Source organism: Xenopus tropicalis, chromosome 10, assembly GCF_000004195.4.
Source record: "Xenopus tropicalis strain Nigerian chromosome 10, UCB_Xtro_10.0, whole genome shotgun sequence".
Classification (NCBI taxonomy): Eukaryota; Metazoa; Chordata; class Amphibia; order Anura; family Pipidae; genus Xenopus; species Xenopus tropicalis.
In genome coordinates this window covers 49,954,089-50,015,036 of record NC_030686.2, presented here as the reverse complement: position 1 = coordinate 50,015,036, position 60,948 = coordinate 49,954,089, and the positions used below count along the sequence as shown (strand labels likewise).

At 46.4% G+C, this 60,948-nt stretch overlaps 1 protein-coding gene across 1 annotated transcript; it reads right to left on the bottom strand.

Moving 5' to 3' along the window:
• Positions 1 to 1,910: 1,910 nt before the first annotated feature.
• Positions 1,911 to 59,311, bottom strand: glp2r (glucagon-like peptide 2 receptor). Its single transcript, XM_004919563.4, has 13 exons — positions 59,011 to 59,311; positions 39,641 to 39,737; positions 24,803 to 24,907; positions 17,058 to 17,179; positions 14,824 to 14,930; positions 14,213 to 14,366; positions 13,364 to 13,523; positions 10,403 to 10,463; positions 8,287 to 8,356; positions 8,044 to 8,132; positions 7,342 to 7,480; positions 7,191 to 7,232; positions 1,911 to 5,618 (listed from the first exon to the last, which is right to left on the bottom strand). Exons 1-13 carry the CDS (start codon positions 59,092 to 59,094, stop codon positions 5,265 to 5,267), a joined length of 1,584 nt encoding a protein of 527 aa, XP_004919620.2. The 5' UTR covers positions 59,095 to 59,311; the 3' UTR covers positions 1,911 to 5,264.
• Positions 59,312 to 60,948: the final 1,637 nt, after the last annotated feature.

Sequence of the window (60,948 nt, the reverse complement as noted above, 5' to 3'; positions counted from 1 at the left end):
TCTCTCTATAAGTGCTGGTAGAACCAATGCTGTGGTCTTGGCAATCTCTCTCTGTAAGTGTTGGTAGAACCAATGCTGTGGTCTTGGCAATCTCTCTCTGTAAGTGTTGGTAGAACCAATGCTGTGGTCTTGGCAATCTCTCTCTGTAAGTGTTGGTAGAACCAATGCTGTGGTCTTGGCAATCTCTCTCTATAAGTGCTGGTAGAACCAATGCTGTGGTCTTGGCAATCTCTCTCTATAAGTGCTGGTAGAACCAATGCTGTGGTCTTGGCAATCTCTCTCTATAAGTGTTGGTAGAACCAATGCTGTGGTCTTGGCAATCTCTCTCTATAAGTGTTGGTAGAACCAATGCTGTGGTCTTGGCAATCTCTCTCTATAAGTGTTGGTAGAACCAATGCTGTGGTCTTGGCAATCTTTCTCTATAAAAGCTAAAAGCATGGGGGGGTGGACAATACCCTGTGACCAAAACCAATACCCAAGAAGTTCAACCAAATGCAGCCTTTGAAAAATATGACCAGAGGTAAATAGATAGGACCACCATATGGGATTTTCCTTGACATGGTATGGTGGCCTTATGATCATAATGAATGTGCATTGATCAATCCCCCTGTCTATATTGTATGGTTATAGCTAATTTGGCCAGATCACTGGCACTTGTATATTTTATTTAGCCTTGTTCAACCCCCGGAGTGAGTTTTATTGGAACCTGAATGTGACTTTTTTTGTAATCCAATGAAGTATCATCGTGACATTATCAATTAGAAGTTTGTGGTTTGAAGGACAATCATTTGGCCGGCGTCGCCTACATCTATAAATCCTCCCCTTATTGCACCGAGACTCCTAATTATCAGATTTGCTGCTGAACATAATTAAGGAAATGACTGTTTTATTCGTAGGGGCAAAGTGAATCTTTTTGGGGCCATTTTTACATCATTGTGATGTTTTTCCCACCGAATAACAAAAATAAGCTGATATCAATCACATTCATTACAGAGGCTAAATAATGATCGTCCTCACACACCAGCACTTAGGAGCCTAATCGGCTTAGAGCTTTTTCTCTGCAAGGCATTAGGGCCTAAACCTGCCATGGGATGCCAATGGGATTAAATCACCATCTGTGTTTTGAGGTCATACGCTCAAGTGATACATGTTGGCCGGCGTTGTTATTCCGTTTAAGGGTTGTTCTCCGCATGTAACGAGGCGGCTAGTTTAGTCTGTGTATTATAGTCACTGGTAATACAGTGTAGAGGCCCCTGGACTTGAGGTTTGATAATGAATATAGCCATTGGGCACCCATTGTAGCACCTTCTTCTCCAACCAACAAAACATCTACGTTCCTTGAGTGTAGGTGTCTGGATCCATCATATTAGCCTGTAGGTGTCTGTATCCATCATATTAGCCTGTAGGTGTCTGTATCCATCATATTTGCCTGTAGGTGTCTGTATCCATCAGATTAGCCTGTAGGTGTCTTCCATACCTTCCCCACTAACACCTTCATCAGGGGTTTTATTGAGGTGACCGGACTCTATAGAGTCCAAAACAACACTATGAATTGTAGCTCTTCCCTCGGCTTGTGTAGCTTTCCCCATAGAGTCCAACGTCATCTACTGAGGATCAATAGTCCCCCGAGGTTGGCCGCCATTTTGTTTATTTACACTGTTGAGTAATTGCAGAATGATTCCTTTTGATGGCCATCGCCTAATGGCGCATTTAACCTCCACAGCTGACTAAGCAGCCTGTCTCTTTAAATGTCAGCATTAAGAGGACAGGGTTTAAAGCTGTGTTAGTAATGAGAAAATGTGATTACGTTACACTTTGGGTACCCTGCGAATGTTATTGTTGTGCCGTAATGAGATTAAAGCGCCAGTTTCCCTTCCAGACGGCGAGTTTATAAAAATATCACTTGCAGCGTTAGTCACCGACGATTTTTTTTTAATTAAAATTCAGTTATAAAACACGTGCATAATATACAAATTGTAATATTTTATACTGAGTGGGGCAAAACATTCATTAGAACCAGAGACAATCAGCTGTCAGCTCTAAAGCATGATTTGTTATTGTTACACAATGAAATACTCAGTAGGAACCAGTAACAGAAGGTGGAGCAGATCCAGGGATACTCCGTAGGAACCAGTAACAGAAGGTGGAGCAGATCCAGGGATACTCAGTAGGAACCAGTAATAGAGAGTGGAGCAGATAAGGGGATACTCAGTAGGAACAAGTAACAAAGGGTGGAGCAGACCAAGGGATACTCAGTAGGAATAAGTAATAGAGAGTTGAGCAGATAAAGGGATACTCAGTAGGAACAAGTAATAGAGAGTGGAGCAGATAAGGGGATACTCAGTAGGAACCAGTAATAGAGAGTGGAGCAGATAAGGGGATACTCAGTAGGAACAAGTAACAAAGGGTGGAGCAGACCAAGGGATACTCAGTAGGAATAAGTAATAGAGAGTTGAGCAGATAAAGGGATACTCAGTAGGAACAAGTAATAGAGAGTGGAGCAGATAAGGGGATACTCAGTAGGAACAAGTAACAGAAGGTGGAGCAGATAAGGGGATACTCAGTAGGAACCAGTAACAAAGGGTGGAGCAGACCAAGGGATACTTAGTAGGAACAAGTAATAGAGAGTGGATCAGATAAGGGGATACTCAGTAGGAACAAGTAATAGAGAGTGGAGCAGACCAAGGGATACTCAGTAGGAACAAGTTACAGAAGGTGGAGCAGATAAGGGGATACTCAGTAGGAACCAGTAACAAAGGGTGGAGCAGACCAAGGGATACTCAGTAGGAACCAGTAATAGAATGTGTAGAAGATCAAGGGATACTCAGTAGGAACAAGTAACAGAAGGTGGAGCAGATCAAGGGATACTCAGGAACAAGTTACAGGTTGTGGAGCAGATAAAGGGATACTCAGTAGGAACAAGAACACAGGGAAAAGTAACAGGTTGTGGAGCAGATAAGGGGATACTCAGTAGGAACCAGCAACAGAAGGTGGAGCAGATTAGGGGATACTCAGTAGGAACAAGTAACAAAGGGTGGAGCAGACCAAGGGATACTCAGTAGGAACCAGTAATAGAATGTGGAGAAGATCAAGGGATACTCAGTAGGAACCAGTAACAGAAGGTGGAGCAGATCAAGGGATACTCATTAGGAACCAGTAACAGAAGGTGGAGTAGATCAAGGGATACTCAGTAGGAACAAGTAACAGAAGGTGGAGCAGATAAGGGGATACTCAGTAGGAACCAGTAACAGAAGGTGGAGCAGATCCAGGGATACTCATTAGGAACCAGTAACAGAAGGTGGAGTAGATCAAGGGATACTCAGTAGGAACAAGTAACAGAAGGTGGAGCAGATAAGGGGATACTCAGTAGGAACAAGTAGCAGCATGTGGAGCAGATAAAATAGATACTTAGTAGAAACAAGTACCTTCAGGCCTTGCCTTCCATATTCAGTGTTTTTTGTGCCTGAAACCCCAACTCATCCAAATAATCTTGATTAGACAAGAAGAAACCCCTTCTCAGGCAATTCCCCCCTCTTAGCCCAATGCACAGGCCTCTCGGCCCCCGGCCTAAGCACATAACTTTCCCTTGGCCAATCATAACTCTTCCCTAGAGCAGAACCAAAATGGCAGAACTAAACAGTGGCTTTGGTGGCATCTCTCGCCCTCTGAGTTTGATATCAATGGGCACTGGCCAAGGCTGGAGAAACCCATGATTTCCGAAGGGTTATTGTGGGGCAAAAAGATGGGAAACTTTACAAATCCCCTAAATATATACAGTACAGCTAATAATAAACCAACGGTACTTATAGATATATTTGGTTTGGTTCAACATTTACATATTCACAGTTTAATAATGAAATAGGCGTGGCCTTGTTGCCCTATATATACATTGTAAAATGATTGGCTTCTTAGAAATTGTACATCTTTATATACTGTATATATACAATTCCAACACTAATACATAAAGAGCCTATAAATGATAAATTATATAGAAATTCCTTGTTTATAACATATAAGGTGCTAGAGTTGACCTACCAGCAGACAAGGGGTCTTTTTAAATATTGTTTCCCCTTTAAAAATCAGTTGTGTCCAATGGAGTCCAGTGGCGCCATCTTGTCTCAGGGCACCATCAATGAACATTTTTAGAAAAACTGGTGAATTTACTGGCAAATTACTGGAAATTCTTCAATAATGTTCTAGAGTGGAGACCATGGTGGCTGTAATTGTTCCATTAAGGTTCGGAAGGCACTAAACAATCCTCTGCGTATCAAATTCCCAAATAGTAAAGCCCCCCAAAGTCACTGATCAGGGGTACAAATACCCCAAAATACGAATGCACCCACAGTATGGACGTTCCATTTAGTGAAGGGCAATTTATCCGTCTTTTTGAATCCCATATTTTCCAAAACTTGATTCCAAAAAAAATCATGAATTTTTACGATCACTAACATTTTTATAAAATTTGAAAAAATTCCATTAAAAAATAAACGATTCTTGCCAGATTTTTTTTCGTTTTTGAGATTTTTTTTCTGCTGAAAATTCTCAAATTGTGTTAAATCCAGATTGTAATCGATAGGCCTTTAGGTGTCAACATTAAGGTCAATGGCACCTTTTGTTTTAAAAACAAATGCAAAAAAAAATCCAAAATTGAAAATTTTTTAATTTCAACAAAAAATCATCAGTTTTATTTTTTTTTATATTTGTTTAATAAAAAGAACAAAAAGTAAAAGAAGTTGACTGTTGATACGTCTCCCATGGACTTGTGTAGACACTTACCAGGCTTTAGATGTTGAACATATTCATTTTCGATAGTTGAGGTTTTTTTTTTATTTTGTAAAAATTCGGGAAACTTGATTTGAAAAAAATAGAGATCACATGTTTTGCGACGATTTTTGATTATTGCGGAAAATGTAGTCTTGAATATTTAATCCCCCTAGATGTCAACTTCAAGGTCCATGGTACCTGTTGCTTTTTTAGAAACATATATTTATATCTATTGCTTTGTTTTTGATTTTCAAATTTAAACCAAGAGAATGACGACCCTGTTCAGAAGCCCGTTTAGAAGGCAAAGTGGCGCCATTGCATCACACCGGCTGGAAGACTTCAGGTTTCTTACTGTGCTTTGCAGTCAAAGTAGGTTTACTCACCACCCATTGGTTAGTTTTGGCTAAAGTGGAGACAGGAAGTCCTACAGGAAACCTTGGTTCAACTCAACTTTTCATATTCACTTTGACAAGAGAAGGCTGTCCAATCGACTTTCAGCTTTATGAAGAGTCATCCATCTGTAAGTCATTAGATTTTAGATCTTCAAGGGTCTCCTCTATCGTCTCGCCCATTGTAAAACCGCAGTCGCTACTCTCGGACACACTCCCTCTTGCAAAGTACTGGACCGGCCATTGTGGATTCAAGTCCGAAACAGCATTGACTGTCACGTTGAGAAGGCGGACGCTACTGGGACGCTTGTCTTCTTGGTAGAACCCGTTTTTTCTGATGACCTTGTTCCTGGGGGACTTGGAACTTTTTGACTGATACTTGACCGTGTTGTCAATGAAATAGCTTTGGCATGGAAAATAACGCAACAGGAAGAGGTTCCATTGTTTCCGCAGCTCAGCCCGTACCTGGTAATGATGGAAAACATTTTAGCCTGATACTCCTCTACCGTTGGCTGTCAAAATTTAGCTTTTCTTTGTATTTTTATGTTTCAATGATACATTTGACGTACTCAAGAAAGAAAGACAATGGCCTATTGTTTCTCTATGATAAACTCTTTGCTCATGATCACGTGACATTTCAATGACATATCAGTACAAAGTAAAATAGAAAATTTGTCATTATCATTGAATACGTCCTTTGTTTCATAAGAAACAACTCGAAATCTTATTGTATAGAAATTATATGCAGCTCAGAAGCTGTTGAAATTACCTTTGTTTTATAAATCAATGTTCTCTACGCAAAGGTCTACGGCGTTAGGGAAAACCGTAAGTAGATCTGAAGAACCTTCTGAAAGTGAAATGTTCTTTTACTTGATACTTTGAATGTTTTACTGCCAAGAGGCAAAGATTTATACCCCCCTCGTCATGAAGGTCATTGAGTTAATTGCGTCATTGGCAACTACTTTTAGAAGGATACCAAGGGCACAGGAACATCGTAGAGTCATTCGGCACTTCTACGCATACAAAAATAATTGCAGGTGGGTTCCGTGTCCTACCCAGAACGTACTGACTGAGAAGCACTCTAGTATCTAGTGGGTGCCCTGTCCTAACTGCCTGCTATAGGGCGTATTAAGTCCAGGGCCGCACTGCAGCTTGCAACTGCCACCCCCCACCCATGCTGGTCAAGTGCAGAGACGTGGCGGGATCAAGTGGCAAATTCTAGGCTTTTTTTGCACTTTGAACGTAATAAATGATCCCCAGTTGACTTACTGAGGTTACTCATACATGTAAACCTGCCTCACAATAACAACAACAGGGCTTATTTATCAATTTTTGAATTCGAGTTTGCTTTTCTACATTGATTAAACTCACATATTAGGGTACTGATTTAGAGTAAGGACCCACAGAGCGAGTTAGTCGCCCGCGATAGTAACAAGGAGTAACCGCTCCAAAAAGGCTTTTCACAGGCAACAATAGGAGTCACCGGTGGAAAGGCCTTCCCATCGCTTCGGTTTCTGAAGACATGTGAAGTTGCCAGCAGGAGGAAACGTTGCCCGACTTGCGATGTGAAGCCTTTCCACCGGTGACTCCTATTGTTGCTTGTGAAAAGCCTTTTTGGAGCGGTTACTTCTTGTTACTATCGTGGGCAACCAACTCACTCTGTGGGTTCTTACCCTTATTAAAGTGGTAAACTCGTGTGCCAAAAAAGTCGAATACTCCAATTTTCAAGCTTGAATAAAACCCGTAAACTCGAATTGAACACACGGCTTGACTTTGCCTAGGACAACTCCCATCGACTTCTAAAGAAACTCATAAGCTTTCCGATTTCAAGTTTTTGGGGTTTTTGCACTTAATAAACCCCAGACATTCACGTTTTCAAACCATAACTCAAATTTGATTTTTTTAAGTGCTAAAAAATGTAAATTCGGTAAAAAAAACAAACTCGACCATTGATAAATCACCCCCTTATATGAAAATGGGGCCACATATTCACGTGGATAAGAGAGAGAGTATTTAAGTAATGATTGAAATACTTACTTCCCCATTGGTAAAGCAATAGAATATGGCGACCACAAATCCCTAAAAAAAGAAAGAGAAAACCGTTATTTCCTTATGGATTTGCTCTCCTTCCTTATCTCTTTTTGCAGTGGGAGGAGAGCAGCGCGGATTAAACAATCTATAGTGTTACCTGAAACGACTCGAACGCCAGCTGAATGAGGAGCCAGAAATGGCGCGTCGCCCCCTCCACCAGCTCGTCGGTAATGAAAGTGAAGACCACGTGGTGCATCCCCAGCAGCGGTATCAGTGCGAGTGTGGCTCTCGCCAGTCTGTGGCGCGGAATAAAGGCGGTACAGCAACTTACAGACAAAGAGGATTCCATTACAGGATCATTATTCCCGCTACGACTTTACAATAGCAATAAATCTATCACCCCAAGGCACTGCCGGGGGAGAGGTCCGCTGATATGGGTTGGATTTTAGAACTGAATATTTTTGTGGGTGGGACAAAGACGGATAAAGTCCGAAGCCCCGCCCATGGTCAGAAACATGGCTACTGTCATGTCCAAACACACAAAGAGATTTGCTAATTAACTATGATTTTGTTTGAAGGTAGAAAGGCTATAACAGAGGTTATTCAAATGGAGCTCTGCATTCCTTTGTTTGCAGCAGAATAAGGAGTGGGCGTGTCTCACTCTATGCTCCTCCTTCACTTCCTTATTGGTGCCTGACTTGGTCTTATTGACAACTGACCAATGACAATCCAACAAACTCCTGTGATTTTTATTTTTTTTTCCAAGTCTGGTATAGGACAGTCCCTGCTTTTCTTTTTTTTCCCTTATAATCCCCTATAATATGAAAACCCTATAATATAATAACCTATTTCGCCTTACCTGTACTTGCAGTCCGTGTACCTCATTTGCTGAGCTTTCAGTTTCGAGTACAGGAGTTTCAAAACTTTGATAAATATAAGAAAATTGATCTGCAAAAAAAAAAAGTTTCATCAAAATTACATGTTTTTATATGATTTAGAGCAGAATTCAAGGAAAGACCGGTTTTATACCCCCGCTACATAACACCCCTAAAACATTCATTGTTTTGGTACTTTGGGCTCCATAGGATCTCCTGATACCTACCAATATTCCAAGCAGCATCGGCCCACGGATGATCCACCAGATTCCAGGACTCTCGTTCACTCCCCAGCATCTAAAACACAAAAAGAAGTAAATTTCGAAAAAAAATCAAGTACATTTGTTCTAACTTGACTTTTACTTTACATATTCACTTCCAATCTTCCATTTTTTTTGTTGCGTGGGGCTTTTATGGTGGGATTCCGCTTGCAGTTTAGCTTTTGCCCAGCAGGGGGTGATAGAAAGCCTCTCCCAAAACCATACCGTGCCCGTGTAACTTGCTGAATATGTGTAAGTACAAGATCTCAGTGAATTATTGAGTAGCAGACACTGGGCGGGTATATAAACGGGTGCAGGCTGGGTGCGGGGAGCTAGAGAGGGGCGCTAGAGAGGTCAGGGTTGGGTGAGGGTCGAATTTTGGTCAGGTAACATGATTGTATGGGGTATTTGGGAGCAGAGGTCAGTAGTGATTTCAAAACCTGTGGTTCAGGGTGGACACACTCAGCAAATGTGTGGGCGGAGCTGTTCCTGCTGCCCTCCCCTCCCCTGACCTAACTGCGCCCCTTGTCCACCACTGGCAGCATCTATTTATAAACACACGTCTGCCCCTCCTCTGATGTCATGGAGGGGGTGGGGCAGGCACATCTATAAATAGACACAGTTAGGTTGTGGGTTGGGAGGGCATAAGGAACAGCTCCGCCCACACCCAGCCATGACCTCCATATTTGTGACCCGTAGGTTTCAGAGCGGCCCAGAAATCACTACTGACCATGTTTACTTTCTCCACCTGTATTCTTCCATTCTTGTCCTCTTTTGGGATCTGTCTTCTGCGTATAGACCCAATAGAGATAACAATAGTGCTGTCTCCTCTCTGTAACACTTTAGGGGTCTCTCCTCATACTACAGCCCCAATAAGCATCTCAAAATCACCATCTCTTCCTGTAATAGGGAAGCCACCACATGAGATGGCCATCCTGAAGGTATCAACTGATGAAGCTTAGAGAAAGGACAATCTAATGGGAACCCCCTAATAGGTACGGCTGGATGATTCTGCTATTGTGCCACCAAATTAGATGGCCATCCTGAAGAAATCAACTGATGAAGCTTAGGGAAAAGACAATGGGAACCCCTCAATGGGTACCGCTGGATTATTCCGCTATTAGTGCCACCAAATGAGATGGTCATCCTGAAGATATCAACTGATGAAGCTTAGGGAAAGGACAATCTAATGGGAACCCCCCAATGGGTACGGCTGAATTATTCTGCTATTAGAGACACCAAATGAGATGGTCATCCTGAAGATATCAACTGATGAAGCTTAGGGAAAGGACAATCTAATGGGAACCCCCCAATGGGTACGGCTGGATGATTCTGCTATTAGAGCCACCAAATGAAATGGTCATCCTGAAGATATCAATTGATGAAGCTTAGGGAAAGGACAATCTAATGGGAACCCCCCAATGGGTACGGCTGGTTTATTCTATTAGTGCCTGCAAATGACTGATGGTGAAGAAGGGTTGATGATCAATCATTACGACGTGCAAAAAATTGTATTCAAATTTAAATCACCAGTGTGAGCCAAAGTCCATACATTTAGATTAGTGCGTAACCCCATAACCCTGACAGTGTCGGGGGGGGGGGGGTACAGCGTTTTCCCTGATGAATAAATGAGGATCTATCAGCGTCTAATTGGCGTATAATCAATGTGACCCGATGTAAAGTGCTCAGGCTAAGCAATATGTTAACGAGCCCTCGCTAATAACAAAAAGAGCCCAACGTCTAATTGGGCGCTAACAAAAGCCAATGGCTCGGCAACTTTGAACCCTAATGTTTTTGGATTCTTTCCTCGGCATCCTCAGTAATAATGATTATTATCAATTGCTATAGAAATATCCCAAAGCTGGGCAGTTATTTTTTATTCATAACATCACTGAGAAGTGGGGGGGCGGGACTTCCCGTCTTGGACAAGGTGTCACTGTCACTTTAAAGCATTGGTCAATATTGTACAACAGAGATATATATAACACTGCGTCTTAACCCAAGTTGTAATTGTGCCTAATTTTATATATTTTTCAAAAACATCACACATAATAGGTTGGAAAGTATCTTATTGATGACTTACCCATTGTTTTCATAGTATAGTTTTGCTATTACCCAGGGCACAACAAAGAGGAGCGGGAAAACTGTGGAGAAAAAGAGGGAGAAACGTCATAAAAAGGTTTCATTAAATGTAGAAATTCCAGACGCCCAATTATGTAATCATATTTTATTACATAGTTACAGTGGGTTGAAAAAAGACCAGAGTCCAAGTGGGTCACTGACCCCGGCAGCCAAACCCTATTGCTCTGTGAGACTACAGTTTTATTGTTATTGTCTTTTTATTACTTATTTTTGTATTCAGCCCCTCCCTTCCAGTCTCTTATTATAACCACTCCCTGGTTGCTAAGGTAAATTGGACCCTAGCAACCAGATCGCTGCTAAAATTCCAAACTGGAGAGCTGCTGAACAAAAAGTGAAATAATTAAAAAACTATAAAATATGAAGATTAATTGCAAATTGTCTTAGAATATTGGTCTCTATATCATACTAAAAATTAACTCCATGGGGAACAACCCCTTTATGTTGATGGGGGGGTGATGTCTCCATTGGTGGGAAATAAAAACTCCATGTGGCCTCCACTCCCTTAGCAGGTTTTCACTTGGAGTTATAGGAGGGCCAAACGGGGGGAAGGCAGACAGAAGAGGTAAGTGTCAACTCCAATGTCTGTGTACTGAAACCGTGTACCCCCATAGGTTGACCTGCTTGAGTCTGCGTCTTGAACAGGGCTGGAACTAGGGGTAGGCAGAAGAGTCAAGTCCCACCAAAGGGAGTCACGTGACTCTTTTGCCTACCCCTTAGTTCCAGCCCTGTTCAAGAAACAGGCTCAAGCAGGTCAACCCATGGGGCTACACGGTTCCAGTTGACAGACATCAGTACATACGATTTAGCCATTTTGAAATGAAGAAATGATGAGTTCTACTGGAACTCAGCCGCTTTGAGATGGAATTTTTTTTTTCATTCAAGTTTTTTGTATGTGATAAATCTGAAACGTTGGCGTTTCTAAGGTTTGAATTAAAAAATAGTCACGATTGTGTGATTTTGTTGCGAAACCTTGAATTGCAGCGAAAAGCCAATCTGGTAAGTGGTTTGTCTAAAGGTGCCCATACACGTGAAGATTAGCTCGCTTGGCGAGGTCGTCACCCAATATCCGATAAGATGCGAATTGGTCCAAAGGACCGATATCGGCAGCTACAATCGGCCCGTGTATGGGGACCTTTAGTCAACGGAGTCATCTTGAATATGTCTGCCACTCATCCGCGTGACTTCTTTGGTGGTAGGGAATTCCCTGGCATTTCATTAGCTAGGAAAGGGTATTAAAGAGAGAATTATGTAATAAATTGCGTTATAAATGACTACATCTAAAAATGTGAAATGCAGCCGTCGTACTGAAGGGTCATTCAGAAGATCCGTTGAAGGCTTCTCAAGACTACAGAGGTTCAAGAAAGAGTTTGCCTTTGGTTTTGTCCTCTTGAATGAAAGTCGAGGGGAAGTCGTTCTCCTCAGCCTCTACCCTATAGCAGCTAATGAAATGCCAGGGAATTCCCTACCACTAAAGAGGTCACCCGGATGAGTGGGAAACATACTCAAGATGACTCCGTTGTGATGTTGCTCTCAGTGCCCCCAAACCAGGTAATTATTTGTGAATTCCTGACTTGGGGGCAAGTTTTGGTTGAATAAAAACAAGATTTCCTACCAAATAAAGCCCCTGTAAGCTGATAGGGTGCATAGAGGCTGCTTAATAGCCAATCACAGCCCTTATTTGGCTCCTCCATGAACTTTTATGGTGCTTGTGTTGCTCCCCGAGTCTTTTTACATTTGACTGTGGCTCAAGAGTAAGAAAGGTTGGGGACCCCTGACTTAGACAAACCACTGACCAGATTGGCTTTTCACTGCAATTCAAGGGGCGGGACAAGAAGACATTATGATCTACCAATGAGTAGGAGCCATCATGCAGCAGGAATGTTAGCCATCTAAGGTGGTGATTCTCCGGAGATATATTGCTTTTAAGAACTGGAAGGCTCGTTTCTTGCCAAAACAGTATTTTGTCTGCCAATTTGCTGTGCGGAAAAGTCGGAAGATTTATTTTTATTCCTCCTGAGACTAAACTAGCTGTCGGTCTAGGGGGTGTATTTGCCACATTTACCATCTTTCTATGCAAATATTAATGTTGGACTTTTTATGCTCAACATAAAGTGACATGTGTTTAACCCTTTGGACATGGATGAACTTTAACCAATGAGAAGAGAGAAAACCTTCAGTAATTTTTTTGGGTGGGATTCTGTACTTTGGACCATGGGAACCAATAATTACATTGCCTTACATACTCCTATCCACTGCAGTATATCAAATAAGTTCATTTTTATACAGATTTTTGGGTTTTATCCCAGACTTCCAGTTTTACACTGTAGAAAAACGTTTAGAATTTCCCAAGTCACGTATAAATCAAGAAGATCTTTGTCGCTGTGTTCGAGGGATCATTTTCTTACATGAAAAAGAGGCTTTGTAGGCCAAGGCAAACATGACCTTTAGTCACTTGGTTACTTGGATTTTTGCATTTGACGCACGCTGTAAACTCGACTTTTACCATATTCTTCTCTTAGTTTTTGCATTGGACCTTCCTACCATCCCATGAGGATTATCTCAAAAACATTATCCAGTTTAAGCATTTTTTGCCCCTTAATTTTTGTTGCCATCCTCTCTTGGCTTTAGGGCAAAGACACACGAGGCATTTCATTGTGCGGATTAGTTGCCGCGACTTTTCAAAAAGTTGCGGCAACTAATCGCCCCGTTTGTCTTCGCCCTTAATGATGGCAGAGAGGCAAGTATTTCTGCAGTTGTTGCTCCACAACAGCTTCTGGGCAGTGGGACTTTTCCATACACTACATTGGCCCTCAACTGATTTATATTTTCATTTACAGATTCAAAAATTTTCGGACCAGTGGATAAATAGCTGTCAGTGGAAATAACCAGTCAGTCTACTTACACCAGCCAATGAAAAGATATTTCAGGAGCAAGCCCTTCTCTGAAAGGATTACAGTAACCAGGATCGTGTGGAGGTAGAGGCCTTCTACAAAGAGCCAACAGTAATTTGCACCCACGAAAAAATGCATGAAGACTTGAGCGACTCGGCATGAGGTAGATATCTAAAAACAAAGGTAAGTACATCTCAGTTAAGATATACTGTATCTAACAAATGAACAAGCAGGGTCGGACTGGGCCACCGGGACACCAGGAAAAATCCCGGCGAGCCAGTCCGACCTTTGCCGGCGCTCCCCCTACTGACTGTTCCTCCCCTGACGCGTTCAATTTATACGCGATCGGGGAGGACAACTGGTGGGGGCCCTGCGGGGGGTTTAGGGGGGCCCCTGGGGGGGTAGGGGACACAGCTGGCTGGGACACCTGCAGGGCCCCTGGGGCGGGAGCCCTGGTGGGCCCTGCACCCCCCAGTCCAACCCTGTGAACAAGGACCAGGATTTGGTTTGGGTTTTGGCTAAAAACTACAAATTTTGGCCAACTTTTGGCATTCTTTAAACCAAAAGGCTTAGTTTAAAAATTCCTAAAGGCTGAAACTTGTTCTAAGCTTTGACTTGGTCAAACTCGAACATGGATTCTGTTTAACTTGGATCAAATCCATAAATTATGGATTTTGGCAAAACCCTTGTTTCACTTACAGGAAAGCGATATAATTAGACTGTTTGGATGTGGATCCTTTTTGGAATATGGGATCTAAAACACCGGAAAGAGGTTTTCTTGATTGGAGATGAAGAAGAACAGAGTGGAGAACACATGGAAGGTCTGGGCAAGGCAAATAAATGAAGCCCAGGCTACTTACCTCTGACGTAAGATGCGACATCCAGCCCATTTCATCATTCTTTTTGAAATAAGTATTTTTGTAGACAATATCTTTTATGAGGACAGCCAGCGCTCTCATGATGAAGGAAGCAAAGAGGTTCATGTGGATATAATTTCTTGTGCAATGAAGTTTTCTGTGGATTTGTACAGAAAGAAAAGATCATTTGCACAGATTTGGGATCAGCTGCCCCTTTGCATCATACATTGACCCCCATATTTTATGTTACATACCCATCAGCCACCGTTTGTATATACATGAACATGGCGGGCTCAGAGATGGGGGCTGAGACGTGTCACATGGTCTCAAATAACCACAATTTCATTAATTTGGCTGCGAAATTCCGCATTTCGCTATTGGCTAATTCTTTGGCAAAACTGCCCCCAAAAATTTTCAGAATGAGGGAAAAGTTTGTGGTCGCGGTTGCAGCAAAAAAGTTGCTGTTGCGTTAAGTAAGTCATGTTAATAAAAAAGAAAGTCTGCAGTAGCCGCATTTTGCAAATTTTTCTGAAGTTTCGGGATTTTATGATTCCTTTGTCATAATGGCAACTTATCCCTATGTGTCAGATTGTTGCCCAGTTGTGAGTACCCACCTGAATAGAAGGAGAATCACAAGTGCCAGAAGCAGCGCCCCAAGCGATATGGAATATCCAATGGTGTAAATAATTTGTAGCGCAGAAAGCGAGGCATAATCTTTGTCCTATAACAGGATGAGGAAACTCTAGTTAATAAGCAAAACCATAGAATTATACAGGTTTAGGTTCGGTCTAACTTTGTCCATATGGAGATGGGTCATTAATGCAGGATACTTTGCATTTCTTTGCCTCTATTCTGTATACATGATCTTCTGTGTCAGACTTCCTGCTCTCAGCGTAATCCTTCAGGGCACGGCACAAGCATGCTCAGTTTGCTCCTCTCTCCCCCTCCCTTCTCCTGCTTCCCCTCCCATCTCTGCTGTAATCTGAGCCAAGAGCAGGAGAGATGCAGGCAGGAAAAGATGTCAGACCAAGCTAAAATGGCAGCTGCTATCTTAAACAAGCAGAGAGAGATTCTAGAGCTGTTTACTCAGGTATAGTAAAGCTTTCTACAAAATAAATATTACATTCTAGCTTGCACTATTGTGACTAATCCTTTGGCAATAAAATGCCTTAGTACCTATGAGTTATTACAGTTGACAGACTTGGCCTTCAAAATACCCAGTGTAGAGTAAACATTTCAGTTTTAGTCTCACAGAAAAGAGTTTTAAGGAATGACAAGTAGAGAGAATGTAGACAAATGAATAAATGTTATGATGGATTTTGGTTAAGATAAGTTGGCCAAGTTGGCGTGTTCCTATGGGACAAGAGAAGCTTAAGAAGGGATCCAGTTGCTATTCATAAATAATTAATGGAACCATCCAATCAACTCTCTGCACTAAAGGTGGATCCACATAGGAATTGTGTGCATAATAGATCCCGTATGATGGCAGATCATAGCTACTGACCCAACCTCAACTTGACTTCATCCACTTTATTGACTGCCAATATTCTGAAAATGTTATAAAACAAATCTATTGAGTTTATTTAGGCTTTGAAAGCCGGTGGTACTCACACCCCTTCCCTACAAGGCTCTGTATCAATAATCTAAACAATAACAACCAAGGGGGGGGGGGCGCCCAGGCCGGTACCTCTCCTGCCCTACCCCTGGTACGTGTTCTCTTGCCCCAGGCTGTGCTCTAGAGAAGCACCTCCCCCCTGTGATGGGGGAGGGTGCAGGAACGGGGTGGCCGGCCGGGTTGCCTAAGGTGGCCATACTTGGTACGATCCACTCGTTTGACCAGCAAATCGCCTAAAGGGGGCCCTAGGGCCAAATGACTGAATGAAAATGACAGTTATATGGGTCAGACTTAGGGGCCCATCCACAAGCTTATACAGTCCCTGATGCAACAGGATAATTAAACCTGCTTGATCGAAATTTGGTCAATTTTAGGCGATATTGGTGGGGTAGACCCATTGGTGGTGCCCATACATAGGCAGATAAGCTGCCGAATCAGTCTGAAGGACCCCAATCCACAACTGAAATCTATCTGTGTATGGGCACCTTAAGTGAAGCCGCTATCTGGCAGAAACCTGTAGGGCAAGTGTAGACAATAGTCTCTAAATCTCGAATTCCCTCACCAGCAAATAAATCTAAGCGCATAGATTTCCCCCCATTTTCATCCCTAATTACCCTACCTGATACCATCGTCTCGGCCAAGTTTCTATTTTATAAATCAGGACATTATGGGGAGGGTGCAGGAACGGGGTGGCCGGCCGGCCAGGTTGCCTAAGGGGCCCATACTTGGTATGATCCACACGTTTGACCAGCAGATCACCTAAAGGGGGCCCTAGGGCCAAATGGCTAAATTAAAATGGGCGGTCGGACTGATGTCCCCAATCCAACAGTAAAATCAACCTTGGTTGATTGAAATCTGGTCAATTTTAGGCAATATTGGTGGGGTAGGCCCATTGGGGGTGCCCCTACATAGGCAGATAAGCTGCCAAATCAGTCGGAAGGACCCCAATCTGCAACTGAAATCTGCCCTTAAGTGAAGCTGCTTTCTGGCAGAAACGCGTAGGGCAAGTCTAGACAATAGTCTAGAAATCTCGAATTCCTTCACCACCAAATAAATCTAAGCGCACAGATTCCCCCCTTTTTCATCCCTAATTACCCTACCTGATACCATCGTCTCGGCCAAGTTTCTATTTTATAAATCAGGACATTATCGGGGGCCCACAATCCCTCTCCCCTCGCAGTTAATCCGAGAGGCCTGAGAGATGGGTGTTGGAGAGAAACAAGACAGACTCACATTCTGTTTGAAGTGATTCTTTCCAGAACATTCCCCGTGATCCCGCCAAATGCTTGTTGAGTTCTCCGCCGTTTGCCAAACTCCCTCCTCGGAGCAGACTCTGTATACAAGGCCGGTGCTGCCTGAAAGTAAACACGGAAAGGTCAGCGCGCACGTTGCATCCATCATGGACCCTTCCCATGTTCCCCCTCTCATTCGCTTCTTCATCAAACAAAAATTTGCCCGTTTTTTGTTTAACTGGAATTTCCAGTGTTGTTTTTTTTTCTCGCCACCGGACAGAATTATAGGTGTGACGTATGGAATGTTCTGTACTCGGGTTGTAAAACAAATGACGTCCATTAAAATGCGGCTGCTGGTTTCCATTTGCCCCTGGGAAGGAATTCATAACAATACAAGGGAAGAAGAACTATTTACTAACAGGCGAAATTGCTTTCGTTTTTATTACCCCCTTTTTTTCCTGGGTAATTCTACATATAGGGGTGTTCAAAGAGCTCGGCACAGTTCCACCACTCTCCATTCATTTCTATAGGATTTTAAAAAGAGTATTTATCAATGAGTGCAAGTTCCCCTTTGATAAATACACCTTTAAAACGCCATAGATATGAATGGAGGATGGCGGAATTGCAGACTGTGGTGAGCTCTTACTAGTTCCATCCTTGTTGCCTTCTACTTATTGGCCACTCAGCTCCGTTGTAGTGATGGGCTAATTTTTTCACCAGGTCTGGATTCGCAGCAAAATTCCATATTTCACCATCTGCAAATTTTTTCGTGAAACTGCGGCAAAAGTTCACCACAGAAAAAAAATCGCAGAGAAAAAAAGTTGTAGAGACAAAAATATTGTAAAAAAAAAAAAAACACCAATTGACTTTAATTACTGATGGGCGAAATAATTTGTCAGGCATTGATTCGCGGCAAATTTCTGTGGGTCGCGATTGGCAAATTATTTTGTAAAACGTGCGAAAAAAAACTTTTCCCCCCACATCAAAAAAAAAAGATGCATGTCAACAAAAAATTGGCACACATGACAATTTTTTTTGACATGTAACATTTTTGGCGTTTTGCAATTTTTTTTATGTTTCCTGAATCTTTTGAAAGATACACGAATTTTCCAAATTAAGATTCGTGAAACGGTGAAAAAGTCGAACGTAAAAAAAAAATTGTTGCGCATGTCAAAAAAAAAAAGACGCACAGCAAATTTTTATGTGCCGAATTTTGTCGCCCATTTCGTGATTAATCCACCAATGCCGAAACGAGTAAAATCCATCCCTGGCTAATTATTTCGCCCATCTCTAATACTGACTATTCATGGTTCTTAAGAATATTCTCAGGTAGTAATGAACAAAGTTTGGATTCGAATTTTGCCATTGGCAAATTTTTTCACAAACCCACAAAAATTTGCCCACAGAGGGAAAAAGCTGCAGTCAAATAACAAAAAGTCATGTTTTCGTGAATTTTTCAGATTTTCGGGGACAGATTCGCTCATCGATATTCTCAGGTATATTCACATTCGCGTATTTTTTACTGCATTTGTTCTCAAATTGTAAAACAAAACAACATAAACCTTAAATTTTAATAAATCAGCCCCTTAATTTGACAAATTTTTATTTTTTTATTGTATTTGTACGGAAATTGTAAAGTAAAAAGTTGGGAGATTTATCCCTTGAGTTGGTCGTGTATATAAATAATTTGTCAGGTATTGACTTGCGGCAAATTTCTTCGGTTCGCGATTGGCAAATTATTTTGTGAAGCGCACGTCAAAAACTTTTCCCCACTTCAAAAAAAAATTTACACACGTGTAAAAATAAAAGATGCACGTCAAAAAAAATTGCCACACGCAACAAATTTTTTGGACAAGCAACATTTTTGCCATTTCGTGGATTTTTTGTGTTTCCTGAATCTTTTTTTAAAAAAAACACAAATTTTCCAAACGGTGAAAATGTCTTACGTAAAAAAAAAAAAAAATGTTGCTTGTGTCTAAAAAAAAAAAAAGACAATCGGCAAATTTTTACTTATCGAATTTTGTCTCCCGTTTCGTGAAATCATTCACCGTGAATCCATCCCTGGCTAATTATTTCGCCCATTACTACTGACTATTCATGGTTCTTATATTCTCTGGATGAACGAAGTTTGGATTTGAATTTCGCCACTGGTAAATTTTTTCATGAAGCCGCCACAAAAATTTGGCCCCAGAGGGAAAAAAATTGCAGTCAAGAAAAAAAAGTCATATTTTTCAGTAGTTTTGCAAATTTTTTAGAAATTCAGGGGCAAATTCGCTCATCACTATTCTCGGGGTTTATTCACATTGGTGTATTTTTCACTGCATTTGTTATCAAATTGTGAAAAAAAACAAACTCAAATTTCGATAAATCGGCCCTGTAATTTGACAAGTTTTTGTTTTTTTTATTGTATTTATACGGAAATTGTAATGGGAAAGGGAGGGAGATTAATCCCTTGAGTGGGTCGTGTCAATCTCTGCATAAATGATGAAACGCCGGGATCGCTATAAATCCTACGTACAAGGACTCTATAGTTTTAGTGTTGTGTCGGGAATAGTCATAAAACTTTACGGCCGCTCGGCAGAAGAGAATCTATAAATTTTAAAGACAAAAATAAATGTATTTTATGGAGGATTTTAGTTCTTTTTCTTTATGAAAAAATATTGAATTTATTCAACTGAATTGCGACGGGTACCAACCGATTGTTTTATGGGCAAGTTTGTAAAAGATGATGAATTCTAAAGTAAATTTTTATTAAAAAAATAGTAAATAAGAAGGGAACATTTTAAAGGCATTTTTGACAAAGTATTAAAGGGGAGCCTGTCACCCTAAGAAATAATTCCAAATCCTTTTGTATCAGGTTAGTAGAGCAATATAAACTTTTCTTACACTATATAAATTATTGAATTTCTTTTCCCTTCTGTCATGGAATTTACAGTCACAGCCAGCAGGCCGGCGCCATTTTGTGAGCGTTGGTATTAAGGGAAGTTTTGTATCACCCCAAAATCTTATGCATTTGCCATCTGGGTGATATCTAGGAGGTTTTGTAGCCCTACTGTCTCCAACCTCAGCTCCTACTGTCTCCAACCTCAGCTCCTACTGTCTCCAACCTCAGCCCCTACTGTCTCCAACCTCAGCTCCTACTGTCTCCAGCCTCAGCCCTACTGTCTCCAGCCCCAGCCCTACTGTCTCCAGCCCCAGCCCTACTGTCTCCAGCCTCAGCCCTACTGTCTCCAACCTCAGCCCTACTGTCTCCAGCCTCAGCCTCTACTGTCTCCAGCCTCAGCCCCTACTGTCTCCAGCCTCAGCCCCTACTGTCTCCAGCCCCAGCCCTACTGTCTCCAGCCCTACTGTCTCCAGCCTCAGCCCCTACTGTCTCCAGCCTCAGCCCCTACTGTCTCCAACCTCAGCCCCTACTGTCTCCAACCTCAGTCCCTACTGTCTCCAGCCTCAGCCCCTACTGTCTCCAGCCTCAGCCCTTACTGTCTCCAGCCTCAGCCCCTACTGTCTCCAGCCTCAGCCCCTACTGTCTCCAGCCTCAGCCCCTACTGTCTCCAGCCTCAGCCCTTACTGTCTCCAGCCTCAGCCCTTACTGTCTCCAGCCTCAGCCCCTACTGTCTCCAGCCTCAGCCCCTACTGTCTCCAGCCTCAGCCCCTACTGTCTCCAACCTCAGCCCCTACTGTCTCCAGCCTCAGCCCCTACTGTCTCCAGCCTCAGCCCCTACTGTCTCCAGCCTCAGCCCCTACTGTCTCCAGCTTCAGCCCTTACTGTCTCCAGCCTCAGCCCCTACTGTCTCCAGCTCAGCCCCTACTGTCTCCAACCTCAGCCCCTACTGTCTCCAACCCTCAGCCCCTACTGTCTCCAACCTCAGTCGCTACTGTCTCAGCCTCAGCCCCTACTGTCTCCAGCCTCAGCCCCTACTGTCTCCAGCCTCAGCCCCTACTGTCTCCAGCCTCAGCCCCTACTGTCTCCAGCCTCAGCCCCTACTGTCTCCAGCCTCAGCCCCTACTGTCTCCAGCCTCAGCCCCTACTGTCTCCAGCCTCAGCCCTTACTGTCTCCAGCCTCAGCCCCTACTGTCTCCAGCCTCAGCCCCTACTGTCTCCAGCCTCAGCCCCATCTGTCTCCAGCCTCAGCCCCTACTGTCTCCAACCTCAGCGCTTACTGTCTCCAGCCTCAGCCCTTACTGTCTCCAACCTCAAGTCCCTACTGTCTCCAGCCTCAGCCCCTACTGTCTCCAGCCTCAGCCCTTACTGTCTCCAACCTCAGTCCCTACTGTCTCCAACCTCAGCCCTTACTGTCTCCAGCCTCAGCCCTTACTGTCTCCAACCTCAGTCCCTACTGTCTCCAGCCTCAGCCCTTACTGTCTCCAGCCTCAGCCCCTACTGTCTCCAGCCTCAGCCCCTACTGTCTCCAGCCTCAGCCCCTACTGTCTCCAACCTCAGCCCCTACTGTCTCCAACCTCAGTCGCTACTGTCTCCAGCCTCAGCCCTTACTGTCTCCAGCCTCAGCCCCTACTGTCTCCAGCCTCAGCCCCTACTGTCTCCAACCTCAGCCCCTACTGTCTCCAACCTCAGTCGCTACTGTCTCCAGCCTCAGCCCTTACTGTCTCCAGCCTCAGCCCCTACTGTCTCCAGCCTCAGCCCCCTACTGTCTCCAACCTCAGTCCCTTCTGTCTCCAGCCTCAGCCCTTACTGTCTCCAGCCTCAGCCCCTACTGTCTCCAGCCTCAGCCCCTACTGTCTCCAACCTCAGTCCCTACTGTCTCCAGCCTCAGCCCCTACTGTCTCCAGCCTCAGCCCTTACTGTCTCCAGCCTCAGCCCTTACTGTCTCCAGCCTCAGCCCCTACTGTCTCCAGCCTCAGCCCCTACTGTCTCCAACCTCAGCCCCTACTGTCTCCAGCCTCAGCCCCATCTGTCTCCAGCCTCAGCCCCTACTGTTTCCAGCCTCAGCCCCTACTGTCTCCAGCCTCAGCCCCTACTGTCTCCAGCCTCAGCCCCTACTGTCTCCAGCCTCAGCCCCTACTGTCTCCAGCCTCAGCCCCTACTGTCTCCAGCCTCAGCCCCTACTGTCTCCAGCCTCAGCCCCTACTGTCTCCAGTCTCAGCCCTTACTGTCTCCAGCCTCAGCCCCTTACTGTCTCCAGCTCAGCCCTACTGTCTCCAGCCTCAGCCCTACTGTCTCCAGCCTCAGCCCCTACTGTCTCCAGCCTCAGCCCCCTACTGTCTCCAGCCTCAGCCCCTACTGTCTCCAGCCTCAGCCCCTACTGTCTCCAGCCTCAGCCCCTACTGTCTCCAGCCTCAGCCCCTACTGTCTCCAGCCTCAGCCCTACTGTCTCCAGCCTCAGCCCCTACTGTCTCCAGCCTCAGCCCCTACTGTCTCCAGCCTCAGCCCCATCTGTCTCCAGCCTCAGCCCCTACTGTCTCCAACCTCAGCCCTTACTGTCTCCAGCCTCAGCCCTTACTGTCTCCAACCTCAGTCCCTACTGTCTCCAGCCTCAGCCCCTACTGTCTCCAGCCTCAGCCCTTACTGTCTCCAACCTCAGTCCCTACTGTCTCCAACCTCAGCCCTTACTGTCTCCAGCCTCAGCCCTTACTGTCTCCAACCTCAGTCCCTACTGTCTCCAAGCCTCAGCCCTTACTGTCTCCAGCCTCAGCCCCTATTGTCTCCAGCCTCAGCCCCTACTGTCTCCAGCCTCAGCCCCTACTGTCTCCAACCTCAGCCCCTACTGTCTCCAACCTCAGTCGCTACTGTCTCCAGCCTCAGCCCTTACTGTCTCCAGCCTCAGCCCCTACTGTCTCCAGCCTCAGCCCCTACTGTCTCCAACCTCAGCCCCTACTGTCTCAACCTCAGTCGCTACTGTCTCCAGCCTCAGCCCTTACTGTCTCCAGCCTCAGCCCCTACTGTCTCCAGCCTCAGCCCCTACTGTCTCCAACCTCAGTCCCTTCTGTCTCCAGCCTCAGCCCTTACTGTCTCCAGCCTCAGCCCCTACTGTCTCCAGCCTCAGCCCCTACTGTCTCCAACCTCAGTCCCTACTGTCTCCAGCCTCAGCCCCTACTGTCTCCAGCCTCAGCCCTTACTGTCTCCAGCCTCAGCCCTTACTGTCTCCAGCCTCAGCCCCTACTGTCTCCAGCCTCAGCCCCTACTGTCTCCACCTCAGCCCCTACTGTCTCCAGCCTCCTACTGTCTCCAGCCTCAGCCCCTACTGTCTCCAGCCTCAGCCCCTACTGTCTCCAGCCTCAGCCCCTACTGTCTCCAGCCTCAGCCCCTACTGTCTCCAGCCTCAGCCCCTACTGTCTCCAGCCTCAGCCCCTACTGTCTCCAGTCTCAGCCCCTTACTGTCTCCAGCCTCAGCCCTTACTGTCTCCAGCCTCAGCCCCTACTGTCTCCAGCCTCAGCCCCTACTGTCTCCAGCCTCACCCCTACTGTCTCCAGCCTCAGCCCTTACTGTCTCCAGCCTCAGCCCCTACTGTCTCCAGCCTCAGCCCCACTGTCTCCAGCCTCAGCCCCTACTGTCTCCAGCCTCAGCCCCTACTGTCTCCAGCCTCAGCCCTTACTGTCTCCAGCCTCAGCCCCTCTGTCTCCAGCCTCAGCCCCTACTGTCTCCAGCCTCAGCCCTACTGTCTCCAACCTCAGTCGCTACTGTCTCCAGCCTCAGCCCTTACTGTCTCCAGCCTCAGCCCTACTGTCTCCAGCCTCAGCCCCTACTGTCTCCAACCTCAGCCCCTACTGTCTCCAACCTCAGTCGCTACTGTCTCCAGCCTCAGCCCTTACTGTCTCCAGCCTCAGCCCTACTGTCTCCAGCCTCAGCCCCTACTGTCTCCAACCTCAGTCCCTACTGTCTCCAGCCTCAGCCCCTACTGTCTCCAGCCTCAGCCCTTACTGTCTCCAGCCTCAGCCCTTACTGTCTCCAGCCTCAGCCCCTACTGTCTCCAGCCTCAGCCCCTACTGTCTCCAACCTCAGCCCCTACTGTCTCCAGCCTCAGCCCCATCTGTCTCCAGCCTCAGCCCCTACTGTTTCCAGCCTCAGCCCCTACTGTCTCCAGCCTCAGCCCCTACTGTCTCCAGCCTCAGCCCCTACTGTCTCCAGCCTCAGCCCCTACTGTCTCCAGCCTCAGCCCCTACTGTCTCCAGCCTCAGCCCCTACTGTCTCCAGTCTCAGCCCTTACTGTCTCCAGCCTCAGCCCTTACTTTCTCCAGCCTCAGCCCCTACTGTCTCCAGCCTCAGCCCCTACTGTCTCCAGCCTCAGCCCTACTGTCTCCAGCCTCAGCCCCTACTGTCTCCAGCCTCAGCCCCTACTGTCTCCAGCCTCAGCCCCTACTGTCTCCAGCCTCAGCCCCTACTGTCTCCAGCCTCAGCCCCTACTGTCTCCAGCCTCAGCCCCTACTGTCTCCAGCCTCAGCCCCTACTGTCTCCAGCCTCAGCCCTACTGTCTCCAGCCTCAGCCCCTACTGTCTCCAGCCTCAGCCCCTACTGTTTCCAGCCTCAGCCCCTACTGTCTCCAGCCTCAGCCCCTACTGTCTCCAGCCTCAGCCCCTACTGTCTCCAGCCTCAGCCCCTACTGTCTCCAGCCTCAGCCCTTACTGTCTCCAGCCTCAGCCCTTACTGTCTCCAGTCTCTCGGCCTTTGAGCCACCGGTGCCCAACCCAAAGCTCATAATCCTGTCAGTTTCCCCACGTGTGTAAATTCACCCTGATTTCATAGCAAGTTGCTCATTTGAGCCCTTTATTTCCCATAAGTCCCCTCATACCTGGCTGAGCCCAAGGGAGGTACCAGGGACACGGGACAGAGACATTGCCCGGGCGAGAGTGCGGCCAGCAGGCAAAGTGATCGAACGTTCCATTGCAATAAACACCTGAAAGGAAACCAATAGGAGTTAATAACAGACACAACATCTTCTGTATCAGTAACACTGGGTCTGGGTTTGGGCCCAAGGTTTCATAGAACCTTACAAAGTACAGACTGTATTTAAGGGGGAGTCATTTTAATTCTTACATATAAAATATTTTATTGAAATTAAAAGATTAGGTCTAAACTAGAAATAATGTGAAATTTATTTTAAAAAATTAGGGATGCACCAAATCCAGGATTCGGTTCAGTATTCGGCCGAGATTCAACTGGATTCAAATCTTTTTGTTGTTTTTGTCACGTAAACACAAAAAAATGTAATTTAACCCTTACAAAACCTAATTAGCCTTTACGAAGGATTTGGGGGGTTCGGCCGAATCCAAAAAAGTGGATTGGGTGCATCCCTATGAAATATTCTATCACTATTTATTTTAAAATATTAAATTTTAAAAAATATTTACAATTTTAAATTGAAAATTGTTATTTCCATCACAGTAAATGCCCCCCCCCCCCATTTCTTCTATTTTTTTATTTTGTTTTACGATTCGAATCAATTCATTTATAATAAAAGTTCTGCCGGGTTCCGTTCCGAGTCGGTTCCTGAGCTCGTAGGAAGAGATTGACGTTCCCAATGCTCTGGGGGAATTCTTTAGGGACATGGAAATTCCACGCGCGCCCAACTGGCCAAACATGGAAGCGGCGGAGAGGAACCGTCTGTGTGTGTGTGAGGGGGGGGCACGTTGTTATATAAATGGGGGGATTAGGGGCTGTCAGGCCAAGGCACTTGGTACAAACCCCAGCGACGCCCCCCCCCGTGTATAAATCAGCGCAGAGATGAGACGTGGGGGGGGGGGGTAATTTATTCCCCTAATGAGAATTCTCCCCAGGTCTGTGTGAGAGTTTATACTGAGAGCGGAACGACATTTCTCAGCCACTACAGACGCGCGCGGCCCATAAACTTTCCTTTTGAGAAGAGAACGAAAAGTTCAAGGGGCAGATTTACAAAAATTCTATCATTTCTCCATTTTTTTTCATTTTGAAACTCGTTTTCCCGAATGTCTAATATTTAGTAAAAAAAAAAAGTTGCAAGGAAATGTCTGTGCAAAAAAAAAAAACTCGACTTTTTTGAATTGTCAAAAAATTGTCACTGCTATAATTCGAGAAAGTCGAGTATTTGGACAAAAGCCATTGTCAAAAATCTGAAATTTCTAATATTTCGAGACACAAGAACGGGGAGGGACCTTTGCCATTGACTTTGCCATTAACACGGCAAGTTTAATCCGGCGAATTGTCAAATTCAGGTTTTTAGCCATTTAGACACATTTAGACAATTAGTAAATGTCTAATATTTAGTAAAAAAAAGTCGCAAGGAAATGTCTGTGCAAAAAAATCTCGACTTTTTTGAATTGTCAAAAACACGCTGCTGCAACAATTCGAGAAAGTCGAGTATTCAGACAAAAGCCATCGTCAAAAATCCGAAATTTCTAACGTTTCGAGAGGGAGGGACCTTTGCCGTTGACTTTGCCATTAACTCGGCAAGTTTAACCCAGCGAATTGTCAAATTCAGGTTTTTAGTCGTTTAGACACATAGTAAATTTTGCAAAAAGTTGCAGCGATTTTTTGCAAATTCAATTCAAGTAAAAAAATAACATGGATGGGTCCCTTAGGCTTAACTTGCTATACCTTTCCATTTTGGGGTCTGTACCTTCTCTAGGTCTGTGCTATGGCAGCAGCTCCCCATCTCTTGGTCCCGTCTGGCCATCTAGTGTGTGTCGGCGGCACTGCACGTGCTCAGTGGGCTCAGGACTAATTTTAGGAGTTGTTAAAATGTGATGAATTTCTGATGATTTCTAAAAACCCCTTAACTTAAATAAATAAATTAAGATATACATACAACTCAGCCTAGAGTCCACTGAGCACGTGCAGTGCCGCTGACACACAAAAGGTGAGCAAAATAAACATTACTTATACTATATAGACTATTTCATTTTTTTTACCCTTCAGTCACAGCCAGCAGGCCGGCGCCATTTTGTGTACCCCTTTATTAAGGGAAGCTTTGTATCACCCCAAAATCTTATTAATTTGCTCTCTAGGTGATATCTAGGAAGTGCTGAATGGAAAGTGAAAGTATTTGTAATTAAAAATCTGAGCTGTCAATCATATATTGCCTGCCCCGCCTCTATGCGGCATAGAGACGGGGTAGACAATATGTGATTGACAGCTCAGATTTTTAAATACATTTATAACAGGTTCAGTATATTATCCTTTACTGGTTCCTTTCTACCCCAGGCAGTGCCATAATAATAATGGGGGGGGAGAAGAGGGGGCTCAGTGAGTGCTGAGTGACTGCACCCGAGGGGCCCCCCAAACGTTTCAGCTTCTCTGTCAGACGCAGCAATTCCCACATTGTGTATGGGGGGGGGGGCTGGAATGCAGGACGTAAGGCAGAACCGCGACTCACAATATTTATAGTCTGAGGGTGAGATAAGCGCGGTGCCGGCAGATAAGGGTTTTATCCCCCAGGAATCTGCAGAAACAGGGCAGAACCTGCGAGCGTTTAGTTTGCACTGTGCGTCCATTGCATTGGGAGAGGCAGCTGTGCCGCCATTTTGGTTAGAGGTGACAGTTGTAGAGGTATAGTTGTACATGGTCTGGCCAGTCCTACACTCACTCACCCCCGGTCTGGCCTGTCCTACACTCACTCACCCCCAGTCTGGCCTGTCCTACACTCACTCACCCCCAGTCTGGCCAGTCCTACACTCACTCACCCCCAGTCTGGCCTGTCCTACACTCACTCACCCCCAGTCTGGCCCCCAGTCTGGCCTGTCCTACACTCACTCACCCCAGTCTGGCCGGTCCTACACTCACTCACCCCCAGTCTGGCCAGTCCTACACTCACTCACCCCCAGTCTGGCCGGTCCTACACTCACTCACCCCCAGTCTGGCCGGTCCTACACTCACTCACCCCCAGTCTGGCCTGTCCTACACTCACTCACCCACGGACTGGCCGGTCCTACACTCACTCACACGGACTGGCCTGTCCTACACTCACTCACCCCCAGTCTGGCCTGTCCTACAATCACTCACCCCCGGTCTGGCCTGTCCTACACTCACTCACCCCCAGTCTGGCCTGTCCTACACTCACTTCACCCCAGTCTGGCCGGTCCTACACTCACTCACCCCAGTCTGTCCGGTCCTACACTCACTCACCCAGTCTGGCCGGTCCTACACTCACTCACCCCCAGTCTGGCCTGTCCTACACTCACTCACCCCCAGTCTGGCCGGTCCTACACTCACTCACCCCCAGTCTGGCCGGTCCTACACTCACTCACCCCAGTCTGGCCGGTCCTACACTCACTCACCCCAGTCTGGCCGGTCCTACACTCACTCACCCCCAGTCTGGCCTGTCCTACACTCACTCACCCCCAGTCTGGCCGGTCCTACACTCACTCACCCCCAGTCTGGCCTGTCCTACACTCACTCACCCCCAGTCTGGCCGGTCCTACACTCACTCACCCCAGTCTGGCCGGTCCTACACTCACTCACCCCCAGTCTGGCCGGTCCTACACTCACTCACCCCCAGTCTGGCCTGTCCTACACTCACTCACCCCCCAGTCTGGCCGGTCCTACACTCACTCACCCCCAGTCTGGCCTGTCCTACACTCACTCACCCCCAGTCTGGCCGGTCCTACACTCACTCACCAGGCCCCCCCCAGTCTGGCCAGTCCTACACTCACTCACCCCCAGTCTGGCCGGTCCTACACTCACTCACCCCCAGTCTGGCCGGTCCTACACTCACTCACCCCCAGTCTGGCCGGTCCTACACTCACTCACCCCCAGTCTGGCCGGTCCTACACTCACTCACCCCCAGTCTGGCCTGTCCTACACTCACTCACCCCCAGTCTGGCCGGTCCTACACTCACTCACCCCCAGTCTGGCCTGTCCTACACTCACTCACCCCCAGTCTGGCCGGTCCTACACTCACTCACCCCCAGTCTGGCCAGTCCTACACTCACTCACCCCCAGTCTGGCCGGTCCTACACTCACTCACCCCCAGTCTGGGCCAGTCCTACACTCACTCACCCCCAGTCTGGGCCTGTCCTACACTCACTCACCCCCAGTCTGGCCTGTCCTACACTCACTCACCCCCAGTCTGCCGGTCCTACACTCACTCACCCCCAGTCTGGCCCTGTCCTACACTCACTCACCCCCAGTCTGGCCGGTCCTACACTCACTCACCCCCAGTCTGGCCAGTCCTACACTCACTCACCCCCAGTCTGGCCGGTCCTACACTCACTCACCCCCAGTCTGGCCGGTCCTACACTCACTCACCCCCAGTCTGGCCTGTCCTACACTCACTCACCCCCAGTCTGGCCGGTCCTACACTCACTCACCCCCAGTCTGGCCGGTCCTACACTCACTCACCCCCAGTCTGGCCGGTCCTACACTCACTCACCCCCAGTCTGGCCGGTACTACACTGTAGGACTGGCCAGACCGGGGGTGAGTGAGTGTAGGACAATCCCTGGTTATTGCTGAAGCTGCGGATTGGAAATGGCTTTTTAATTGAGTTCCTGACAGGCAGATCTTTGGCACATGATGGATTTTCGTCTGATTGTTTATGGAAGAATCTGATGAACAAGAGACTAATCCGCTGTGTTTTGGTGCAGAAACCCGAGAGGGATTGTTTGAGCTTTTGTCTCCTAATTAAATTCTTTCAGGATAGAAAACCTCCTATTTACATAGCGTGGCCTTAATATCTCCTCTGATTCGTACAGTTTGGGCAGTTACCAACCAATTATATGATCTTGTGAAAACCTCTGGCGTTCTGCTTGACTGGCCCAATGGAAATCTCTACCAACCTATCAGGCATGATCCCGATTACTTCTCATTATCTATACAAGCTTTTCAGTGTTAATTATATTAATTTAAAGGCAAAATATCCCCATTTCCACCAAAGCCCTTGATGTGCGCCGCCTCACTACTAAAGATTTTCAACAGTCATAGACATTTAAAAGCAGGAGGCCCCCATTTACACCAGATTCCTCAATGTACACCCAGGGGCCCCATCTTACACCAGGGCTGGTCTCTCCGTAGAGACAGCTCAAAGGCTGAGAGCCTGAAGGACAGATTAATAGGGGGGTCCCCAGCCATTTTCTTACCCATGAGACAAAGTCAAAGCCAATTGTGTTGGGTGTTACCAAATAAGCTCAGTGATTGGCTGCTGGTAGCCATACTGGTGTCTCTGGGATTGAATTATCTTGCGCCTATATGTAGGCCAAAGGAAGCAACATGGGGGTGAGCAACAAGGTTTGGAGCCCCTGGTTTGGAATTCATTTACCCAATGGTTTGGCCCCTGGTTTGGAATTCATTTGCCCAATGGTTTGGCCCCTGGTTTGGAATTCATTTACCCAATGGTTTGGCTCCTGGTTTGGAATTCATTTGCCCAATGGTTTGGCCCCTGGTTTGGAATTCATTTGCCCAATGGTTTGGCCCCTGGTTTGGAATTCATTTGCCCAATGGTTTGGAGCCCCTGGTTTGGAATTCATTTGCCCAATGGTTTGGCCCTGGTTTGGAATTCATTTGCCCAATGGTTTGGCCCCTGGTTTGGAATTCATTTGCCCAATGGTTTGGCCCCCCTGGTTTGGAATTCATTTACCCAATGGTTTGGCCCCTGGTTTGGAATTCATTTGCCCAATGGTTTGGCCCCTGGTTTGGAATTCATTTGCCAAATGGTTTGGCCCCTGGTTTGGAATTCATTTGCCCAATGGTTTGGCCCCTGGTTTGGAATTCATTTGCCCAATGGTTTGGCCCCTGGTTTGGAATTCATTTGCCCAATGGTTTGGAGCCCCTGGTTTGGAATTCATTTGCCCAATGGTTTGGCCCCTGGTTTGGAATTCATTTGCCCAATGGTTTGGAGCCCCTGGTTTGGAATTCATTTGCCCAATGGTTTGGAGCCCCTGGTTTGGAATTCATTTGCCCAATGGTTTGGAGCCCCTGGTTTGGAATTCATTTGCCCAATGGTTTGGAGCCCCTGGTTTGGAATTCATTTGCCCAATGGTTTGGAGCCCCTGGTTTGGAATTCATTTGCCCAATGGTTTGGAGCCCCTGGTTTGGAATTCATTTGCCCAATGGTTTGGCCCCTGGTTTGGAATTCATTTGCCCAATGGTTTGGCCCCTGGTTTGGAATTCATTTGCCCAATGGTTTGGTGCCCCTGGTTTGGAATTCATTTGCCCAATGGTTTGGAGCCCCTGGTTTGGAATTCATTTGCCCAATGGTTTGGAGCCCCTGGTTTGGAATTCATTTGCCCAATGGTTTGGAGCCCCTGGTTTGGAATTCATTTGCCCAATGGTTTGGAGCCCCTGGTTTGGAATTCATTTGCCCAATGGTTTGGAGCCCTGGTTTGGAATTCATTTGCCCAATGGTTTGGAGCCCCTGGTTTGGAATTCATTTGCCAAATGGTTTGGAGCCCCTGGTTTGGAATTAATTTGCCCAATGGTTTGGCCCCTGGTTTGGAATTCATTTGCCCAATGGTTGGCCCCTGGTTTGGAATTCATTTACCCAATGGTTTGGAGCCCCTGGTTTGGAATTCATTTGCCCAATGGTTTTAGCCCCTGGTTTGGAATTCATTTGCCCAATGGTTTGGAGCCCCTGGTTTGGAATTCATTTGCCCAATGGTTTGGCCCCTGGTTTGGAATTCATTTGCCCAATGGTTTGGGAAGCCCCTGGTTTGGAATTCATTTACCCAATGGTTTGGAGCCCCTGGTTTGGAATTCATTTGGCAATGGTTTGGAGCCCCTGGTTTGGAATTCATTTGCCCAATGGTTTGGCCCCTGGTTTGGAATTCATTTGCCCAATGGTTTGGAGCCCCTGGTTTGGAATTCATTTGCCCAATGGTTTGGAGCCCCTGGTTTGGAATTCATTTACCCAATGGTTTGGAGCCCCTGGTTTGGAATTCATTTGCCCAATGGTTTGGAGCCCCTGGTTTGGAATTCATTTGCCAATGGTTTTGGAGCCCCTGGTTTGGAATTCATTTAACCCCAATGGTTTGGAGCCCCTGGTTTGGAATTCATTTGCCCAATGGTTTGCCCTGGTTTGGAATTCATTTGCCCAATGGTTTGGAGCCCCCTGGTTTGGGCCATTTTTGCCCAATGGTTTGCGAAGGCCCCTGGTTTGGAATTCATTTGCCCAATGGTTTGGAGCCCCTGGTTTGGAATTCATTTGCCCAATGGTTTGGAGCCCCTGGTTTGGAATTCATTTGCCCAATGGTTTGGCCCCTGGTTTGGAATTCATTTGCCCAATGGTTTGGAGCCCCTGGTTTGGAATTCATTTGCCCAATGGTTTGGCCCCTGGTTTGGAAATTCATTTTACCCCAATGGTTTGGAGCCCCTGGTTTGGAATTCATTTGCCCAATGGTTTGGCCCCTGGTTTTGAATTCATTTGCCCAATGGTTTGGAGCCCCTGCCTTTGGAATTAATTTGCCCAATGGTTTGGCCCCTGGTTTGGAATTCATTTGCCCAATGGTTTGGAAGCCCCTGGTTTGGAATTCATTTGCCCAATGGTTTGGCCCCTGGTTTGGAATTCATTTACCCAATGGTTTGGAGCCCCTGGTTTGGAATTCATTTGCCCAATGGTTTGGCCCCTGGTTTTGAATTCATTTGCCCAATGGTTTGGAGCCCCTGGTTTGGAATTCATTTGCCCAATGGTTTGGAGCCCCTGGTTTGGAATTCATTTGCCCAATGGTTTGGAGCCCCTGGTTTGGAATTCATTTGCCCAATGGTTTGGCCCCTGGTTTGGAATTCATTTACCCAATGGTTTGGAGCCCCTGGTTTGGAATTCATTTGCCCAATGGTTTGGCCCGTGGTTTGACTTTTCTTTGGAGCTTCCCACTGTATAACGTTCAGACATTGGCTGCCGGGGTCGAACATATGATGTTTATTGGCTGGGAAAGTCACAAGAAAGTGGGTCTCTCTGGGGGTTATCCCGTTGTGAGGGTGTCTCTCTGGGGGTTATCGTTGTGTGGGGGTCTCTCTGGGGGTTATCGTTGTGTGGGGGTCTCTCTGGGGGTTATCGTTGTGAGGGTGTCTCTCTGGGGGTTATCGTTGTGTGGGGGTCTCTCTGGGGGTTATCGTTGTGTGGGGGTCTCTCTGGGGGTTATCGTTGTGTGGGGGTCTCTCTGGGGGTTATCGTTGTGTGGGGGTCTCTCTGGGGGTTATCGTTGTGTGGGGGTCTCTCTGGGGGTTATCGTTGTGAGGGTGTCTCTCTGGGGGTTATCGTTGTGTGGGGGTGTCTCTGGGGGTTATCATTGTGAGGGTGTCTCTCTGGGGTTATCGTTGTGAGGGTGTCTCTCTGGGGGTTATCGTTGTGTGGGGTCTCTCTGGGGGTTATCATTGTGAGGGTGTCTCTCTGGGGGTTATCGTTGTGTGGGGGTCTCTCTGGGGGTTATCATTGTGTGGGTGTCTCTCTGGGGGTTATCATTGTGAGGGTGTCTCTCTGGGGGTTATGGTTGTGTGGGTGTCTCTCTGGGGGTTATCGTTGTGTGGGGGTCTCTCTGGGGGTTATCGTTGTGAGGGTGTCTCTCTGGGGGTTATCATTGTGAGGGTGTCTCTCTGGGGGTTATGGTTGTGTGGGTGTCTCTCTGGGGGTTATCGTTGTGTGGGGGTCTCTCTGGGGGTTATCGTTGTGAGGGGGTCTCTCTGATTGGTACTAACATGCAAAGAGACTGCGCACAATGGGAATAACAACCCTGCAATTTTAGTGTTTTCTGCCTTTTTATTCGATGCTTGTTTTTCTCTGTACAGGGACAGTTTGTCTCGCGCTGAATAAAATGTGCCTTTTAGCAAACAATGCGGCTGGGAGACGTGCCACACGGAGAGAAGGAACATTTGGCGCTTGCTTTTCCCCATCCCTCCCTGTTGCCCTGTTCCCACTCGCACAGGTGCACCATGGGGGCTTTTTGCTGATATGTGGTGTTTATTCCAGAACGGTATTACTGACTCATTAGTTCTTAATATCTGCTAGCCAGCCAACTCCCCAATGGTTTCACACATGACGAATCAATGGAAGCCACGAGGAGCAGCGCTGAACTCTTCATTGATCAGACGTTGCAGGGTTAAATTTAGACTGAGCGAGAATGGGATTATTGGTTGGCCATTGACCAGCAAAGGGAACTTGGGGTAAATTTGCTCATGATCATAGATCCTTGGCTAAGCATCATGTATTGCAACCAACAGACAATGTGGCCATAGAACAGGGGTGGGCAAACTTTTTGGCTCAGGGGCCACATTGACTTACCGACGGGCCGGGCTGGGCCAGCGTCACAAATCACAGGGCCTTCCAGCTCCCCCCAGCATCCCCCCATCATCCTCCAGCTCCACTCCCCAGCATCCTCCAGCTCCACCCCCAGCATCCTCCAGCTCCCACCCAGCATCCTCCAGCTCCCTCCCAGCTATCTCCAGCTCAACCCCCATCATCCTCCACCCCCAGCATCCTCCAACTCCACCCCCAGCATCCTCCAGCTCCCACCCAGCATCCTACAGCTCCCACCCAGCATCCTCCAGCTCCACCCCCAGCTTCCTCCAGCTCCACCCCCAGCATCCTCCAGCTCAACCCCCAGCATCCTCCAGCTGAACCCCCAGCATCCTCCAGCTCCCCCACCAGCTACTTGCGGCTCGCTCCATCTCCCCCCCGCCAGCTACGTGCGGCTCACTCCATCCTCCCCCTGCTTCTGACCCCGGCTCCCCGCTGCATCCTTTATATGATTGTGCCCCGTGCATGCTGACATCACGCGCACGCACGGGGCACACCAACCAGGGGCCATAATTCTTTTAAGGGGGCACGACTTGACAGGCCAGATTGAAAAGGCCAGCGGGCTGGATGTGGCCTGCGGGCCATAGTTTGCCCACCCCTGCCATAGAATATGGCTTATGGCATTGCCTTCTCCTGTAGAACCATGACCATGGTCATCTCCTGTATGACCATGATAGAAGTTTACTGTAGGGTTACACATGTCCATAAATCGTTTGGGGAAATGTAGCTTGGTCCATTGTGTTTTGTTCTACGAACAAGTGGGATGCCTCAAATCCAGGATTTGGCCTTTTTCAGAAGCATTCTGATTCCACCAAATCCACGTCTTTGGCCGAACCAAAGTCATCTCATTGGGATCTGTTGGCCGCTATAACTCCACACACATGGGCTCCGTCATGGCAAGAGCAGCCTCAGACGCCCGTCCTCCGACATTAAACAGAACGTTAAAAGAAGGTCAAATCTTTAAATAGAACATGTATAGGGTTAGGGTTATCCCTGGAATGTGAGATGTTTAAGGAGTGATACATTGGCTGTGGGTTCCTAGATCCCAGTCTCAACGGAGCAAGGGAAATGGGGAGAGACAGTCGGAACTGATTATATAAAAGAAGAAATGTTTGATGGGGCTGTCTCTCTAGAGCTGTCTATGGAGAGAGGGGCGGCAAGACCAAAGCCTCTAGAGATCATTAGCTTTATATATGGTATAGTAAAGGATCTTAATAGTAGTTGTAACATTATAATGTGCAGAGGCAGCCACCATTCCTCCAAATAGGAATCAATTTTGTCAATTAGTCTAATTACATCGAGGGCAAGAATGCAGCTAGGCTAATGGCTATAAAGGGACAGTGCGGCAGCCTATGATATTGCCTTGGGTTCCTCTGGTTCCTTCGGTTCCTACACCTTATTCCTCTGGTTCCTACACCTTATTCCTCTGGTTCCTACACCTTATTCCTCTGGTTCCTACACCTTATTCCTCTGGTTCCTACACCTTATTCCTCTGGTTCCTACACCTTATTCCTTTGGTTCCTACACCTTATTCCTCTGGTTCCTACACCTTATTCCTCTGGTTCCTACACCTTATTCCTCTGGTTCCTACACCTTATTCCTTTGGTTCCTACACCCACATGAGCTCAAAGACCTTTACACATAAACATCAGCGGAAGAAGAAAATGAATTATAATTTGTATCTGGAAGATCTTCAGAGACGGAGAAACAAAGACAAATGCCTGGAGAAGAAGGAGACTGGGATTGTGTACAGAAGATTAATCCTGGGGTATTAGAACATGACGGAGGTACAGGTAGGAGAGAAGGGGATTAGAGAACAAGGCCTGAGTGGAAGGATACGGTGCAAAGAGAACTGGGGCAGAGCAAATGGTGGAAGACATGTGTGACAATAGGCAGGCCTAGCAACGGTCAGCACCGTCATAAAAACTCTTAGAGACCAATTCATCAACATTCTTATTTTAGTGGTTTCACCCAAAGTTTGCCCAGTAGCAGTAACCCATAATTAGATGTTTGCTTCTAGACAGGTGACCAGTAAATTCTACCTGCTGATTGGTTTCTATGGGTTACTGCTCCTGGGCAAACTTAGTAACCAGGGCTGGATTTGTGGGCAGGCCGCAGAGGCCTAGGGCACCAAAGGTTGGGGGGGTGGCATGGCTCCCACTGGCAGCATCTACACTGGAGACTGGGCAGGAGATTTGACTGGTGTTTGAATGTCCCACCCAGTCCCCAATGTAAGAGACTGTGCTGGAGCAGAGCCGGTAGGAGAAAGCTACGAGCAACAACCAATGGGTGAGATGGGGTGAGGGTGGCTGCCGGGAGGAGGTGTGAGTGGTAGGGGGTGCACAAATGAAAAAAAACATGGGTAAAACTCACATTTTTCATTTTGTCCCACAGACAAATGAGTCCAAAAACTCGAAAGCCTCTAAAACCACGTAGCAAAGATTAGCCAATCGGAAAAGGACAACTTCCATTGACTTTCACATGACCTCAACAGTTTTGATGTGGCGCATTTTTACCTTTGGATTTCTTACAGTTTTGACGTATAATAAATGGCAAAAAATTGTGTTTTTTTATGGAAAAAAAATACAAAATTGTGAAAAAAACACAACCTTTAGTAAATAGGAATGTTGGGAAAGTGATAGAGGAAAGGAAGAAGTTCATGGAAAGGTTCAAGTTTATACCCAGAATCCTCCCCTTCAGTTAGTATAGTCTCCTATGTGCCTATAGCGGGAATAAGTGGATCAAGTACAAAAAAATCTTAGAGATCCTTCTACAAGATAAGATGTCTCTTGAGCTAGAGACTACCAGGTAGGTCAGCGTTCCCCTTGGTCTCATTACCTAAATAAGGGGTAATTATAATCAGTACAGCTGGGATATAATGAATATGCTGGGGATCGGGTTCCATGAGGGTAACTGCTGGGACCTTTGTGGTGGGAATCGTTTGGAGAAGGAGGACCCTGATTGAGGAGATGTTCTACTTCTCGTTACATGTACCTTCTGCCCAGTGATATAGATATATATTTACATCATATTTGCTTTATTACAGCCAAAGTATAAAAGTATGAATATGCTGGGGATTGGGTTCCATGGGGGTAATTACTGGGACCTTTGTGGTGGGAATGGTTTGGAGAAGGAGGACGCTGGTTGAGGAGATATTCTATTCTCATTACATGTACCTTATGCCCAGTGATATAGATATATATTTACATCATATTTGCTTTATTACAGCCAAAGTATAAGAGTATGAATATGCTGGGGTTGGGTTCCATGAGGGTAACTGCTGGGACCTTTGTGGTGGGAATGGTTAGGAGAAGGAGGACGCTGGTTGAGGAGATGTTCTACTTCTTGTTACATGTACCTTCTGCCCAGGGATATAGATATATATTTACATCATTTTGCTTTATTACAGCCAAAGTATAAGATAAACGTGGGCCTTGGGATATCAACAACTTGGATACTTGTTTCTGTTTCTGTAGGGCAAAGGCACGATTAGTCTGCTCCCGGGATAAACAGTGTCAGATTGCTAATCTATGGCTTTATCTACAGTAATGTTTTAGGCAAAGAATAATATTTTGACAAAAAACAAAGAGGGAGAAGGCATGGAGGCAAGTTCCCAGCCAAATCTAAATCGTGCAATGGAATTTCTGCTGTTTATTTAGAATTTAAAGTGTATTTAATACAAGAACAATTATAAGAATAACGCTTTATGATCAGGAAGAGAAAGCGACCATCATTATAGGCCAGCGCTTCTCAACCTGTGGGTCGGGACCCCTTTGGGGGTGGAACAACCCTTTCCTGAGCCCTTGTACCCTCTGTAGGATACTTGTGTGTGAGGAAAATGGCTTCCCTGAGCCCTTGTACCCTCTGTAGGATACTTGTGTGTGAGGAAAATGGCTTCCCTGAGCCCTTGTACCCTCTGTAGGATACTAGTATGTGAGGAAAATGGCTTCCCTGAGCCCTTGTACCCTCTACAGGATACTTGTGTGTGAGGAAAATGGCTTCCCTGAGCCCTTGTACCCTCTCTAGGATACTAGTATGTGAGGAAAATGGCTTCCCTGAGCCCTTGTACCCTCTGTAGGATACTAGTGTGTGAGGAAAATGGCTTCCCTGAGCCCTTGTACCCTCTGTAGGATACTTGTGTGTGAGGAAAATGGCTTCCCTGAGCCCTTGTACCCTCTGTAGGATACTTGTGTGTGAGGAAAATGGCTTCCCTGAGCCCTTGTACCCTCTGTAGGATACTTGTGTGTGAGGAAAATGGCTTCCCTGAGCCCTTGTACCCTCTGTAGGATACTTGTGTGTGAGGAAAATGGCTTCCCTGAGCCCTTATACCCTCTGTAGGATACTTGTGTGTGAGGAAAATGGCTTCCCTGAGCCCTTGTACCCTCTGTAGGATACTAGTGTGTGAGGGAAATGGCTTCCCTGGGCACTTGTACACTCTGTAGGATACTTGTGTGTGAGGAAAATGGCTTCCCTGAGCCCTTGTACCCTCTGTAGGATACTTGTGTGTGAGGAAAATGGCTTCCCTGAGCCCTTGTACCCTCTGTAGGATACTTGTGTGTGAGGAAAATGGCTTCCCTGAGCCCTTATACCCTCTGTAGGATACTTGTGTGTGAGGAAAATGGCTTCCCTGAGCCCTTGTACCCTCTGTAGGATACTAGTGTGTGAGGAAAATGGCTTCCCTGGGCACTTGTACACTCTGTAGGATACTTGTGTGTGAGGAAAATGGCTTCCCTGAGCCCTTGTACCCTCTGTAGGATACTAGTGTGTGAGGAAAATGGCTTCCCTGAGCCCTTGTACCCTCTGTAGGATACTTGTGTGTGAGGAAAATGGCTTCCCTGAGCCCTTGTACCCTCTGTAGGATACTAGTGTGTGAGGAAAATGGCTTCCCTGAGCCCTTGTACCCTCTGTAGGATACTAGTGTGTGAGGAAAATGGCTTCCCTGAGCCCTTGTACCCTCTGTAGGATACTAGTGTGTGAGGAAAATGTCTTCCCTGAGCCCTTGTACCCTCTGCATCAGCAACCCTTTCACAGCGGTCACCTAAGACCATCATAAAACACATATTTCCGATGGTCTCAGGAATAATTTTATGGTTGGGGGTCACCACAACATGAGGAACTGTATTAAAGGGTTGCGGCATTAGGAAGGTTGAGAACCACTGCTTTGGCTCTAAAGCTATGGGAGGAGCTAACTATGGTCTACCTCATCCTACATGGACAAGCCCATGTCAGTTATTTGATAGGGGACATCTGTTTATGACACAGATTTGAGGGGGTTTCATCAAGTGCAAAATGTTGCTTTTGTTCAAACCAAACTGGATAAATTATAGAATGTCCCCTTTAATAAGATGGGGTGTATGTCCTTCACCATGTGACATATACAAATGGAATTATGGGTAAGGGGATGAAGCCTATAACAAGTTCTTAACTCTGACCAGTTAGAATGCCCCTCTCGTCTTCCAGGCGTTTCATGCAGTCTTGTTTATACTGAGACCAGTTCTTCAAAGTGTCTTCCAGCACAGACCCCCTGCCCTGCAACACAGAAAACGTCTATTTAGAGATAAACTCAGGAATGTCGGGGGGGGGGCTAATTACTAAGACGTGACTCTGAACAGTTTTAATGGGCTGAATGTAAATAAAAGATTGTTAAAATGGATTGGTTGATTAGTGGAAATGAGAACTCGGAGTATGAGGAAGAGCATCATTAGCCGGAGGGTCCCTGTGGAACAGAAGGGGTTACGTGCAGATTAGTGGGCGTTATAGGCAGAGAATTGAAGATAGAGATCCACAACCCTTGGCCAGAGTAACCGTTCTCCTCCTCCTCCTTCCTGGACACCCATCAGGATTGGTTCCAACATAGAGGAAAAGGGGACACAGCTAGTATTAAATTCCTGAAGTTGACTCAGCTCCGGTCATGTGATTGCCATGGGTAATTATGTCATTATCTTTTGGGGCATAGCCTCTCATCTTCAGCTACGCACTGGGGTAACAGCCAAGCAATGCCTTCAGGAACATGGCGCCTAATATTCTTACGGTATAACTGGACGGATGTAACGCCTTACCCTTTATTGCCTGTTTCTCCTACATGAACTTTCATTTATCGCCAGATTTAAAGACGGAAAGGCATTTTGGCATTTTATTGCCGATAGATTAGTGCTATATTTATTATATGCTATATTTATTCTGCAGAAAGCTTTACCATAGCTGAGTAGCTTGGTCTGACTTCATTTCCCTGCCTCCATACTGCTCCTGGAACAGCTCTAAGATCAGATTACACAGCAGAGAGGGGAGGGGGAGAGAGGAGAAATGGAAGGGGGAGGAGGAGAAGGGAGGGGGAGAGAGGAGTTCTGTGAGTGCTTATGGCTGTACTTACATAGACCTTTCTTATAAAGCTACTGAGTTTTTACCTTTCCTTCTCCTTTAGGTGTGACCTTCCTGTAATTCACAGTAAGATACACAAGAGCACAAATGTAATTTTCTTAAATAACCCTACAAATTTAGTTTTAGTGACTTGTTAAACAGCTTTGTGCCTCCGATCCTATGAATGAGGGTTAGGGACTTACAGTTTGAGGGCTTGGCAAGATCTAAATTAGGAAACCGATTTACAAATTTTTGAATTTCAATTTCGTTTTGAGATTTGGTTGTATTATAATTTGAACCCCCAAACAAGAAGAAACTCAACTCTCAGTCTTGAAACTTGATCACCTCCAGAGTCCCATAATTCCATTTATTTTTTTAAAAACAGATTAAAGAAGTATGAATTTTATGTTATTTTAGCTGGAATGTTGAAACTACACCTCCTTTTGGCATCAATAGAAGCTTGGATGGTTTTAGATGCCATTTTTTTTTATTCTAGTTCTTGAGATTTTTTCAAATCTATAAATCTTAGTTTCATGGGGATTTTTTTATCTGAGATCATCTCGAATTTTGTATAAACGATATAAAATGTGAATAAATCAGCAACTTAATATGTAAGTCTCCTAACCCAGTTTGAGGCCCTTTCCCAGACCTCCTGTTCTGCTGATATCAAAGGGTCTCTCAGGTGAGGAAGGAGCCATTTTTGTCTGGAGAGGCTCCCAATAGAATGCATCCCACAGAGGAGCTTATGCAATATACTTATTTATGGCAGTTGGTCTCTTTTTGATCTTTTTATTACTCTCTGCCTGTAGGTCTCAGGTGGTAGGATCAGTACAGGGGTCAGGGAACGTAAGGGGCTCCATAGTATTCATTGATGTGACCTGCCCCTGTCGGTAGTATCTCAGCCAAACCCTTCAGACTGTGTAGGTTCTGGGCCAACCTAGACAACACTTCATCCTCTTCCTGATCTAAATTCAGTTTCTTTCCAATTTGGCGACCCAAACATGGTAGGCAACTTTTTTAAGAGTGTGTTTGACCCTGTAGACCAAAGACTGGTGAGATCCACTTGAGTTTGGAACCTATGTGACATCTTGGGAGGCTTCCTGTGTACCTGCCACCAGAAATGTGAACACAGGCGGTCATTCATATTCCACATTCCACGTATATAATAAACATATTCCTAATTAAAGGCAGACTTTGTTTCCGACGTCACTACCTGCCCACATGTCCATCCAGACTATGATGAGTCTCCTCGTAGCTCCATCGGCTGCCAAGTGCGGAGATTCATTATCTGGAATCTGTCCCTCTGTTTTCCATTATGATAAAATGTTGATTATTAATGGCTGGTAAAGTCTCTATTCCTTATCAGCAGCTCCTCTGCCGAGCGCTTTGGGGTTTATGAGACACAACCTTGGAAGTCACGTAAAAAAAAGTCGTGCCTGACAAAAAAGTAGGGCAGTAGCCGCTTTTCGCTAATTTTTCAGCAGTTTTGTGAAATTTTTGACCAATCAAAATGGGAATAGGGATTTGCTCATCCCTATTCTGTAGCAAAACACAGAGCCAGCGAATTAATTCTAAATGAACCCCGGAACGTTTGCTAAAATCCGTTTATAGTAAGAGTACAAAAGATGAAAGTAGGTCCCTCATCAATGATAAGACCAGACACAATGGCCGTAACTAGGGATGCACCGAATCCGCTATTTTGGGATTTGGCCGAACCCCAGGAGCATGGATTTGGCCGAATCCTCCTGAAAAAGGAGAATCTCAAACCGAATCCTGGATTTGGTGCCCCTACCCGTAAAATTGACCCAAGGTCAGCCCTTGACTTTGCCATTTGTCTCAGTTTGGACCAACTAAGCTTTTACCTTCCAGTGGAACCAACTGGCCTCAGCTTTCTTAGTCTCAGTTATATACAATGCTACTCTACTGAGCCCCTCTTTCAGCACCGATCTCCTCCAATGAGCGGCCAGGGGCGGGTTGGTATAAACTTTGTTCAGAAAAATATTTCCAGGTATTTTGTTCTGCTCAGCATCAAGAACAGTAACTGTTCTAGCTCTGGACTTGATAGATATCTCAGCAGCATTAAAATAAAAGAATATACTGTACATTGGCTTAATCATAAGTCAAATTCAATGACAAATCCCCTTTAATGTGCTTTTTCCCACTGCGCTAAAAGGGCCCCTTTTCCTGAAGGGAAGGTTTATATTCGGGTTAATGGGAGTACTTTGCAGGAAGTGCTCTCTTCATGGTGTCGGCTATGGATCTGCTTTCACACGAACAGAACACTGGAACGGATCCCTTAAGTACCAGCTGCTTTTTGAAGGCTCTGTCAAGAATGTTAATATGGCGGCTTATTTTGTATATTAATACACTAAAGATGCTTAGCAGGTATCTCCAATGATCTATTTCACGGGCTGACTGGATACCAACTGGCCCTACAGGCTGACTGGGTACCAACTGGCCCTACAGACTGACTGGGTACCAACTGGCCCTACAGACTGACGGTACCAACTGGCCCTACAGACTGACTGGGTACCAACTGGCCCTACAGGCTGACTGGGTACCAACTGGCCCTACAGGCTGACTGGATACCAACTGGCCCTACAGGCTGACTGGATACCAACTGGCCCTACAGGCTGACTGGGTACCAACTGGCCCACAGGCTGAATGGGTACCAACTGACCCACAGGCTGACTGGGTACCAACTGAATGGACAGGGAGCATACAAGGAGCTACATGTGGGATGGCCATCTTTCTCTTCTTCTGATTGTTTGGGCCTTTTCAACCTACTGTATCCCTAAACTATCTTATATCCGTAGTACATGGATATTGGTCTGGATCAGCACCCTGTCGTACATGTAGTAATAATCAGATATCATGTCTACATGTATGGGCAGCTTTACCCAATATTGTGGCTTCTGTGAGTAGAGGAAGATGCCTGAGCATCTCCAGGAGAAAGGAGGCAACGTTGGTAGGAGATACAGAGGGGTAAATGGCCAAGCTACTGATATATCCCAAGGCATAGAAGCCTCAGGGAAAAGTATCACCAAACCAGCTTAGGGCAACTGTGATGGGAAAAAGCCTACGTAGCACCTGATGTCTATAAATTGGTGGTACCACATTCAGGCACAACTTGGACTTAGTTGCCTACTAATATAAACCAGAGAGTGTCCTACAGATACAGTCAGCCAGTAATATAACAAAGTTGGATAGTCTGGCCTAGGTTACACTACATATTCCTCCAAAACCATAAATAAGTACTCAAGTGTTTCCATATTAGACACAAGTGAGAGTGCAACCTCATGAGCATTAGAGCAGAGTGTAGGCCCGGGACAGTTTGAGATCTGTATGTATCAGAAGCTTAAGGACTCAACAAAAGACGTCTTACAACCTTTGCCCTAATGCCCCCCATTCCTGAAGTCAAAGTTAAACCACTGACCAGTCATCAGGAAAGGTTTTGCTGTACGTGCTACTTACTATGTGTTGGGCGGCCAACTCTTCCCTTCTGCCTTTTGTGAATAAAAGACTCTTTATTCTTGAGTTAAAGCCACAGGACTAAGCTGCTGTTAAAATAAGCTTTCATTCCAGCTACGTCCTCCTTGAACCAACAGAGCAGCTGCACCGGCAGCCTGGTATTTATATAAGTACAAAGTACTATACATAACATTGGCGTTACATGAACAGTGGGATACAGGGACTGCGTGTGTGGCCCTTCCTCCAACGCTATTTGACACATATTGTCACCCATGGGAGCCAAGCCATTAGTCAAGTATTTTTAGTTTCAGTAGAGGGGGGGAGTCCTATTTATCAAAGATCAGAAATGTAAAAACATAGGGGCAAAAAAATAAACATTTTGGTCTTCAGGTTTAGTTGGAGTTTAGTGCTGTAGCTAAGGAGGCATTAAATCCAGAATTTGATTGGTCATTGAACCAAAACCACCATATAAACTGTAGGGGTTCCATTCAATGTTCTGGCCAGAGGATTCCGTATTCGGCCATTGGAAAACTGATGGATTTGTTGCATCCCTAGATACAATACTACAAACACCCAAAATGGATATACTCATGTCCCATCATTCCACCACATATTGAAAGCTATAAGATAATATTGTTCCTCAAAAGAAGAAGAACATTGTACTTGAGGGAAAGCAAAACCAAGACCAAAAGTTGGTGATCTGAAGGAATTTTTTGGTTAAATTAATGATGACCAGTGAATTATGGGTACATGTAGGCAACCGTACCCAATATTTTGGATTCTGTGGGTAGAGAAAGATACCTGAGAACTTCTGGGAGAAAGTCTATGGTTTGAGCAGTTTTACCAGGAGATACAGAGAAGGTAGAGGCCAAGGTTGCTGATGTATCACAAGTGGCTATGGGGATGTTGGCATAAAAGCCACAGGGGAATGTAGGCAACCTTTACCCAATATTTTGGCTTCTGTGGGTAGAGAAAGATACCTGAGAACCTCTAGGAGAAACTCTATGGTTTGAGCAGTTTTACCAGGAGATACAGAGAAGGTAGAGGCCAAGGTTGCTGATGTATCACAAGTGGCTATGGGGAAGTTGGCATAAAAGCCACAGGGGAATGTATTACCAGCTTGGGGCAAATGTGAGGGTAAAAGCATTCTTGGTGCCAGGGATGCCCATGCTTTGGTGCCACATTTGGGCACAACTTCTGAATCGGTTGCTCACTAATATCAATCTAGAGACCTTTCTACATAGTGACTTAATGAAATAAGCAGCTCGTTTACCCAAATGTGGGTAATTAGAGCCTCTCGTTTGGGGGTGAGTAATGGTGGGAGAAGGTCATTTCAATTATTTCTAATTTTACTCTCTTTATTTCCCATAATTCTATGACTTTCCTCTACTCAATGCAAAGTACATTTCCTGGTTCTCACCCCTTGAATCTCCGGGAAAGACAATTCCAGTTGTTCTGCAGGCATTATGGTACATGGGGGGTAGATTTATCAGAATGTGAGATTAGAGCTCACCCAGTTTCCATTCATTCCTATGGGATTTTTATCAATGGTTGGACGTTAGAGTTCACCATTTGATACATACACTTCTAAACATCCCATAGGAATGAATAGGAAATGGGTGAATATTTCTGGTTAAATTTAATCTCACATTTTGATAAATCTGCCCCATGGGTTCTTGTGGATCTCTATGGAGATACAATATACAGTAACTGGAAGAATTCTACATTTAGTAGGAAAAAAACCCACAATATTTCTTCTGCTCCTCCACCTATTTTCCTTGACAGTTTCTCAGAAGGCTTCTCATGCCGAAGGTTAGCCCCGCTCATGTTACATTGAACAGACTGCCAAGCTCTTAGTCCTGTCCGTTGCACGACATTCCCATGGCAATCCCGGCAGGAAATAAATCCGGGTTCACATTTCCCCCCTCACTATATTCATAATGAATCGGAGCTGTCGCCATGTTGGACGGCGCTTACTCCAGCATCTTATTTAATTCATTATCTCCTCCCCGGCGTGGAGCAAACGCATGAGGGTAAGTTGGACGTTGGCCATGGAACATAAAAAAAATGTAAACAATTTACTAAACGTATAAACTCCTTTCCCAGCCTGTGTTTTGTCAAACTTAAGATATTTGCTCTTAGAAAATGAAGCAAAAATTCCAGAGGGAGATAATTTAACACAAGGGCTACTGTGTAATGTTAAGTGGCTGAGAGAATGTGCTGGGGGGCCCCGTAAATTCCCCACACCTTACGGATTGTGTGTGGCTCCATAATACCAGGGTGGGATTGGTTCAATACCTCATTCCATCTCGGAGCAACATAAAAAAGTGGCAGATCTTTATTTCTAAAAATTCCAGGAGCAGCCTTTAGTATAACATATATTCCAAACGGCTGGGGGGGCTATGTATTATTTCTTACTAAATGGGATCAATAAACTCAACAACTTTCTTTTGCTGCAAACAACTCATGCGGTGAGTCCCTGACTGACAGAAATTGATTCTCGCCTGAGGGAGGAGAGACCAGTTAGTAACCGCCCTGAGCTAACCAACTGATTCCTGTTCCAGTTAGCAATTTGGAACGTCCATCTCAGGGTTGAGTTGGTTTCATTTGTTTGCAATAAGGTTGAGTTGTTTGCAGCAGGGTTGTGTTGTTTGCAGCAGAGTTGAGTTGTTTACACCAATGTTGGGTTGTTGGCAATAAGGTTGAGTTGTTTGTAGCAGGGTTGAGTTGTTGGCAATAAGGTTGAGTTGTTTGCAGCAGGGTTGAGTTGTTTGCAGCAGGGCTGAGTTGTTGGCAATAAGGTTGAGTTGTTTGCAGCAGGGTTGAGTTGTTTGTAGCAGGGTTGAGTTGTTGGCAATAAGGTTGAGTTGTTTGCAGCAGGGTTGAGTTGTTTGCAGCAGGGCTGAGTTGTTGGCAATAAGGTTGAGTTGTTTGCAGCAGGGTTGAGTTGTTTGCAGCAGGGCTGAGTTGTTGGCAATAAGGTTGAGTTGTTTGCAGCAGGGTTGAGTTGTTGGCAATAAGGTTGAGTTGTTGGCAATAAGGTTGATCCAGGGACTGGTCCGATTGCCATCTTGGAGTCAGGAAGGAATTTTTTCCCCTCTGCGGCAAATTAGAGAGGCTTCAGATGGGGTTTTTTGCCTTCCTCTGGATCAACTAGTAGTTAGGCAGGTTATATATAGGCATTATGGTTGAACGTGATGGACGTATGTCTTTTTTCAACCCAACTTACTATGTTACTATGTAAGGTTGAGTTGTTTGCAGCAGGGTTGAGTTGTTGGCAATAAGGTTGAGTTGTTTGTAGCAGGGTTGAGTTGTTTGCAATAAGGTTAAGTTGTTTGCAGCAGATTTGTTTGCCGCAAGGTTGAGCTGTTGCAGCAGGGTTGAGTTGTTTACACCAGTGTTGGGTTGTTGGCAATAAGGTTGAGTTGTTTGCAGCAGGGTTGAGTTGTTTGCAGCAGGGTTGAGTTGTTTGCAGCAGGGTTGAGTTGTTTGCAGCAGGGCTGAGTTGTTGGCAATAAGGTTGAGTTGTTTGCAGCAGGGTTGAGTTGTTTGCAGCAGGGCTGAGTTGTTGGCAATAAGGTTGAGTTGTTTGCAGCAGGGCTGAGTTGTTGGCAATAAGGTTGAGTTGTTTGCAGCAGGGCTGAGTTGTTGGCAATAAGGTTGAGTTGTTTTCAGTGGGAAGCAAGAAGTTAAGTTTAAGAAGCGCACTAATCAACCACTTAGTACCTCAAAAAAACTAGATGTGTTTCTTGGCTCCAAGTCTCCGGCAGCACTTCCAGAAATGGCAACGTGGCCTCTGTGCGCTGACGGCACCCATGTCGGCAGATAAGCCCCACTACATGGAAACGGGACTCGTTCTATTTTAAGTTAAAGTGGGGCTGTTTAGTGTTTGATCCTGTAGCAGCATGAAAGGAAGAAGGATTTCCTATGTGCGAGAGATATCCGCGGCGACAGCAGAGTGATTTATGGTCACGCCGGCCATTGGCTCCCTGACAGCTTGGAACCAATTCATGAGAGAAATTCTTGCGGTTCAACTTATGAACCATTTTAGGGCCAATTGATTGCCACTTACCTCTGCTCCACTCACATATAAAGTAATTAATGAGGCTCCAAAATAACTAACGTTGCAATTCCCGGCATTTACAAAGGGCCCGTCTGGCCATTTCCTCCCAGGTCACTGGGGACAGTCCTTCTGGGGTGGGTGGCCCACAGTCCTTTCCTTTGAGAACCACTTTGCAAACTGAGAGGGAGGAGAGACCAAAGCCAATATTTGTACCTGATGATTTGTGGCTGAGCTTGAGAAGAGCGTGTCCCGGGAAGAACATGTTTGTGCAACTGTAGCTCTGACGTTCATGAGTCGCTACCGCCAGTGCGCCGGGGAAGCGCTAAATCAGCCTCTTCATCGCTCACTAAATATCTAGGGCTTTTCTAAATAAATCATAAAATAAAGTGCCTGCGTCAGTTTCCTCTCCGAGGCATCTCATTGTCGGACTGATGTATCGATTGTTTACTAAACAAGCAGCTTCATGTAGGTCGTATATCAACTGGCAAGGAAAGAGCGTGTAATTGGGCTTCTGCCTGGGCTTCTGCTTGGTATAAAGCAGCGAGATCTAAATTACAGCCACATCTGGTTTAACTACAATCCCCACCATCTACTGAACCCTTGGGTTTGGAACTGGCAGTTGTGGATGTAAATTACAGTCCCATCTGGTTTAACTACAATCCCCACCATCTACTGAACCCTTGGCTTTGGAACTGGCAGTTGTGGATGTAAATTACAGTCCCATCTGGTTTAACTACAATCCCCACCATCTACTGAACCCTTGGCTTTGGAACTGGCAGTTGTGGATGTAAATTACAGTCCCATCTGGTTTAACTACAATCCCCACCATCTACTGGACCCTTGGGTTTGGAACTGGCAGTTGTGGATGTAAATTACAGTCCCATCTGGTTTAACTACAATCCCCACCATCTACTGAACCCTTGGGTTTGGAACTGGCAGTTGTGGATCTAAATTACAGCCCCATCTGGTTTAACTACAATCCCCACCATCTACTGAACCCTTGGGTTTGGAACTGGCAGTTGTGGATCTAAATTACAGCCCCATCTGGTTTAACTACAATCCCCACCATCTACTGAACCCTTGGGTTTGGAACTGGCAGTTGTAGATCTAAATTACAGCCCCATCTGGTTTAACTACAATCCCCAAGGCAACAAAAACCAAAGGCACTCAGGGCTACAAGGGAACAACCCTTTAAAAATTTATTGCGGAGGTGCAACGTTTCAGAGCAAACCTAGCCCCTTTACCAATCCCCACCATCTACTGAACCCTTGGGTTTGGAACTGGCAGTTGTAGATCTAAATTACAGCCCCATCTGGTTTAACTACAATCCCCACCATCTACTGAACCCTTGGGTTTGGAACTGGCAGTTGTGGATGTACATTACAGCCCCATCTGGTTTAACTACAATCCCCACCATCTACTGGACCCTTGGGTTTGGAACTGGCAGTTGTGGATCTAAATTACAGCCCTATCTGGTTTAACTTCAATCCCCACCATCTACTGGACCCTTGGGTTTGGAACTGGCAGTTGTGGATGTAAATTACAGCCCCATCTGGTTTAACTACAATCCCCACCATCTACTGAACCCTTGGGTTTGGAACTGGCAGTTGTGGATCTAAATTACAGCCCCATCTGGTTTAACTACAATCCCCACCATCTACTGAACCCTTGGGTTTGGAACTGGCAGTTGTGGATGTAAATTACAGCCCCATCTGGTTTAACTACAATCCCCACCATCTACTGAACCCTTGGGTTTGGAACTGGGAGTTGTGGAGCCAAATTACAGCCCCATCTGGTTTAACTACAATCCCCACCATCTACTGGACCCTTGGGTTTGGAACTGGCAGTTGTGGATCTAAATTACAGCCCCATCTGGTTTAACTTCAATCCCCACCATCTACTGAACCCTTGGGTTTGGAACTGGGAGTTGTGGAGCCAAATTACAGCCCCATCTGGTTTAACTACAATCCCCACCATCTACTGAACCCTTGGGTTTGGAACTGGCAGTTGTGGATCTAAATTACAGCCCCATCTGGTTTAACTTCAATCCCCACCATCTACTGGACCCTTGGGTTTGGAACTGGCAGTTGTGGATCTAAATTACAGCCCCATCTGGTTTAACTACAATCCCCACCATCTACTGAACCCTTGGGTTTGGAACTGGCAGTTGTGGAGCCAAATTACAGCCCTATCTGGTTTAACTACAACTTTTTATATATGGGTGACAGGTCCCCCTTCAACAATGAAAAACACCCAGCTAGGTGGGGGGCTGTGGGTTCAGATTAGACAATAATAAAGGTTTTATTGCCCTTGGACAAATAAATAAGATAAATCCTTGGCTGGAAGAGGAGGGTGAGTCTGGTTGTTCCATCATTGGGTAAATATTGCCCTCTTCCCATGCCCTGTACCTGAAAATAGTCCTACAAGAGCAGAGGTGGCAGTTGGGGAATCTGCATCACCCAATCAGTAGTGAACTCTCCATAAGTTGTTTATACTGGGTGGCAGAATGGGGGCCACAAGGGTCCCTTGGTGGGAGAGCAACTACATTGTGTCCCCCTTTGCTCTTTTCTGGGTTTTCTAGATCCAACTCCTGGTTTCTGCAGGTTCTTGAAGCTTGAAGGTTCAACTGTACCTATTGGCCTATCAGTAAATTGTACTAAATCAATATTTTACATGATCTTCATGAAGCCTAAGCCTCCCCAAACCAACACCAATGAATCTGCTACAAACTGGATACAGATATTATATTATTATTATACTAGAAACTGACACTTTATTACCACCCTATTAACATCTAAGCCAATCATCTCTCAGCCCCACAGCTTGGGCAGTGCCTAATTGGTCAGTATAAAGTCTTAACCAAACTTAATGATTTTCTCAGTTCAAATGGGGTTTTATTTATTCCATTTGGTTTGATGTTAGAATTTATTTTTTTTTCTGTTCCTTCCTCGGCTCAATTTAGATCGTATCTCCTGTACATTGTCAGTGAGTGGCTAATGCGCCCGTGACAGCCCGGCCTTTGGAGAGAAGGAGAATGTGACAGCTTCTCAGCTCTTCTGTTCCTGTCAGTCCATTTTGCTTTCGTCAATGTTCAGACGTAGAGCTAAAGGCCCCGTGTAAATCATGGAGTTTGTTGTTTGCTCCACGATGCCGGGCCGGACCTGCCGAGATGATCCCCAGAGAGAATTGTTCCTGGAGAGAAGAAGCAGATGCCTTCTGCAGAATGTTTAGCAAATTCTCTTTATTTATTACAGGCAACAAGCTGCAACTTCAGGGGGAATAGAGCGTTGCGCCTTATAATGAGAGCCATAAAGTAATCAGTGGAATTTATGACCCTCCATTGGTGTTTAGGTTAAAAAAAAATCATTATTTATGAGCCCAAACACATTATATTATTAGCTTTGTAGGGTCTACTGAGCCTGTTCTCCTCCTCATCTTGGTAACAGGGACTGAGAGCATTTTGGACCCCTGATATCTGCCCATGCATTGACTGGGACCTGTTCCCCTCCTCATCTTGGTAACAGGGACTGAGAGCGTTTTGGACCCCTGATATCTGCCCATGCACTGACTGGGACCTGTTCTCCTCCTCATCTTGGTAACAGGGACTGAGAGCGATTTGGACCTCTGATATCTGCCCATGCATTGACTGGGACCTGTTCTCCTCCTCATCTTGGTAACAGGGACTGAGAGCGTTTTGGACCCCTGATATCTGCCCATGCACCGACTGGGACCTGTTCTCCTCCTCATCTTGGTAACAGGGACTGAGAGCGATTTGGACCTCTGATATCTGCCCATGCATTGACTGGGACCTGTTCTCCTCCTCATCTTGGTAACAGGGACTGAGAGCGTTTTGGACCTCTGATATCTCCCCATGCATTGACTGGGACCTTCTAGATTTGGAAGATGTAAAGTATGATGAAGATTATTGATATTTATGACAAACAGGACTTTGTTCTATATACAATCAGGGCTACTAAGAGGTTACTAAAGTGACTCCTATATACAAAATGGAAGAAGTTGTTGCTATAAACGTTGAACATTGTGTTGAAGCACAAGTCATGTCTACGGGTATAAAGTCCTTGGGCTATGATGTAGGTGTCGGTAATCTGGCCACAACATATCGACTCCTAGGTCATACTATTTGGGTCCTTTACAGGGTATCTTAGGGGCCCCAACGTGATCTACCAAAAGACTCAACTCGTCAGTAAGACACATTGGAACATGGCCCAGTTTGCACCCCATAGGAGAAAAGGGTGGCACCTAATTGCCTGACCTATAGACTCACCACAGTAAATCCAGCTACATCTGACTGTCAGCCTATGGACCACATCAATGGATTGACCAAACTTTGACCAATATTTTCATGGTCAACCAGTTCCAAATAAAAGGCAACCTAAACCCCAAATCAGCTTTTTGCACAATAAGAAGAGATTCTAGGCAATTCTCAAGTATAAATGTATGTCTAAATCATGGAATTTGTTGTTTGCTCCACGATGCCGGGCCGAACCCATGGAGATGATCAGATGCCTCCTACAGAATGTTTAGCAAATTCTCTTTGTTTATCACAGGCAACAAACAGCCGCTTGGAATCAGGGGAAATAGAGCGTTGCGCCTTATAATGAGAGCCATAAAGTAATCAGTGGAATTTATGACCCTCCATTGGTGTTTAGGTTAAAAAAAAATCATTATTTATGAGCCCAAACACATTATATTATTAGCTTTGTAGGGTCTACTGAGCCTGTTCCCCTCCTCATCTTGGTAACAGGGACTGAGAGCGTTTTGGACCCCTGATATCTGCCCATGCATTGACTGGGACCTGTTCCCCTCCTCATCTTGGTGACAGGGACTGAGAGCGTTTTGGACCCCTGATATCTGCCCATGCACCGACTGGGACCTGTTCTCCTCCTCATCTTGGTAACAGGGACAGAGAGCGTTTTGGACCCCTGATATCTGCCCATGCACCGACTGGGACCTGTTCTCCTCCTCATCTTGCTAACAGGGACTGAGTGTGTTTTGGACCCCTGATATCTGCCCATGCACTGACTGGGACCTGTTCTCCTCCTCATCTTGCTAACAGGGACTGAGTGCGTTTTGGACCCCTGATATCTGCCCATGCACCGACTGGGACCTGTTCTCCTCCTCATCTTGGTAACAGGGACAGAGAGCGTTTTGGACCCCTGATATCTGCCCATGCACCGACTGGGACCTGTTCTCCTCCTCATCTTGGTAACAGGGACTGAGAGCGTTTTGGACCCCTGATATCTGCCCATGCACCGACTGGGACCTGTTCTCCTCCTCATCTTGGTAACAGGGACTGAGAGCGTTTTGGACCCCTGATATCTGCCCATGCATTGACTGGGACTTGTTCTTCTCCTCATCTTGGTAACAGGGACAGAGAGCGTTTTGGACCCCTGATATCTGTCCATGCACCGACTGGGACCTGTTCTCCTCCTCATCTTGGTAACAGGGACAGAGAGCGTTTTGGACCCCTGATATCTGCCCATGCACCGACTGGGACCTGTTCTCCTCCTCATCTTGGTAACAGGGACAGAGAGCGTTTTGGACCCCTGATATCTGTCCATGCACCGACTGGGACCTGTTCTCCTCCTCATCTTGGTAACAGGGACAGAGAGCGTTTTGGACCCCTGATATCTGCCCATGCACCGACTGGGACCTGTTCTCCTCCTCATCTTGGTAACAGGGACAGAGAGCGTTTTGGACCCCTGATATCTGCCCATGCACTGACTGGGACCTGTTCTCCTCCTCATCTTGGTAACAGGGACAGAGAGCGTTTTGGACCCCTGATATCTGCCCATGCACTGACTGGGACCTGTTCTCCTCCTCATCTTGGTAACAGGGACTGAGAGCGTTTTGGACCCCTGATATCTGCCCATGCATTGACTGGGACCTGTTCTCCTCCTCATCTTGGTAACAGGGACTGAGAGCGTTTTGGACCCCTGATATCTGCCCATGCACCGACTGGGACCTTCCAGATTTGGAAGATTATTGATATTTATGACACACAGGAAACTTTGTTCTCTATACAATCAGGGCTACTAAGAGGTTACTAAAGCGTTGAACATTGTGTTGAAGCACAAGTCATGTCTACGGGTATAAAGTCCTTGGGCCATTATGTAGGTGTCGGTAATCTGGCCACAACATATCGACTCCTAGGTCATACTATTTGGGTCCTTTACAGGGTATCTGAGGGGCCCCAACGTGACCTACTTGACTGATCAAACCTAAATCAGACTCAACATATTTCTTCAGTAAGACACATTGGAACATGGCCCAGTTTGCACCCCGTAGTAGACGGTAGCCTGACCTATAGACTGAAATCACCACAGTAAATCCACCTTCATTTGACTAGAGACCAAATCAGTGGATTGACCCAACTTTGACCAATCACACTGGTCAACTAGTACCACATTAAAGGGAAACTAAACCACCAAAACAGCTTTTTGCACAATAAAAGTGATTCTAGGCAACTTTCCAGTGTATATATAAATATACATTTAGAAATGGAAATGGGTGTAAAGTTGTAATTCCAGTTGAAAGTATAATTTATGTGTCTCTTTCTGCTCCAAGAAGTCACATCGCAGACTCCATGGTGTAACCAATACAAGGTGATATTCTATCCAAACAGCAATAGTGTAGGGCTGCCAAGTCTCTCTATATAAATAACCTTCCGAATTTATTTTAGTTCATTTCTTTAACGTCTGAGAAAGCGTTTGTTGGCCAAACTGCAGTGTGAGGGACATGGCGGCTCAATGTAGGGCTTAGCCAACGGGCCAGCGGGCCGCCAACTGCATAGCTGAGATATAGGGATTATCATATACACGTAGCTGTCTGTCTGTGTGAGCCCCCCGTGCCCCCCGGCCCAGCCCCTAACTGGGGCATTAGTTCCCTTGCACTCCATTGGGCCTTCTTCCTCCCCAGTATCAAAGCAAAATGGCATATTACTGGAGTTTTAGCTTTTTATCTGGTTGCTAGGGTCCAAATTACCTTAGTAACTAGGTAGAGTTGCAAGGAGAGACTGGAATACGAATAGGAGAGGGTCTGAATAGAAAGATAAGTTATAATAAGTAACAATAACATTGTAGCTTCTTAATTAAGGGCAGACTTGTCAAATCACGAGTTTGAATTCCGAATGGGAAAAATTCGGATTGGAAACGAAAATTTCTGAAGATCGCAAATATCACGAAAATGTTTGCGAAAAAATCGTATTAGTCACGATAATATCATATTGGCGATCAGAAAGTCACTAAATTTTCGTACCGAATGATTGTAAACAGCGGCGAAACAGTTCCGAATTTTTGAGCGCTAAAAATACGAAAAAGTTGCGCAAGCGTCGAAAAAGTCATGGAAAATACGATTGGAGCGTTGGTGGATACGTAAATGTGCCCCTTAGAGTTACCCCTCCGTACCCCAGTAGGGGCTTGTTTACCCTAAAAGGTGAATTCCTCCCATGGGGTACGGCAAATCGGCATGTTATTACCCATAATGCAGTTTTTTCCCCCATAGTTCCAGGGCAATTGTGGCCAAAGTCGCTTCTGCAGAATTGCACCCAAAATGGACGCCGTTGCTCTTTGACACAATTGGGGGGCATTTTACACTGGGGGTGGCGTCACTTCCAGAGCACACAGGGCAAAATGGCGTTCGGTTCTGGTTCTTAACTTGCTCCACCTGGAGCTTTGGGTGGGTTCCGGGCGGTGGTATCTCTGGGGCACCCCAGAGTCGCTAGGGGCAATTGCCATCAGTAGATGGAGGCACTGGGGTACATGTGGAAGTGCAGGAGTTTTATAGGGTGCAAGTTAGTATGCGCCCATGTTAGAGCCCCCACACTCGGGGGGTGTTCGTAAGTGGTGGAATCTCCAGGGCACCCCAGGGTCACTAGGGGCAGAAGATGGAGGCACTGGGGTACATGTGGAAGTGCGGGAGTTTTATAGGGTGCAAGTCAGTATGCGCCATGTTAGAGCCCCCACACTCGGGGGGGTTTTCGTAAGTGGTGGTATCTCCGGGCACCCCAGGGTCACTAGGGGCAGAAGATGGAGGCACTGGGGTACATGTGGAAGTGCGGGAGTTTTATAGGGTGCAAGTCAATATGCGCCATGTTAGAGCCCCCACACTCGGGGGGGTTTTCGTAAGTGGTGGTATCTCCGGGCACCCCAGGGTCACTAGGGCAGTTGCCATCAGAAGATGGAGGCACTGGGGTACATGTGGAATGCAGGAGTTTTTTTAGGGTGCAAGTCAATATGCGCCCATGTTAGAGCCCCCACACTCGAGGGGTGTTCATAAGTGGTGGAATCTCCAGGGCACCCCAGGGTCACTAGGGGCAGAAGATGGAGGCACTGGGGTACATGTGGAAGTGCAGGAGTTTCTATAGGGTGCAAGTCAATATGCGCCATGTTAGAGCCCCCACACTCGGGGGGGTTTTCGTAAGTGGTGGTATCTCCGGGCACCCCAGGGTCACTAGGGCAGTTGCCATCAGAAGATGGAGGCACTGGGGTACATGTGGAATGCAGGAGTTTTTTTAGGGTGCAAGTCAATATGCGCCCATGTTAGAGCCCCCACACTCGGGGGGTGTTCGTTAGTGACCCCTGTAATGTAGGAACGGCTGAACAACTCTGGCAACTGTTTTGCAGTCTGAGCTCAAAAGATTTGGAGAAAATGTTCTCTCGGCCCCAGAAATCCTTTTGCGGAGAGATCAGTGAGATTTTTCCATATGGCTCCTGTCAACGGGCAATTTATCACTCCCCTAATTCTGATCCCTCGCAGGATAATAGGGGGGGAACATCTCTGCAGGGCCCCCCTGCCCGTGGCTGTAGGTGCTGAGGTTGCCAAACAGTAGGCCCCTTTCTTTCATGCCTATATCTGATCCAGATGGGGCTGCTGGGGCTACTGCAGGTAGCCTAGAACATTATAGGGGCCTGACAGCAGGGCCCATTGGTGCCTCTCACCTGGGCAATATCTCCCTTACGGGGCCCCAAGGTGCCTGATGGTGTGCGAGGGCCCCCCCTGCCCATGGCTGTAGGTGCTGAGGTTGCCAAACAGTAGGCCCCTTTCTCTCATGCCTATATCTGATCCAGATGGGGCTGCCGGGGCTACTGCAGGTAGCCTAGAACATTATAGGGGCCCATTGGTGCCTCTCACCTGGGCAATATCTCCCTTACGGGGCCCCCAAGGTGCCTGATGGTGTGCGAGGGGCCCCCCTGCCCATGGCTGTAGGTGCTGAGGATGCCAAACAGTAGGCCCCTTTCTCTCATGCCTATATCTGATCCAGATGGGGCTGCCGGGGCTACTGCAGGTAGCCTAGAACATTATAGGGGCCCATTGGTGCCTCTCACCTGGGCAATATCTCCCTTACGGGGCCCCAAGGTGCCTGATGGTGTGCGAGGGGCCCCCCTGTTGTACTGAAATCTGCCAGTAACAGAAAGCCCCTGTAGGGCCACAGAAACACAATCTAAGCCATAAAGTAGAAGCAAAGTACAGTCGGACCCAACAGTTTTTATGACCACGGAATCCAATGGGTTAAACACCTCCCACACTTCGTGGCACGGGGAAAGGTAAACGTTTGTCACATGGGTAAATATAAATCTAACAACACAGCGGGGGCAGCGAGTCCATTTGGTTCTGATAATAATATAACAGCTGAATATACTTGCGCTTATACTTAAGATATGATTAGCAATATTAAAGGACAAGTAAAGCCTGGGAGTATTAGTACTGAAGGGGCTGGTTCACCATTAACTTTTACTATGTTATAGAATGTCCCATTTTAAGAAGCTTTTCAATGGGTCTTCATTATTTATTTATTTTTTATAGTTTTTTAATTATTTGCCTTCCTCTACTGCCTCTTTCAAATTGGGGGGGGGGGGGTCACTGACCCCGGCAGCCAAAAAAACTGCAATTTTTATTTCAGGTCCTATTTTCTTCATATACCAGTCTCTCATCCAAACCACTCCCTGGTTGCTAAGATAACTTGGACCCTAGCAACCAGAGAGCTGCACAAAAAGTGAACTAAAAAAAAACTACAAATGATAAATGAAGACCAATTACAAATTGTCTCAGAATATTATTCTCTACATCAGACTAGAAGTTAATTCCAAGGTCCATTTTCCATAGGCAACAGCCTTACACCCCACCCCCCTACAAATAAATGGAATATTCCCTCGGAAGATGAACTTTTTAAAAAAAAAACATTGACTACCTGGTTGCTAGGGTAACTGTGACCATAATGGACCAGAACACCGGACCTGTAGGACACAAATTGCTTTAAATTGAAGCCCCCCAAGTGTGGAGCCACAAGGTGCACCCAACTGCTCCCAAGGGGGTGCCCTGCCCCCTGTACCATGGAGCCAATGGGTGAGGGGGGGAAGAGGGTAAAGGTTGGGGGTTAGCAGTAGAAGAAATCCCTATAAATAGTGATTGGCGAAATGATTCGGCAGGCATAGATTTGCAGCGAATTTCCGCGTTTTTCCATTGGCGGATTGTTTCGCGAAACGGATGAAAAAATTTGCAGCGGAAAGATTCGCCGCACATCCAAAAATTGTCGACTGCGTCAAAAAAGAATAGCCGCATGACAAAATAATAGCCGGGCGACAAAATAATAGCCACGGGAGACAAAATAATAGCCGCCGGCGACAAAATAATAGCCGCGGGTGACAAAATAATAGCTGCAGGTGACAAAATAATAGCCGCGGGCGACAAAATAATAGCTGCAGGTGACAAAATAATAGCCGCGGGCGACAAAATAATAGCTGCAGGCAACATAATAATAGCCGTGTGACAAAATAATAGCCACGGGTGACAATTTTTTTTGCTGCACGATTTTTTCCCCATTTCGTGAATTTCGCAAACAGATTCGCTCATCACTACCTATAAACAGCTCTGACTATGGAGAAACATTACCTGGTTCAGAGGAAGGAACACGATGAATATTAGCGCCGTTTTGTAAATCCGTCCCGTATCCGAGAAACGGCAGAAAATCCTCATGTTGGGCAGTAAATCCTGACGGAGATTCCGGGGGCGCTATTTAACCCCCGCGGGGACATCCACGAGCGTCACTCTCACAACCATGGGGAAAGTTCCGTTGGGAAAGTCACTTCACATAAAGGGAAAGTTCACCCCCGTCCCGACTGGAAGTTGCGGGGTCTGTCGGAGCGAGGGAGGATGACGCACGGTTGGACTCGCAGTCTGTGCATCCCAGAAATGTTTGCTAAGGATTCCACCCGACTGTCAGCTCCCGAGACAGATGTTCTCTTTTTTTTTTCTCTCTCTGCCCCGTCGTCCAATGAGAGTCGTGACAGGGAATGATCTAGAAACATGAGTATTTTGCCGTTTAGATAAATATTATCAGTCTGTTTTTGAAAACCACATTTGGTATCAAAGCGGAAGCTCTCAGGGTGATGAACTGGGGTCGGCGGGACGTGACCCCCCATATGGGAGCCCTATAGCACTCACTGGGGGGGGGGGGGTTGTTCATGTCTGAGCCAACAGCTCTGTTCAACTGTCAGCTGCTGATATTGTGTATAGTAAACATGAAATATTGTCTGGTCTCAATGTAATCGCTCAGTCTCTATAAACAATAAAGCCAATATGTGTCTGCGTCTGTGGCCCCTGGATTAACCCCCGATACAGAGAGATTCATGGGGGGCCCATCGGGATTATTCTAGAATGAAAATATTGAGATTCCCAAAAATGAGGGGCTACAGATGTACCGTGTCCGACAGGGCAAAATGGGGGGAATGTAATGAAAGAGCAACTACAGGGGCACATACAGAATGGGGAGCCACGGAGGGACCCTGCCCAGACAGAGGGGAAGGTGAGGGGCACATACAGAATGGGGAGACACAGAGGGACCCTGCCCAGACAGAGGGGAAGGTGAGGGGCACATACAGAATGGGGAGCCACGGAGGGACCCTGCCCAGACAGAGGGGAAGGTGAGGGGCACATACAGAATGGGGAGCCACGGAGGGACCCTGCCCAGACAGAGGGGAAGGTGAGGGGCACATACAGAATGGGGAGCCACGGAGGGACCCTGCCCAGACAGAGGGGAAGGTGAGGGGCACATACAGAATGGGGAGACACAGAGGGACCCTGCCCAGACAGAGGGGGGGCACATACAGAATGGGGAGACACAGAGGGACCCTGCCCAGACAGAGGGGAAGGTGAGGGGCACATACAGGATGGGGAGACACAGAGGGACCCTGCCCAGACAGAGGGGGGGCACATACAGAATGGGGAGCCACAGAGGGACCCTGCCCAGACAGAGGGGGGGCACATACAGGATGGGGAGCCACAGAGGTACCCTGCCCAGACAGAGGGGAAGGTGAGGGGCACATACAGAATGGGGAGACACAGAGGGACCCTGCCCAGACAGAGGGGGGGGCACATACAGAATGGGGAGACACAGAGGGACCCTGCCCAGACAGAGGGGAAGGTGAGGGGCACATACAGAATGGGGAGACACAGAGGGACCCTGCCCAGACAGAGGGGGGGGGGCACATACAGAATGGGGAGACACAGAGGGACCCTGCCCAGACAGAGGGGGGGGCACATACAGAATGGGGAGCCACAGAGGGACCCTGCCCAGACAGAGGGGGGGGCACATACAGAATGGGGAGCCACAGAGGGACCCTACTCCACCTAAAGATCTCCTTTGACCTTGGACAACTTAATCATATACATTGTAAGTACAAGGTCCTTTTAGTGCCAGTAACAGAGAGAGACCTTCCTGCTTGTGGGCTGATCTTTCCCCACTTTCAGAGGTAAGTCTGGGCCTCACACTCCATTGATGGGTCTCAGTCTGTTCACCCTTTGATCTCCCTACTGAATAACTGCTTAATA

Excerpts from the sequence above, each read along its gene's own strand:
- glp2r (XM_004919563.4), bottom strand. The coding sequence starts at position 59,094 with ATGAGGATTTTCTGCCGTTTCTCGGATACGGGACGGATTTACAAAACG. Across the intron at positions 17,180-24,802 it reads CCTCCCTTGGGCTCAGCCAG|GCAGCACCGGCCTTGTATAC; the intron begins GTATGAGGGGAC and ends GTTTACTTTCAG. Across the intron at positions 8,357-10,402 it reads CTATACTATGAAAACAATGG|ATGCTGGGGAGTGAACGAGA; the intron begins GTAAGTCATCAA and ends TTTGTGTTTTAG.